The sequence below is a fragment of the Lepus europaeus genome, chromosome 18, assembly GCF_033115175.1.
Source record: "Lepus europaeus isolate LE1 chromosome 18, mLepTim1.pri, whole genome shotgun sequence".
Taxonomy (NCBI): Eukaryota; Metazoa; Chordata; class Mammalia; order Lagomorpha; family Leporidae; genus Lepus; species Lepus europaeus.
In genome coordinates this window covers 75349486-75421574 of record NC_084844.1, presented here as the reverse complement: position 1 = coordinate 75421574, position 72089 = coordinate 75349486, and the positions used below count along the sequence as shown (strand labels likewise).

The 72089-nt window shown below is 44.7% G+C and overlaps 1 pseudogene; it reads left to right on the top strand.

The window, feature by feature from the left end:
- The first annotated feature begins 49814 nt into the window (after nt 1-49814).
- On the top strand, nt 49815-51286 carry LOC133747046 (rap guanine nucleotide exchange factor 1-like; annotated as a pseudogene).
- Nucleotides 51287-72089: the final 20803 nt, after the last annotated feature.

Sequence of the window (72089 nt, the reverse complement as noted above, 5' to 3'; positions counted from 1 at the left end):
AAGGGACTTAAAGGGAGACTTAGACCCCAATACAATAGTACTGGGGGACTTCAATACTCCACTCTCAGAGATAGACAGATCAACAGGACAGAAGATCAACAAGGAGACAGCAGATTTAAATGACACTATAGCCCAAATGGATCTAACAGATATCTACAGAACATTTCATCCTACATCTAAGGACTTTACATTCTTCTCAGCAGTATATGGAACCTTCTCTAGGATTGACCACATACTAGGCCATAAAGCAAGTCTCAGCAAATTCAAAAGAATTAGAATCATACCATGCAACTTCTCAGACCACAAAGGAATGAAATTGGAAATTAGCAACACAGGAATCCCAGAGCGCGTGCAAACACATGGAGATTGAACAACATGCTCCTGAATGAACAATGGGTCATAGAAGAAATTAAAAGAGAAATCAAAAATTTTCTGGAAGTAAATGAGGATAACAGCACAACATACCAAAACCTATGGGATACAACAAAAGCAGTGTTAAGAGGAAAATTTATATCAATAGGTGCCTACATCAAGAAATTGGAGAGGCACCAAATAGATGAGCTTTCAAGTCATCTCAAGGATCTAGAAAATCTGCAGCAAACCAAACCCAAACCCAATAGAAGAAGGGAAATAATTAAAATCAAAGAAGAAATCAACAGGATTGAATCCAAAAAAACATTACAAAAAATCAGCCAAACGAGGAGCTGGTTTTTTGAAAAAATAAACAAAATTGACACCCCATTGGCCCAATTAACTAAAAAAAGAAGAGAAAAGACCCAAATCAATAGGATCAGAGATGAAAAAGGAAACGTAACAACAGACACCACAGAAATAAAAAGAATCATCAGAAATTACTACAAGGACCTGTATGCCAGCAAACAGGGAAATCTATCAGAAATGGACAGATTCTTGGACACATACAAACTACCTAAATTGAGCCAGGAAGACATAGAAAACCTAAACAGACCCATAACTGACACAGAAATTGAAACAGTAATAAAGGCCCTCCCAACAAAGAAAAGCCCAGGGCCAGATGGATTCACTGCTGAGTTCTACCAGACATTTAGAGAAGAACTAACTCCAATTCTTCTCAAACTATTCAAAACAATTGAAAAAGAGGGAATCCTCCCAAATTCTTTCTATGAAGCCAGCATCACCTTAATTCCTAAGCCGGGAAAAGATGCAGCATTGAAAGAAAATTACAGACCAATATCCCTGATGAACATAGATGCAAAAATACTCAATAAAATACTGGCCAACAGAATGCAACAACACATCAGAAAGATCATCCACCCAGACCAAGTGGGATTTATCCCTGGTATGCAAGGATGTTTCAACGTCCGCAAAACAATCAATGTAATACACTACATTAACAGGCTGCAGAAGAAAAACCATATGATTCTCTCAATAGATGCAGAGAAAGCATTTGATAAAATACAACACCCTTTCATGATGAAAACTCTAAGCAAACTGGGTATAGAAGGAACATTCCTCAATACAATCAAAGCAATATATGAAAAACCCACGGCCAACATCCTATTGAATGGGGAAAAGTTGGAAGCATTTCTGCTGAGATCTGGTACCAGACAGGGATGCCCTCTCTCACCACTGCTATTCAATATAGTTTTGGAAGTTTTAGCCAGAGCTATTAGGCAAGAAAAAGAAATTAAAGGATACAAATCGGGAAGGAAGAACTCAAATTATCCCTCTTTGCAGATGATATGATTCTTTATTTAGGGGACCCAAAGAACTCTACTAAGAGACTATTGGAACTCATCGAAGAGTTTGGCAAAGTAGCAGGATATAAAATCAATGCACAAAAATCAACAGCCTTTGTATACACAGGCAATGCCATGGCTGAGGAAGAACTTCTAAAATCAATCCCATTCACAATAGCTACAAAAACAATCAAATACCTTGGAATAAACTTAACCAAGGACGTTAAAGATCTCTATGATGAAAACTACAAAACCTTAAAGAAAGAAATAGAAGAGGATACCAAAAAATGGAGAAATCTTCCATGCTCATGGATTGGAAGAATCAATATCATCAAAATGTCTATTCTCCCAAAAGCAATTTATACATTCAATGCAATACCAATCAAGATACCAAAGACCTTCTTCTCAGATCTGGAAAAAATGATGCTGAAATTCATATGGAGACACAGAAGACCTCGAATAGCCAAAGCTATCTTGTACAACAAAAACAAAGCCGGAGGCATCACAGTACCAGATTTCAGGGCATACTACAGGGCAGCTGTTATCAAAACAGCATGGTACTGGTACAGAAACAGATGGATAGACCAATGGAACAGAATAGAAACACCAGAAATCAATCCAAACATCTACAACCAACTTATATTTGACCAAAGATCCAAATCTAATCCCTGGAATAAGGACAGTCTATTCAATAAATGGTGCTGGGAAAACTGGATTTCCATGTGCAGAAGCTTAAAGCAAGACCCATACCTTTCACCTACACAAAAATTCACTCAACATGGATTAAAGACTTAAATCTACGACCCGAAACCATCAAATTATTAGAGAGCATTGGAAAAAACCTGCAAGATATAGGCACAGGCAAAGACTTCTTGGAAAAGACCCCAGGAGCACAGGCAGCCAAAACCAAAATTAACATTTGGGATTGCATCAAATTGAGAAGTTTCTGTACTTCAAAAGAAACAGTCAGGAAAGTGAAGAGGCAACCGACAGAATGGGAGAAAATATTTGCAAACTATACTACAGATAAAGGGTTGATAACCAGAATCTACAAAGAAATCAAGAAAATCCACAACAACAGAACAAACAACCCACTGAAGAGATGGGCCAAGGACCTCAATAGACATTTTTCGAAAGAGGAAATCCAAATGGCCAACAGACACATGAAAAAATGTTCAAGATCACTAGCAATCAGAGAAATGCAAATCAAAACCACAATGAGGTTCCATCTCACCCCGGTGAGAATAGCTCACATTCAGAAATCTACCAACAATAGATGCTGGAGAGGATGTGGGAAAAAGGGACACTAACCCACTGTTGGTGGGAATGCAAACTGGTTAAGCCACTGTGGAAGTCAGTCTGGAGATTCCTCAAAAACTTGAACATAACCCTACCATGCAACCCAGCCATCCCACTCCTTGGAATTTACCCAAAGGAAATTAATTTGGCTAATAAAAAAGCCATCTGCACATTAATGTTTATTGCAGCTCAATTCACAATAGCTAAGACCTGGAACCAACCCAAATGCCCATCAACAGTAGACTGGATAAAGAAATTATGGGACATGTACTCCATAGAATACTATACAGCAGTAAGGAAAAATGAAACCCAGTCATTTGAAACAAGATGGAGGGATCTGGAAAACATCATGCTCAGTGAATTAAGCCAGTCCCAAAGAGACAAATATCATTTGTTTTCCCTGATCGGCGACAACTAACTGAGCACCAAAGGGGAAACCTGCTGAAGTGAAATGGACACTATAAGAAACAATGACCTAATCAGCTTTTGTCCTGACTCTAGATGTACAATGTAATACTTTATCCTTTTTAGTATTTGTTGTTGTTGTAGTTGTTCTAGTACTAGTGGTTAAACTCTGTAAATAACACACAATTATTCTTAGGTATTTAAATTTTAACTGAAAAGTGATCCCTGCTAAATTTAAGAGTGGAAAAAGAGAGGGGGGAGATGCACAGTTTGGGACATGCACAATCAGTCTTGCCCCAAATGAAGGAGTTAGAAATGTGCCAGGGGATTCCAATACAATCCCATCAAGGTGGCATGTACAAATGCCACCTCGCTAGTCCAAGTGATCAATTCCAGTTCACATTCGATGGCTTAGACAGGCCTAAAAATCAAAGGGATCACACAAACAAGACAAGTGTCTGCTAATACTAACTGATAGAATCAAAAAAGGAGAGAAAGATCCAACATGGGAAGTGGGATACACAGCAGACTCATAGAATGGCAGATGTCCTAAACAACACTCCGGCCTCAGAATCAGACCTTAAGGCATTCGGATCTGGCTGAAGAGCCCATGAGAGTATTGTAGGCATGGAAAGCCAAGATACCATGGAAAAGACAAAAAGAAGAAGACCTAAATGAAAGATCTCTGTTAGTGAGATCCCAGTGGAAAGAACGGGGCCATCAAAGAAGGAGGTACCTTTCTCTGAAGGGAGGAGAGAACTTCCACTTTGACTATGACCCTATCGGAACAAGAGCAAAGTCAGCGAACTCTAAAGGCTTCCATAGCCCTGGCAACTCATGACTAGAGCCTAGGGAGATTACTGACGCCATGAACAGGAGTGTCAAATTGTTAAGTCAGCAACAGGAGTCACTGTGTACTTACATCCCCTGTGGGATCTGTCCCTAATGTATTGTCTAATGTGCAGTGATGCTATAACTAGTACTGAAACAGTATTTTTACACTTCATGTTTCTGCGTGGGTACAAACTGATGAGATCTTTACTAATTACATGCTGAATCGATCTTCTGCATGTAGGGATAATTGGAAATGAAAAAAAAAACCTGGTGTTGAATTGGAAATGGCATAGAAAATCAATTTAAAAAAATATATATTGTGTGGGATCTCTGTCTTCAATGTGCTGTACACCCTTGTTTGGTGCTATGACTAGTACTCCAACAGTATTTTTTTTCTTTTCTTTTCACTTTGTGTTACTGTATGGGGGGCAAACAGTTGAAATCGTTGCCTAATATATACTAAGCTGATCTTTTGTATACAAGAGAATTGAAAATGAATTGTGATGTGATGGGAGGGGGAGAGGGAGCGGGAGGGGGGAGGGTTGTGGGTTGGAGGGGGGTTTTGGGAGGGGGAAGCCATTGTAACCCATAAGCTATACTTTGGAAATTTATATTCATTAAATAAAAGTTTAAAAAAAATATGCTACTGCACATATAATTCATTATATGGATGATATATTATTGGCTCATAAAAATTCTGCTATACGAGATGATTTGTTGTATGATACTATTCAAACTTTAACTGCTCATGGCTTGGTTATAGCTCCTGATAAAGTGCAAAGAGATCGACCTTTAAATTATTTGGGACAAATTACAAAAGATGATTATATTGTTTCACAAAAGATATCAATTAGAAGGGATAGGCTAAAAACATTAAATGATTATCAAAAATTATTAGGAGACATTAATTGGTTAAGACCTCATTTAAAGATTACTACAGGAGAATTGAGTCCCTTATATTCCATCTTGCATGGTGACTCTAATCCTAAGTCTCTAAGGACATTGACGCCAGAGGCATTGCAGGCATTACAATTGGTTGACGAAGCCTTATCTAAGGCACGCGTACATCAGATAGATTATGTTGTGCCCTGGTGTCTTTTGATTTTTGCAACAGCTTATATGCCTACAGCTTGCCTATGGCAGGAGGGAGTCTTGGAGTGGCTTCACTTGCCTCATACACAGGCAAAGATGCTTGCAGATTATCCTTATTTATGTGCTTTATTAATTACCAAAGGTAGAGCTCGCTCTAAAGAATTGTTTGGCAAGGAGCCAGCCACTATTGTCACACCATACAATAAAAGTCAAGTAGAGGAGCTAATGCAAAATAATAAAAATTGGGTCATAGCGCTGCAAAACTATGCAGGGCAAATAAAATATCATTATCCAAAACATCCAATTATAAAATTTACAAGACATGTAAAATTGATATTTCCAGTCTGGTTTTCACCGCAACCTTTAGCTAATGCTCAAAATATTTTTACTAATGGGTCATCTTCAGGTTGTGCTGTGGTTTATTCTAAAGAGCATGGTGTATATGTTAAAAGTGGTGAAAAAACCTCTGCCCAGCAGGTGAAAATAAAAGCAGTCATATTGGCCTTTACAAAATTTCCACAACCATTTAACCTTTATTCAGATTCTAAATATGTGGTTAATTTATTTCCGGCTTTAGAGACAGCTCTCTTATCAGGAAAATCACCCATTCTTACTCTATTAAGACAATTACAAAAATTGATAAGAGAAAGAACAGCAAAATTCTTTATAGGACATATAAGAGGCCATAGTAAATTACCAGGGCCTCTGGCAGAAGGAAATGCCATAGCAGATATGCATACCCAGCCTATTGTAGCTACAGTGCAGGAGGCATTAAAAAGTCATAATATTCATCATCAAAATACAGCCTCTTTGCAAAAAATGTTCTCTATTACTAGAGAACAGACAAGACAAATAGTAAAACAATGTACTCATTGTCCCCCCGCACACCATCCTCTTAAAATGGGTGTAAATCCCCGAGGTTTAAAAGCTAACATTATTTGGCAGATGGATGTAACTCATGTGTCTTCTTTTGGTAAGTTGGGATATGTACATGTGACTGTTGACACCTTTTCTCATTTTGTGCATGCTTCTGCTAGAACGGGAGAAGCAGTAAAAAATGTTATTCAACATTTAATTCAGTGTTTTCAAATTATGGGCATTCCTTCTCAAATTAAAACTGATAATGGACCAGCTTATATCTCTAAAGCATTTACAAATTTTTGTGCCCAATGGCACATAACTCATATTACGGGTATTCCTTATAATCCTCAAGGACAGGCAATCATTGAAAGAGCTCATCAAACATTAAAACTATAATTGGAATGCCTTCAAATTGCAAATTCTTATTTCTCACCCCATCATATATTGTCTCATTCATTGTTTGTTTTAAATCATTTAAATGCTGATGGAAAGGGCCTTACAGCGGCCCTACGACACTAGGACAGGGAGGTCTATAAGACCCCCCTGGCCAAAGTCCTCTGGAAAGACCTCTTAACAGGAATGTGGAAAGGTCCGGATGTGCTAATCACCTCGGGACGAGGTTATGCTTGTGTTTTCCCACAGGATGCCGACTCCCCTGTCTGGATCCCAGATAGGCTCATCAGGGCGGCCACCGGCACAGCGCCGCAAGCAGCGATGCTGGAAGAAGCAGAAGAAACGCATGGAACATCAGATGAAAAAATTGGAAATAATCCAGCAGAGGCAGAAAATCACTTGGACAATGGTCCGTCACCTGGCTCGGAAAGCGAAAGAACTTCTCGCTGAACAGAGGAAGCCTCGTACAACTTCCTATCTTTTTGTGGCTTTTCTTGCCTTAATTTCAACTCCAAAAACTGAGGGGACTTCATATTGGGCATATGTTCCTAATCCTCCCATTGTGCAGCCTGTGGGGTGGTTAAACAGGGAGCCTGTGAAAGTGTTACAGTGTTTTCTGCTCATTGTCATAGTAATTTTAAGTCAATCTGTGTTACCCCATTACCATATAATTCTTCAAAATCTTGGGAGAAAGTGAAAGCGCATTTGCAGGGTGTCTGGCATGATAATGATATAACGCATGATTTAAACGCTTTGCAAAAGGAAATTGCTGTTGCTAGTCAATCAAAATTACAAATAGGGGATTTACAAGATATAGCTACAAGCTTAGAAGCAGGAATCAGAAACTTAAACCCCATAACTTGGAAAAACTACCTCATATATATAGGGATAGTGGCATTAGTAGTATTGCTAATTATAATTTTTCTTCCTGGAATTCTAAAATGCATATTTAATTCTTTACAGAGCGTCCGGCAGGAAATTTTCGAGCTTCATTTTAAAAATAAAAAAGGAGGAATTGCTACGCCCATAGCTGTGATACCCGCGTAGCAAGATGTTGCTGCGTTGGGGGTCTAAGGCTGCAGGGTTGAGGTTAGAGCTCTGTGGAGTGGGGCCTCAGGTGGTTCCTGTGCAGTCCGCGGTTGTAATGACCCCCGACTCACATGAGGGAAGCCAAGACTGTCCTTGCTGACTTTGGGGACACTGTGTCCCTGCTCTGTTGATGATCTCATTATGCATTATCTACCTGCTGTGTTTACACTTTACTGCTTGCTCTCACAATTATCAGAAACAAGAAAATCAAGAAAAAGAAGTTAACGTTTCCCATAAGATTATGGAGAATATCAAACAATCTTTGCCCCTCTGTTTACTAAAGCTGTTTACGAGGGAGCTAGGAATGCAAGTCAAAACATATCATTAGGTTCCCATTATAGTGACAGAGAAATGTTAAGATTGCTCAGGGGTTATCTCCAAGTATCTAAAAGGCAAGCAAAACTTTGGGCAGTAATTCCCCTAAACAATTCATAAAACAAAACTAAGCCAAAGGTCAATTCTCATTCTCAGTAAATTGTCTTAAAACAATGCCCCCACTATGTTCCTCATAAAACCACTCACATGACATCATTGTTTTAACTCATTTTGTCAACCTTTGTGATAAAAGTTTAACATTTGCCTGTAGCATTGTCCTTTACTATATAAACCCAAGCCTTACTACAATAAATTGCAGCAGCATACTCATAACGTGTGTGTCTGTCTGTCATTTCCCCACCGATTCCTGATTCTCCTAAGAGCCTTCACCCCTCGTTCTCCCTCGGTCTGTGTCACCGCGAGAGCCGGTCCGCGGCAATAATTAGTAAGGACCTCATCAGTTTGTACCCACACAGAAATGCAAAGTATAAAAATACTGTTTCAGTACTAGTTATAGCATCACTTCGCTTTAGACGACACATTAGGGACAGATCCCACATGGGGTGTAAGTACACAGTGACTCCTGTTGCTGATTTAACAATTTGACACTCCTGTTCATGGCGTCAGTAATCTCCCTAGGCTCTAGTCATGAGTTGCCAGGGCTATGGAAGCCTTTAGAGTTCGCTGACTTTGCTCTTATTCCGATAGGGTCATAGTCAAAGTGGAAGTTCTCTCCTCCCTTCGGAGAAGGGTACCTCCTTCTCTGATGGCCCCGTTCTTTCCACTGGGATCTCACTCACAGAGATCTTTCATTTAGGTCTTTTTTTTCCATGATATCTAGGCTTTCCATGCCTGCTAACTCTCATGGGCTCTTCCGCCAGATCCGAATGCCTTGAGGGCTGATTCTGAGGCCAGAGTGTTGTTTAGGACATCTGCCATTCTATGAGTCTGCTGTGTATCCCGCTTCCCATGTTGGATCTTTCTCTCCCTTTTTAATTCTATCAGTTAGTATTAGCAGTTACTTGTCTTGTTTGTGTGATCTCTTTGACTCTTGGACCTATCAGAGCTATCAATTGTGAGCTGAAATTGATCACTTGGACTAGTGCGATGGCATTGGTACATGCCACCTTGATGGGATTGTGTTGGAATCCCCTGGCACATTTCTAACTCCACCATTTGGGGCCAGTCCGATTGAGCATGTTCCAAATTGTTCATCTCCTCCCTCTCTTTTTCCACTCTTAGATTTAACAGGGATCACTTTTCAGTTAAAATTTAAACACCTAAGAATAATTGTGTGTTAATTACTGAGTTCAACCACTAGTACTAGAACAACAACAATAACAACAACAAATACTAAAAAGGATAAAGTATTACATTGTACATCTAAAGTCAGGACAGGAGCTGATCAGTTCATTGTTGCTTATAGTGTCCATTTCACTTCTTGTTTTTTTTTAAAGGTAGAGTTATAGACAGTAAGAGAGAGAGACAGAGAGAAAGGTCTTCCTTCCTTTGGTTCACTCCCCAAATGGCTGCTATGGCTGGCGCTGCACCAATCCAAAGCCAGGAGCCAGGTGCTTCTTCCTGAACTACCATGCAGGTGCAGGGGCCCAAGTACCTGGGCCATCCTCCACTGCCCTCCCGGGTCATCCCCTTTAGTTTTTTAAGTAATTATTTTATTTATTTGAAAGACAGATTTATACAGAGAGGTTGAGCCAGAGAGAGAGAGGTCTTCCATTCTGCTGGTTCACTCCCCAATTGGCCACAATGGCAGTAGATGTGCCGACCCAAAGCCAGGAAACAGGAGCTTCTTCCAGGTCTCCCACATGGGTGCAGGACCCCAAGGACTTGGGCCATCTTCCACTGCTTTCCCAGGCCATAGCACAGAGCTGGATTGGAAGAGGAGCAGCTGGGACTTGAACCGGTGCCCATAGAGAATGCTGACATTGCAGGCTGGGGCTTTAACCCCCTGTGCCACAGTGCTGGCCCCTCCCCTCTAGTTTTAATAATAGCTAGCTAGCTAGCCACCTTTTCCAAATGTATTTTTAAGAAACCAAAGATTTGGCCGGCGCCGTGGCTCAACAGGCTAATCCTTCGCCTTGCGGCACCAGCACACCAGGTTCTAGTCCCAGTCAGTGTGCCGGATTCTGTCCCAGTTTCCCCTCTTCCAGGCCAGCTCTCTGCTGTGGCCAGGGAGTGCAGTGGAGGATGGCCCAAGTACTTGGGCCCTGCACCCCATGGGAGACCAGGATAAGCATCTGGCTCCTGCCATCGGATCAGCGCGGTGCACCAGCCATGGTGGCCATTGGAGGGTGAACCAACGGCAAAGGAAGACCTTTCTCTCTGTCTCTCTCTCTCTCACTCTCCACTCTGCCTGTCAAAAAAAAACAAAGATTTTCTATAGAATAATCACTTTCCCTGACTTTTCTGGGGCAAAGTGCTGCAGGAACACCACGGAACAAAGAGGAAGAAATTGGGAAGGGGAGAGAAGGAAACACATGTGTCAATTCAAGGAAAGAAAGGCTACATGAGATAAAATTTTCCCAAAAGAGAAGGGCTTAAGTGATGTGAATTCTCACCTCTTTATCCTGTTTCTCAATTACAAAATTTCTAAATTTTCAGTAACTTCAGGGAATCCAAATCCCCACAAATATATTTCATCCTCAAAGAATCATTGTATCATTTTGTAACATTTGGTTCAAGTTTAAGACAGACATTAAGATTAAACTTCTGAAAATAACAGAGAATGAAAGAAAATCTACAAGTGTCATCTTTGGTAAAATGGGCTAAGAGCTATAAAAGGACAATTTAAGTGATGGGAAGCATCTTTTTTCAACACTGAGGGTTTAATGTAAAACACTGAATTCAATGCATGATTAGTAGGGCTCATCAGTTATTCCCTCAGTTCCCTTCAAATCTAGTCAGCATCTCTGTAATAAAATTCAACAGTGTTTTACACTACAAGGGCCGGCGCCGTGGCTCACTAGGTTAATCCTCCGCCTGCGGCACCAGCATCCCATGTGGGCACCGGGTTCTAGTCCCGGTTGCTCCTCTTCCAGGCCAGTTCTCTGCTGTAGCCCGGGAGGACAGCGGAGGAAGGCTGAAGTGCTTGGGCCCCTGCACCTGCATGGGAGACAGGAGGAAACACCTGGCTCCTGGCAGCAGATCGGCGCAGCGCCAGCCGTAGCGGCCAGGTGGGGAGTGAACCAATGGAAGGAAAACCTTTCTCTCTGTCTCTCTCTCTCTCACTGTCTAACTCTACCTGTAAAAAAAACCCATTACATATATGTATGAATACATCAGCAATAAGATGATCAAAGAATGTTAAGTTCAGCATCAATGTTGGCAGCATACTGCACAACTAAACTCAGATGCCTGACTGCAGTTTTGTTTTGTTTTGTCTTTGCAAGGATTTCTCTTTTGGGAGGAGAGGGAAGAAGAAATGGGGGGGAAAGGTAAATATGCTAACTTAGAATACTTGCCCTTAAAAAGAATTCATTTGTATTCTGTTGTTCATAGTGTGCAAGTAAGGACCTGGTGATTTAATCCCCCAGCAGCTGTTACCCATATGAACATTTATGTTTTAGGAAAGCCTAGGTCTTCACATTACTGGTTCTAATCTCTTGAATTTTGACTTGAAAACAAACCAGAAAGCTTGAAATCAAACTCAGAAAGCTCTAAAATAAAGAATAGTTCTTCCTTCTAAGGGGACATATTGAGAACCATGCAACAAGACCCTTTGGTAATTCATAAATCAACCTCATTATTCCAAATTTGGCTTTATAATAAATATCAAGGGAGAGTCCTGGACAATTTGATAACTGTACATAATAACTAAAAGGGTAAATAGTGATTGTTTGAATAGAGTAAAATCTTCCTTCTCTAGATGTAAATCCTGACTGGGCTCTTGGTAACTTGCATGACACATACAAAGAAAGATTATATGAGGTTGGGGCCAGCACCATGGCTCACTAGGTTAATCCTCAGCCTGCGGCACCGGCATCCCATAAGGGCACCAGGTTCTAGTCCCGGTTGTTCCTCTTCCAGTCCAGCTCTCTGCTGTGGCCTGGGAGGGCAGTGGAGGATGGCCCAAGTGCTTGGGCCCTGCACCCGCATGGAAGACCAGGAGGAAGCACCTAGCTCCTGGCTTCAGATTGGCACAGCGCCTGCCGTAGTGGCCATTTGGGGAGTGAACCAACGGAAGGAAGACCTCTCTCTCTCTCTCTCTCTCTCTCACTGTCTGTAACTCTACCTGTCAAATAAATTTTATAAAAGATTATATGAGGAGGCTTTCCCCAGAGAAAGATATAAAGGACTTTTTCCTTAGGAAAAAAAATAATAAATAGAAATATCATCCAGGCAGTGAAACAGGAAAAAATTCATAACTTGTATACAAATTGTTTTTTTCTTGTATAATCAGTGCTTTATAAAGTTTTCCTAATTTTTATATCTTTAAAGACAATCTATCATAAAGTAACAAGAATCCATAATTATAATTCTTAAAATCATGTAATCAACATGTGTCCATGAACTCATGACACATTAGATTGCTATGAATCCTTTTAAGAACTCTTTGAATTTTTGTTCCTTTCTACTTCCACTTTATTCTATCAATATTTGTCTTAACTTCCTTGGGGTCAAAAGCCAGACCACCTGGGATACAGTTCCCCTAGCTTCTCTTCAGCGTAGGACAGAGGCAGAGAATGAGAAAGGGGAAAGAGAGGGGTGGGGGGGTGGATGAGAGCCAGAGACAGAACGAAAAAAGAATCCTGATTATCTCCTATTCTTTTCTTTTTCCCTTCTCTGTACATCTAATTTCTTTTTCTTTTGGATCCACTTTAAATATCCATCATAGTAAGTTGAACACATTTTGGGAAATCTTATAATTATCACAGGAGATTCAGAACAACAAAGATGAGCTGATCCAGAGTCTAAAGTCTAAATAGATTAATGAATGCGGTGATTCACATGCAGCAAAAGTTTTGTTCCAATCACCTTTAAGAGTTTCTATGTAACCCAGTCCAGACTCCAATTTGCTCTGAGCCTTTCAGGAATGAACTGTTTTGTCATTTACATATTCTATCAGACCAATTCTCAAAAAACACACAACCTAAATTTTACAGATGTGAAACAGGTAGGGAAGAGATGGGTACAGACTCTACTAACTCATTTTTTATCTAATTTACATCAGATTGCTTTTGGTCATCTACTTTTCTAGGTTGTAAGAATCCCTAATTGATTTTAGATCATCATTGTTTTCTAAAGTATTTCACTCAAGGGCTCCATTTTCCTTCTGAGCACTGCTTCATTGCAATCCACAGTTGGGGTTTTTATTTGCTTTGTTCAAAATAGTTTAAAATGTCTACACAGTCTTCTTTGACCCATTTGTTTTGGAGAGTATGTATTTAGCTTCCATAGCTGTTGCAAAATTTGTCAAGTAATCTTCATTGATTGAACTCTATTGTATTACCATAGTTGCCCAGTGGCATATGTTATATGACATACATACTTTAAGTGAGCAGTTATGTGACAGAGCTCATACTTTGATCTGCCTTGGAGATGTCTTCATATGAACCTGAGATGTTTCTCTCATGGCTGAAATTTCTCTACATGCCAATCAAAATAGTTAGTTGAGGGATAATAATTTTCTCGGGCTGCCATAACCAAGTGCCTGGTTGGCGGTCAGTTTGAATTACATGATATTTTATTTTCCCACAGGTCTGGAGATTGGGTGTCAGAAATCCAGGTTTATGCATAGTCACCCTCCCACAGAAACCCATCAGGACTAATCTTTCCTGTCCCTTCCCGGCTTCTGCTGGTTTCCTGGAAATCCTGGGCCTCCTGATGCCTACCACAACATCTGAATTTCTGCCCCCATCATTTCATGGCATCCTTCCATCTTGGACCTGTTTCCTCATCTTGTAAAAATGCCAGTCATATGGGGACAAGTCCTTGCTACTCCAATATGAATTCATATTAACTGGTTAATCCTCCAATGACTCTATGCCCAAATAAGGTCACCTTCACAGGTCCTGCAAGTGAGAGGGGAGGGAACATGCTGAAGCCCTCATACTGCTGTTCATTTCAACTCCACCTGGCTTGTTTCATTCCTGGTCAATCTGTCAATTTTCAATGATAATAGTGAATTTGTAGGCCAGCACCGCAACTTACTTGGCTAATCCTCTGCCTGCGGCACCATTATCCTGGATTCTACTCCCAGCTGGGGTGCTGGATTCTGTCCTGGTTGCTCCTCTTCCAGTCCAGCTCTCTGCTGTGGCCTGGGAGGACAGTGGAGGATGGCCCAAGTGCATGGGCCCTGCACCTGCATGGGAGACCAGGAGGAGACACCTGGCTCCTGGCTTTGGATTGGCGCACCAGCTGTAACAGCCATTAGAGGGGTGAACCAACAGAAGGAAGACCTTTCTCTCTGTCTCTCTCTAACTCTGCCTGTCAAAAAAAATAGTGAATTTGTTCCCCTCCATGCCACATGGCTGAAGGCCTCTGACTCTAATAAACCTTTTTTATTTTAAGATTTATTTAACTATTTGAAAGTCAGAGTTACACAGAGACAGAAGGAGAGGCAGAGAGAGAGAGAGGTCTTCCATCCACAATTGGCTGCAGTGGCTGGAACTGGGCTGATCTGAAGCCAGGAGCCAGGAGCTTTCCCTAGCCTCCTATCTCCCTATTTATTTTACTAAAACTAGTGGGGACTAGATTGTCTGGATGCCCTCTATCCAGTCATATAAGGTTCTGGTAGTTTCCTTGGAGGATGTGACTTTGTTATGAAGAACACCTGGGAATACTTCACAGTGCTCACTTTCCCCCTGAGTATTTCCAAATGGGCATTTCCCTCTCTCCTGGGCCCACAGGGGTTCTCCTCTGACCTTCACCATGAGAATCTGGTGGACTTCTGGAGCACAAACATACGGAAGTGGGGTGACCTGTAAGACTGGACCCCACTGGGTTTGTTCTCCAGCAGGTGCACACTCAGCCCCTGAGCCCATCCACACTCCCATTCATGTGCATCTGTGAGCAGCAGGCTCCAGGACCCGGGCTTCAGCCATGCTGACTGCAGCTGAGCTTCTCTGCACCTGTCAGCTGCAGGCAGGAATTTCAGGGCGGCAGCTTGCCCGCTTGCTTCACTTTTTTGATAGATCTAACTTGGCATTTTTTTAAAGATTTTATTTTTTGAGAGAGAGAGAGAGAGAGAGTTACAGAGAGTGAGAGGGAGAGACAGAGAGAGAGGTCTTCCTTCTGTTAGTTCACTCCCCAAATGGCTGCAAGGGCTGGAGCTGCGCTGATCCGAAGCCAGGAGCCAGCCGCACCTTCCTGGTCTCCCACGAGGGTGCAGGGGCCCAAGGACTTGGGCCATCTTCTACTTCTTTCCCAGGCCATAGCAGAGAGCTGGACTGGAATAAGGGCAGTCAGGACTAGAACCAGTGCCCATATGGGATGCCGGCGCTGCAGCCAGAGGATTAACCTACTGTGCCACAGTGCTGTTGGCACAGTCTATGTTGGCTTTTTTGAGGTAGTCTCTCCCTTTCTGTCACACTCTGTGTATCACCAAAACATGGACAGCAGAAGACGAAGCAGGTATCTCCGTGTACCTAAGTGTTCACAGCAAGTGGAAAGTAGAAACAACAAAAACTGGGTTATTTCCCAGTATCCAACAACAAATGGATAAGTAATGACAATGTGCTATATGAACATAATGGAAGAGTTTTAATATATAAAAATGAATTAAATTTTTATACCACACCATGGATGGACATGGTAACATATGACACTGTAATAAGGTGGACACAGAAAGACAAACATTGTATGTTTCTAATACAATGGCATGTCTACAATAGCCAAATTCAAAGGGACTGGAAGTACAGATTAGTTGGGGATGGAAGGAGGAGAAGGTAAAGTTCTTCCTTGATAGATGCAGAGTTTAGATTGAGTATCATGATAATTGTTGGGGCACACAGGGGTGGCGCTAACACAGCACTGCCATTAATTCATGCCACTGAAATTTTCACTTAAAAGTGACAAAGAAAATAAATGTCTACTTGCCCACAGCAGATTAAAAATACCTGACAAGAAGGACGGCAAATGTAATAGCTGCTTATGTAGATTCAGGGAGGCAAGTGATCTTGGAACACAACAAGAAAAAAGCAGGGATTTCCATGGTCTACATTTTGGGCATTTCCATGCCCATTTTGCACAGGAGCAATGATGAGGCATCATCAAGGAATCAATGCACTATGGCATTCAGCTATTTCTAAATTGACTGTTTCATAATGATTTGGTTGCTAATAGTAAGAAAGCCAAAACCCCTTCTCATTTCGTTCCTGCTCCTCTTCTTGGGCTTTGTCATCCACCAGGGAGGATGGCCGAGCCGTAGCACGTGTGCAGTTCCAAGCCCACATCAGGTGGCCTTCCTGCTACTTGTGGGTGCAGGGCTGGCTTGTCTTTTTCTTGCTCTGTTACCAAGTGCAGCACAGAACACTTGACATTGTTCACCGCTCACCAAACACCCACACACAGCCTAGTCCCATGTCCACAGCAAGCAAGTCTCCCCGCCGAACTCATCCACAACACCTGACAGTTACCCCGTGGTTCTCCTAGCTGCTCCTGAGGACCTGGTGGAAGCGATTCCGAGAGACAGAGCAGAGGAGGTCACATCTCTTGGCAAGGTATGACTGGGGTTTTTGGTCACAGAAAGAAATGTTCCTGGTATACAATCACTAGTCTTATTTATTTATTTACTTGAAAGGTAGAGTTACACAGAGATAGGGGAACGAGACAAAAGATCTTCCATCTAGTAGTTTACTCCCCAGATGCCTGCAAAGGCCAGAATTCATCCAGGCCAAAGCCAGGAGTCCAGTGCTCTATCCAGATCTCCCACATGAGTGACATGGGATATTCTCCATGCCTCCCCAGGCACAACAGCGAGACATTGTATTGGAAGCTGAGCAACCAGGATGCAAACTGGCACTGCAGTATGGACTGCTGGCACTGCAGGCAGCAGTTCCGTTCACTATGTCACAACATCAGACCCAGGCAATGTTTTTCTCAGATATGAAAATCTGAACGCCTATACTGTAGATGACTTCCACAATGTATTTGGTGGGGGAAAGCCCAGGGCATGTCTGTTATAAAGTGAGACAGGACTCAAGAGGGTCTCATGAAATCACAGCATCAATTACAAGTGATGTGGTACTGGGCATGTTCCACAGGAGCAGTTCTGCATAGTTTAAATATTTTACTGATTTAAAAGACTTATTCTTTATTTGAAAAGCAGAATAACAGAGAGACACTCAGAGAAAGATCTTAAATCCTCTGGTTACCTTCCCAAATGGCTATCATGGATGGGGCTGGGTCATGTGGAAGCCAGAGCCCGGAACTCCATCTGGGGGTCTCCCACTGCTTGGAAGGGACTCAAATACTTGGGACATCCTCCACTGCCTTCCCAGGTATGTGAGCAGGGAACTGGCAGCAGCAGGGTAGCCCAGACTTGATTTGGTGCTCTGATATGGGATGCTTGCATCACAGGGGGCAGCCTAACCCAATGTGCCACAAGGCCAACACCCAGGTTTTCATTTTCACAAATGAATGTTGCATTTGCCAACCAAAATGAACACGTAAAATGGGATGTGAAAAGCTCACGTATTTCACACCAGTATCCTCTGTGCTTTATTTGGGGCATTTGCCTCATGCACTGGATCCCATCAAGTTTCCCGAAGTCAGCACCAGGAGAAGAGACCTGTGCAAACAGTATCTGATCTCACAGTGACTTCCTTTCTCTGACTGCAGGTGGTCTCAGGACCCAGTGGACATTGTACGTATTCTATAATGCCTCACATGCTGAGGAACAACTGAAGGGATGAGACAGTGGGACCTTCCTGCCGGTTCTCTTCTGGAGACCCAACCTCATTCCAGCTTCCTGGTGGATTAAAAAGATTGGGGGTGTGGTAAAAAAAAACCTGAAAGACTAGCACATAGCTACAGGCATCTAAGGCAGGCTCTGGAAATAGCTACATCATTCAGATGGTGGGGGTTTGTGTGACCAGGTATGGTGAGTTTTTATGAGTGAGCATGCATGTCTTTGAAAGTGCTTGGATGTGTATGTGTGTACATATTTCCCCCAGAAAATGTGTTCCCAAATGCACAGCTCAAGGTTCAATTCTCAAAAAACAAAAACAAAAAAGAACCTGATCACCCTCCGCACTTTATATAAGGGAGCTCATTCAACCCTCGCCCCACATGTGTCTGATGGTTAGGTCACAATTCCATGGCTTATCTGGACATGAAACATACTCCCAATATATGTGAAAAATATTTAATACTAATCAAAACAGTTTAAAATATATTTAGGGAGCTGGAAATGTCAACATGATTTGATCATCACACACTGTCTGCATACAATGTATTCTTATGCTATAATCCATAAAGATACCATTTATAATGGTAATGAAAACAATAAGATCAGGAGAAAAATTTTACCATAATGACTGGTGCTCACTTTTAAATGGTGGAATTTCAACATTTTTACATCATCTTTACTTGTGTAGTACCTAGGGATTGGCAATAAATGAACATGTTGCTTTGCCTACAACTGAGTCCTTCTCCCAATAATGGTTGCTTTGAATTACGTTCAGAAGCTCATAGGAGAGATGACATATTCAAATACAATAAACAGATGTTGATCCCTGAGTAGTAGTGACCTTGGGAGACATCAAGACAACAGTAGCAGTTTAGCTCGGCTTCTCAATGGGCAGGAGTCATCATAGGACTCTTAGTGAAATACAGCAACCATGGTGGTATTGACCCCAAATAGTTCCCATGAATGCCTCGAGCTGGAAAGCTTAAGACTCTGTTTCTCAGGTCTTTCACGTTCTTTCCTTGGCCTTAACCATCACCCCATGCCCATGTCCACCAATGCTCCCTGATGCACCAATGTACTGACGGTCCTTTTAGTGCCCTTACAGGATGCATGGGAGGAGCTTCCTGGTGACACGGAGGAGAAAGAAACTCCAGAGTATACTGAGGTAAGGGCACCTGCCTACCTCTAAAATAGAAATGTTCCTTCCTTGGCTTCTTCCTTTCTCAACCATATGAAGAGAAGAAAAATCTGAACATGGATAGGGTCCATGATATACCCTGTGCATGGTGAGGGCAACTGAGAGGGAGAGTTTACACCAATTAGAGAGCTGACTTGGGACACAGTGACAAAATGACTGTCAGGACTGGACCATAGCAAGCTTTTCTCTGCAGCATTTCTAGTCTTTTGAAAAGAATTTTGTGACTTCCAACCACAGTGGACTGGAGAGACACGTCCCCCATGAAGAGCTCATGTCTGCTGGAATGAGTGTGATCGCACTGCTCACGTCTTTGGGTTCCCTCCAGACAACCACTCTTTCACACGGGGTTTCAGTGTCACCAAGGGCATTAAAGATGGGTACAAAGGGACACAGAGTGTTCAGACCCTCATGGTGCCATTTTCTAATTACAGGTGATCTCAATACGAACAGCAAGTGGTATGTATTCGGGAAGCACTTACTCCCTGTAGTATGAATAGTCCAGATGACAGCACAGATGGGACTATCTTGGGGGCTTTAGTGTGGAAGGCCACCTGATGCCCAATTCCTGCTATGACAGAGAACTAGGAGTGCAGTGGTAGGAAATTGTCTTCCTGATAAAGGGTAATGATCATTTTCTGGGGTCCCTGGAAGATACTGGCTTGTACATGGGGGTGGGCTTTATCTATGTGGGTACCCATGTGTTACAGTTCTGAGAGTATGAGTTTGGCAGTTTGTGTGTATTACCCTAGTTATGTTCCTCTGAAGCCACTATCAGTATCTCCATAAAAAAACAATCACAGAGGTATTGCTGCATGGTTACAGGAATATGTATGTAAAAAAGAGTGGGGTTTCAGATGCAGGCTGGAGGCATCGTCATTCAGTGCACCAGAGAAAGTGAGACGCTGAGAGGTGGTGCCGTCAGCTCCTCTCCCTCCCTGGAAGGCTTGAAGCTGTGGTCAATATCTGGCTGAAGGTCAGGTCTACAGAGCCCAGGAAGGGGCTAAGAGCACAGAGGAAGGGTCAGGGCCATGTTGAGCAATCCAGGGGAGGAATAGGCGAGACTCTCTGTGAACACTTACTGACTGTGTTTGTGTCTCTCAAGATTGGGTCTTAATGACTATAACAGTGAGGATGAAGCCTCTTCAGGTAGGAGCAACACCCACAAAGACCAGAGGGTCAAATTAGGGCAATGCTTGGGTTATCCACTGCTTTGGACTCCTAAGAGGACATAGGAACTCAGGAGGAAAAAAGACATTGTATGTAGATGTCTGATTTGTTCTTTTTTATATTAATTATAGAGTAGGAAGAGGTTTTATGCCCATGGGATTGGAGCAATAGAAATTTTTTTATCTTGTATTTAATGAATATAAATTTCCGAAGTACTGCTTATGGATTACAATGGCTTCCCCCCCCATAACTTTCCTCCCACCCACAACCCTCCCCTTTCCCACTCGCTCTCCCCTTCCATTCACATCAAGATTCATTTTCAATTCTCTTTATATACAGAAGAACAATTTAGTATATATAAAGATTTCAACAGTTTGCCCTCACATAGCAACACAAAGTGAAAAAATACTGTTGGAGTACTAGTTATAGCATTAAATAACAGTGTACAGCACATTAATGACAGAGATCCTACATTATATTTTTTTAAAAAAATTGATTAATTTTCTATGTAATTTCCAATTTAACACCAAGGGGTTTTTTTTCATTTTCAATTATCTTTATATACAGAAGATCGATTCAGTATATACTAAGTAAAGATTTCATCAGTTTGCACCCACACATAAACACAAAGTGTAAAAATACTGTTTCAGTACTAGCTATATCATTACTTCACATTGGACAACCCATTAAGGACAGATCCCACATGGGACGTAAGTACACAGTGACTCTTGATGTTGATTTAACAATTTAACACTCTTGTTTATGGCGTCAGTAATCTCCCTAGGCTCTAGTCATGAGTTGCCAAGGCTATGGAAGACTTTAGGGTTCGCCGACTTCGATCTTATTCCGACAGGGTCATAGTCAAAGTGGAAGTTCTCTCCTCCCTTCAGAGAAAGGTACCTCCTACCTTGATGGCCCTGTTCTTTCCACTGGGATCACATTCGCTGAGATCCTTCATTTAGGTCTTCTTCTTTTTTTTTTTTTTCAGAGTGTCTTGGCTTTCCATGCCTAAAATACTCTCATGGGCTCTTCAGCCAGATCCAAATGCCTTAAGGTCTGATTCTGAGGCCAGAGTGCTATTTAGGAAATCTGCATTCTATGAGTCTGCTGTGTCTCCCCCTTCCCATGTTGGATCCTTCTCTCCCTTTTTGGTTTTATCAGTTAGTATTAGCAGACGCAATAGAAATTTTTAACTATGATTTCTTGCTTTACCATTTAAAACTTTACATTTTCCTTAATACTGACCACCCCTGGCTTTGCCATTGCAAAGATCAAATCCACAGCACTGCCTTAGAATTGAACACAAGAGATGTCTGAGTTTTGCACTGACCATTGTCTTCATCCATTTTTGGCCGCAACATAATACCTGAGACTCTGTAATTAATCAGGAACAGAAATTTCTTTCTTACAAGGTTGGCAGGTCAAAGAGCAAAGTGCCTCCATTGTGTCTCAGTAAGGGCTCCTTGTTTCATCCTCAGCTCACAGGGCAGAAGGCAGAAGAGCACCCATCACTCACACCCCCAGGGAGAGTTGAGTTAAAGAATACTTGTCTGGGCTGACTGGGAAGGCCCCAGCATCTTAGAGTTGTGAGGGCCAAGCATTACTCTGGGTTCATCTTGGCTTCCACATCTCATCCAAGTCGAGTGTTTGGAGTAGACTGTGTGACAGGCCATTATCCAGATGCTACTGGAGACACTGCATAGCTGTACAGGCTGCCCAGAGGATGTGTGTTAGGGGACTCTGACTGGACACACACATGGTCCTGCTGACCTCATCTCCTGGAATGCTCTGGTCTCAGTGGAGGGCCTCTGGGCAGCAGGACTGGGCATCACTGTTCTCCTCAGATACAGTGCTTCAAACACAGCCTGTTCCCCCCTCCAGTCATGTCTAGCACATTCCCTGTCCTCAGGCCTGCCAATGTCCTACTTCCCAGTCCTCCCACTGCTCAGAGAAACCCTAGCAAGTCCCATTTATTGATATGGCCAAGAATACACCTGCTGTGGACCCCCTGTTGCCTCCTTGGCCGACTACCAGAATTTGAACAAATTAAATTTCCTCTCCTCTTTGGGTCATCTTTTCAAGTGGGTCAGGGAACATGGGATTGTTGTGATGATTAAATATTTCCAAACTCCATGAGGTTACCCCAGACATATGGGGTTGGTCCTCATTACCTTCCCAAGGCCCAACAAGAGTCCATGACACTTGTTCCCCACCTAAGAAGTGACCTATAGATATATTGCTGTGCATGGCAATATGCTTTTTAAACATTTATTTACTTACTTGAAAGGCAGAGTTATAGACAGAGAGGGAAATACAGAGAGAAATCTTCCATCCACTGGCTCAGTCCCCATAGAACCTCAATGAGCAGGTTGGGCCAGGCTGAATCAGGAGTCCAAAACTCCATCAGAGTCTCCCAAACAGCTGTCAGGGCCCAAGCTTACACTGCTTTCTGAGGCACATTAGCAGGGAGCTGGATCAGAAGTGGAGGAGCAGGGACACCAACCAGTGATCCCATGGAGGGGTCCCCACAGGTGGTGCTTGAACCTGCTGCACCACAGTGCCAGCCCCAGGTGGCAGTATATCTTTATCTTGGCCTCCAGAGCTCCCATATCAAACAATAATGTGATTGGTAGATGACACGGACAAAGGAAATGCACAATAGTTATGAGACAAAATAGAGGAAGGGAAACATGAGGGATGGAAAACAATGAGCTGCATACATCGACCCAGTGGCTACCTATGGAGGAGCAAGGTGACACTTCTTAGGCACAGTGATGGGAATCTGAGGGCTGGAAGAAGAAGTCAAAGTTCAGATCCTCTCACTCATTACAGAGGTGAAGCCATCTAGGCCCTGGGATAGGGATATAGACATAGGGTCCCAAGGTTGGCCTACATCTTCCAACCAGCAGCAGGGATCCGAGTCCTCCCCTCAAGTCTAACCCTCCCCTTTCCTTCTCTGCTCTGGTACACAGGGAAGGCAACCTGGCAGAATCTGAAAGTTATCCTGGCAGCAGCAATCTAGGGGTGAGTTATTCCTCTTTCATTTTTTTCTGATTCTCTTGCTTTCCTGCTCACAAGCCCCTGGTCTCCCGTGTTCCCTCCTCTCCACAGTGGATGATTCACATCCTGAAGGACCTGGTGGCATCCAGGCAGTGGATGTCCTTGCACTGTGGATGCTGATCCAGTCTCTCTGCAGCCCTCCCCTCTCCCTTCATCAGCCTTGCCCTCACTCCTCACCCCCGGGCTGCACTATGAAATGGTGCTGAGGAACCCGACTGCCCACACAGGGAACTCAGCTGGGGACAGGCAGTCTGGGTCCCAGTCTCAATGGAGGGAGGACTCCAGGGAAGTCTGACTCTGGCCTCCATGCCCCCAGGACAGGGCTTTTCCTTAACGCCTGGTTCAGGAAACATACTTGTCTCCTTCCAGCTGTCCACATGTTCCCTTGACGTTAACTACCCTGAAAGTCTTCAGGACATGGAGGACCTCGATCAAGATCAGGAAATGTGAGTTAAGAACAGGTAGACGGGGGTCAGGGAAGTAACGGCACATGGACTCCATTGCTTCACATTCTTTGTGACATCTCAGGGAAGCCAACAAACTGGAGCCCAGAGGTGGAGAGGCTGCCGTTGAGCCTAACCTGGAGAGTGATGAATGGATGTTCAGGATCCACACAGGTGAGTGAAAGATGCACCCTGAGGTGGTCCCAGGGACACATCCCCATTCCATGGCTGCCCCTAGGGCTCCCAGGCTGAGCCCCTAGTAGCTGCTTTCATCTGAAGGAAAGGCTGGAAGTGCTAGCAGGATTGGCATGCAAATGCCTTCGGAAGGGGATGTTAGTTGTGTTGTTTCTGTGGATATCCCCCAGAGCTGTTGAACATCTCCCACTACAGGGCACATCCCTACCTGCCCAGCCCAAAGTCAACAGGCAGCTTCACAGGTGTGGGGAGACACTAGGGGTTGTCCCTGACCTCCTCCAACTCAGGATGATTAGGAAGAGGGCGAGACAGAGAGAGGTACCTTTGGGTGTCTTTTCACACCAGGAAGAGAACCCACTGTGTCCACTTTTGTATCCTTGTGGGTACCCATCCCATCCTGACACCAAATAGGAGCCAGCACAGAACACAAGAGCTCCAGGCCTTTTGGGGACCTCAGCCTCCTTTCTTAGAGGCTTTTTTATATGTTGATTGCTTTATTTTTCTGGGTATAAAATTTCCTATGTACCTGTCAAATTCAAACACTTGGGCTGACGCCATGGCTCAATAGGCTAATCCTCCGCCTGCAGCGCCAAGCACCCCGGGTTCTAGTCCCAGTTAGAGAGCTAGATTCTGTCTCGGTTGCTCCTCTTCCAGTCCAGCTCTCTGCTGTGGCCCGGGAGTGCAGCGGAGGATGGCCCAAGTTCTTGGGCCCTGCACCTGCATGGGAGACCACGAGGGAACACCTGGCTCCTGGCTTAGGATCAGCGTGGTGTGCCGGCAGCAGTGCACCGGCTGCAGCGGCCATTGAGGGGTGAACCAACGGCAAAGGAAGACCTTTCTCTCTGTCTCTCTCTCTCTCACTGTCCACTCTGCCTGTCAAAAAAAAAAAAACCTAGGAGGCCCCAGCCCAGCCTCATCCTTGTCCTCCCCACTGACCTCTGACCCTGTGTCTTTCTTGCAGACATCTTTAGCTGCTCAGAAGTCTGCAGTGTGGAGTCCTGGCAATCAGAGGAGCTGCAGTTTCCCACGCCATCGGAAACTTGAACTACACAGGAGGAGACACAACATCAGCCACATCCCTCCTCACCAGTCCTCTGCGAGCTTTATATTAAATTCTTTCACCTAGTACTAGTTGATCTTCACATGCTTTTCTGTAAAATAAATACATCATAAGAAAACACTTTAAGGCCGGTGCCGTGGCTTAACAGGCTAATCCTCCGCCTTACGGCGCCGGCACACCGGGTTCTAGTCCCGGTTGGGGTGCCGGATTCTATCCCGGTTGCCCCTCTTCCAGGCCAGCTCTCTGCTATGGCCCAGGAAGGCAGTGGAGGATGGCCCAAGTCCTTGGGCCCTGCACCCACATGGGAGACCAGGAGAAGCACCTGGCTCCTGGCTTCAGATCAGCACAGTGCGCCCGCCGCAGCGTGCAGGCCGCAGCAGCCATTGGAGGGTGAACCAACGGCAAAAAGGAAGACCTTTCTCTGTCTCTCTCTCTCTCACTATCCACTCTGCCTGTCAAAAAAAAAAAAAAGTCCGGCGCCGTGGCTTAACAGGCTAATCCTCCGCCTTGCGGTGCTGGCACACTGGGTTCTAGTCCCGGTTGGGGCGCCGGATTCTATCCCGGTTGCCCCTCTTCCAGGCCAGCTCTCTGCTATGGCCCGGGAAGGCAGTGGAGGATGGCCCAAGTCCTTGGGCCCTGCACCCGCAAGGGAGACCAGGAGAAGCACCTGGCTCCTGGCTTCAGATCAGCGCGATGCGCCAGCCGCAGTGGCCATTAGAGGGTGAACTAATGGCAAAAAGGAAGACCTTTCTCTCTGTCTCTCTCACTATCCACTCTGCCTGTCCAAAAAAAAAAAAAGAAAAACAACTCTGACTTTCAAATAAATAAATAATCTTATAAAAAAAAAGAAAACACCTTTAGCAAAGGCAGAACTTAAAATGATCAGAGAGCAGTCACCCTAGTGAGTACCACCATCATCACTCCCTCGAGAGGAATCTCATTTGGTCTTCCCTGAACAAAGTCACTGCCAGGTTGGCTGTTTCAATCTGTCCTTACAGTAATGACTTTCTAGGGTTTTTGTCTCACATCTGTTCCTTCCTCTGGAAGGGATCATGGGGTCCATCTCACCCAAGATCTCTCACAAAGTCTTGGATGCCAATGTTATTTTTCACCTAATGGCAGCTTGGATGGCACAAAGTTCCTGTCTCTTCTTGAGCATCTTAAATATAGTCTTCTTTTTCCTCCCAACCCAGACCAGCTGGATCATTTTCATTCCCTTCTATGTTACTCATCCCTGTATTCTAGATCTCTGAATATTTTTCATATAATTCCCAGATTTTACTAGACTATAAATGACTTCACTCACTCAAAGTATGACCCAGTTTTCTGTGAAGGAGGAGTTTGAGAGCATATTGTCATTTTCGGAAACAGTCTGAATTACAATTATTAGCTTTAGATCATTGCGTTGGTTTTTCCTCTTCCAGCAATCTCATTCATACATATGCAGGTATTCAACTTCTGGTATTCCTCTCTCATCTTCTGAAATCTTTGGTCAAGCTCCTGTATATTTCCTCTCTCACCTTCTGTTTCCTGAAAGGCACGGATCTGTTTGTGCTTCTTCTGGTTTGCATTTCATGAGTGATGTTAGTTTTTCCTGTTTTCCTCCTTCTTTCCTGAGTCTGCCCATTCATGTCTGAGCTTCCCTGATTCTTAGTATCATGTCCTTCCATGCTTGGTATCATTGTCTCAACCATGTCTCCTCATCCTGAAAACTACCCCGCTGAGAACACAAATTACACAAAGATGGAAGTATTTTCCTGTATCAGAGAGTACTTTCTCTCTCTTTATTACTGATTCCTCCCTCTAGTACTTTTGTATGGGGATGGGCATATTGCCACCAAGATTCTGGTTTTGTTCCTTTTAATAGAAAATTTGGTTTTGAGAATTCTGCATGAGCAGTAGGATTCAGAAAGACTTGTCTTACTTCACATAGCTTCCCTCAGTTGCTTTTGTGCAGTTCTGAAAAACATGACACCTGATTTCTTGGCTCTGCAATTTACCATATGAGATTCCCCTCTGAAAACCCATTTTTCAACTTAACTGGATTATTGCTGCTCCATAGGAAGGCCTGTATATAAGGAAACAATGGCCCCCAACTTTGCAAATCTAGATTCATAAAATCCCTTTCTATGAAGAGTCAGTATCAGAATCTCTGAGATTATGCAGTTACTTTCTAAGATGTCTACAAAATTCTTTTCTCTGAGTGACTGGTTAGCCTGTCTTTATCGGTCACCATTTCATTCATAGGATCATTAAGCTTTAGGTTTTTTTTGGTTTCTTTGAATCACAAAATTTAGGATTTTTTTTATTTATATTTGTGACATTTGAGTTTAGAATTAGTAATTTTCACTTACTTTTACATCAGTCTTATTTCAGAAAAATTTGGTTTCAGTTACCAAAATGTTTTTTAGTTAGTTAGTTTTAGTTAGTGAGTTCTATGCATTTTGAATCCCTTAGACTATCAAACAGGTACACACAAGATCAGGTTCACCTAGGTCCACAACTCCAGCAGAAATCAGTTTTGCCAAGTTCAAGCATAAACAGCTGGCTTACCACAATCTATTGTGTTTGACACAGAATGGCAAGGATCATCCTTACTGATTTGCCCTTGTTGTCCTTAAATGCACTACCTTGGAAATAAACTCTCAAAGCAAAAGTACTCTCTGAATTTTCTTTGTTGATACATAAAAATTAATGTACAGGAAAAAAAAAACCTGTCATCATATAATGTCATGAATCCAATTCCTGAGCAATTATAGATTTACACACACACACAAACACACACACACAACAGAACACACACACACTACAGGATGGGTGGCTTGGAAAATAAAATAATGATCTTATACTCACAAACCAGGAGTTCATGAATGAACTCTGGCTCCCTGTAGCCTGGGGATGTTCTACTACTCACTGTCCAGGGACACCCATTGGTGGAATGGCTGAGCGAGGCCCACAGCTGCATCTTTCTTTTTCAAGATTTATTTATTTATTTGAAAGGCAGAGTCAGAGAGAGAGAGAAAGACACACACACACACACACACAGAGAGAGAGAGAGAGAGAGAGAGAGAGAGATCCTCCATCTACTGGTGGTTCACTCTCCAAATGGCCATAACAGCTGGGATTGGGTCAGGCCAAAGGCAGAAGCCAGGAGCTTCATCTGGATCTCCCACATTGGTGCAGGGGCCAAGGCACTTGGGCCATCTTCCACTGCTTTTCCAGGTGCATTAGCAAGGTGCTGGATGGGAGGTGGAGCAGCTGATCATAAACTGGCGGCTATATGGGATACCGGCATTGCAGGTGGCAGTATAACCTGCTGTGCCACAACACTGACCCCCACAGCTGCATCTTAACCCTGCCCCCCAACACACAAACACATCCACATGGCATCACTTGTTAGCAAAAGACAAGATTAATATCATACAAGCTCTTCAAGCCTCTGACACCCTACGAGCATGCACAGGTGATCTCTCCCCAAACTGTCCAGGCACCGGTTGGCAGGATTCATGGATGGCCTGGTGTGCACCTGTGACTTCAGAAACACAGGCATGGCATGCAGAGGAGGCACTGGGCTGGCCTCCTGATGCACTTGTGCATGGTGCAGACAGTTCAGAGGCAGCAAGTCTAAAAGGGATAACAGTGGATGGAACAGGAGCTACAGCCCTAGACACAGTGAGCAGGAGGCTAGAGAAGTAACTCCTGGAAACCACTCCTGTTAAGCCTCATATGCTTGGAGGGGCATTATGGACCTGTGGCTGGTTTACTGGCTATTCGAATGGGACATGTGGGAGACAACAAACCCCCACACCAGAGGCTAAGGATAAAGCATGAAAAACCAGGTAGAAGCACAAGGATGGGTCTAATAAAGGACCTTCTGCTGGTGAGTGGGTTATCTCCCTTGTTGGAAGGCACAGGGATGTGAACTGTCTATGCATTAGGAGATAGGGACAGAGTGAGCATCTAGATCAGCCATGAGTCCCCGGATCTCATGTCAATGAGATTTCCGATGACTCCTGGTTCATCAATGGGAATTTGAGTGCTGCAAGGGATATGTTGCAAAAGTAACCTTTTTGGACACATTCCTCCCTTGATGTATTTAAGGAAATGTGTGAAAGTACTGAATGAATGCTTAAAGATACATATAGAACTTCATAAATACCTCTACACTTTGAAAAATAAAATTTTGGGGCTCACTATTGTGTAGTAGGTAAAGTTGCTGCCTGTAGTGCCCGCATCCCATATGGGTGCCAGTTCAAGTCCCGGCTGCTCCACTTTTTTATATATTTATTTATTTATTTGATAGGCAGAGTTACAGAGAGGCATAGGCATAGGTATAGGCATAGGCAGAGAGAGAGTGAGAGAGAGAGAGAGAGAATCTTCCATCTTGGGCCATCTTCCACTGATTTCCCAGGCCATAGTAGGAAGCTGGATCGGAAGTGAAGCAGCCAGGTCTTGAACAGGCACCTATATGGGATGCAGGTACTACAAGAGGTGACTTTAACCACTATGCCACAGCATCAGCCCCTGCTCCACTTCTTATGTAGCTCCCTATTAATGTGCCTGGGAAAGCAGCAGAAAATGGCCCAAGTGCTTGGGCCCCTACACCCTCGTGGAAGACCTGGATGAAACTTCTGGCTTCTGGCTTCTATCTGGCCCAGCCCTGGCTGTTGCGGCCACCACGGGAGTGAAACAGAGGATGAAGATTTCTCTCTCTCTCTCTCTCTTTCTCTCTCTCTCTCTCCTCGCTCTAGCACTGCCTTTCAAATAAATAAATAAATAAATCTTTTTCAATAAAGAAAAAGAATGTTGTTTTTTACTTGTAAAGTTGAATCCTTCCTTCCAGGACGCTTCCCTCTCAAAGGAAGGAGGAAGTCAGGACTACCTTTAATTTACAAATGTGCACACCACAAATACATAAAACATGTATCCTAGAAATAAATACAGATAGAAACCAATCCGTAACACCCACATACCTGACATTCACAACACACTGGGCTTACAAAACTAATATACACAGCCCCAAAGAGCTCATACAGAATTGGACACACACACTCAAGCTCTTCACAGAGGGGCCACTGAGCCCTCCTCTTCTGTGCTGGAAAGCATGGGGGTCAGAAACACCCAGAGAGACCCTTGCTAATAGTTCCATTGACCACGGGATGACACCAGTCACCACGGACATGTCAGTGCATCAGCCCTGAAACCAGGGACTTCAACATTAGTGGAGAGTTGGCCACTCTTTTCCAGATTTTGAAAACTTGTGGCACTTAAAGACTCCTGGGTCCACAAGGATAGGTGAAGCCTGGCCTCTCCCCCTAATCTGTGTTTCTGCAGAGGTTATCTTGTAGGTAGTAAACCTAGGCACTTGTCAGATGGCATGAGGCTGAAGGGATGGTCCTGTCACAGTGCAACCAAAATGGGGTTGTTTGGGGACTTCTCAGAGACCAGGAAATGGCACAGGCCTGAAGGCTACACACTCTGGGAAAGCCAGCTCTGGCCAAAGCAGCATGTCCTAGAGAGACTGCCCAGGAGAACTGCAGGGCCAGCTCACTGACTCTCTTGAAAACACCTGGAGTCCACATGCTGTACGCCTCCCACACCTGAGGCACTCAGGACCCATGGCTGACAACACTCTTTACTGACAACACCCCCATGTGAAAGATACCCCTCACCAGGTCACAGGCTGGATGTCTGGTCTGAAAGCCAAGGTGGATGCATAAGGAGACTGTCTATTTTAGGGCCCACTAATTCTAGGCCAAGACACTTAGAAAAACTGTTAGATGTGTATGCACATATATGTTGCCCATGGACATAGCCAGAAGACAGGAGCAAGGTGATGGGTCATCCCCCGTCCCCAGTCCCCAGGCCATTAATGTTTCCAGGAGTCCCTTGCTTCTACATTGACAGGTGGAAACCCATATCGTATCCACAACAAAAGTTAAAACAGACAAATACGCATTACACACACATCTGTAAGTGTGTGCATGTATTGAACAAACTGCGGAGGAAGTGTACATAACTGTGTATGAACAGGTTCCTTTAACTGTGGAGCTATATGGGATAATCTGACATTGCAGAAGGGAGGAATTTACTATGGCCGTTATTTCTAGAGCTGTATATACTCAAAAATACATGCAAACATATATGTTTCCAAAGTGAGTAACAGAGAAATAAATACATGAGTGTTAAATCCATGAGTTTGTAACAAGACAATGTACATATACAAATAACTACACATACAACACTAGGAAGCACACACATTCTGACACACACAGACACATAGACACACATATAGTCTATATAATCTAATTGTCCAGGCATTGGGCCCTCCACGTCTCACTGGCAAGCTTGGGGCATAACACACCTGGAGGTCCTTCACTGTCCATTCCAGGGCCCCTTAGTGTACACCAAACCCCAGGGCCTTTTCATCAAAACAGCCCTGACAACAGGGATCTGAATGTTGGTGGAAAGATGGCCACTCTTTCCACCAAAAGAAAAACACATCCTTTGAATCAGCCGAGTGACTCAGATGCCAACAGAACTGAAGCTAGCCCTCTCTGTGGAGAATTTTTTCACACAGAGAGCTATGTTCTGACTTGGAGGTAGTCCATGAATACCTGAGTTCTGGTGACATAAGGCTGTGGCACAGGTCTGCCAAGTGAGAGTGCCCTGAGGATACCTTGGGACTTCAGAGGGTCTCCTTGGATGTTTATGGCCCCCACACTCTCGTACAGGAAGGGAGATAGTCAGCCAAGGGTTCCTATGACCTCAACCCAAGCAGGGTTGTACATTTCTGGCCCATGATTGGCAGGTTCTGTTCTGTATGGTATTCATAGCTAAAATAGTGCTCTTGTAGAAATCCTGGCCTATATACACTTATGAAAATGTACATAAACATTGAACAAACTCTTAAAGATATATACTTAACTGTCTGATTACCTGTACCACTCTATAAACATACAGAAAATGGTTCCTTTACCTGTATTCTTGCAACCAGGATGCTTCCACTCCCTAGGAGAAAAGAATGCATTAACATCATTATTTCTACAAATGTATGCAAACACAAATATATACAAACATGTACATCACAGGAATAAGTAAAATAGAAAAACATCTGATCCCACATGCATGAGAGTATAACAAGAAAGTGTATATATACAAATTAGTTAGATATACAGCAAAGCACACACAAACACACACACACATTTACTTCCTTTGTCTAGAGGCCATTTGGCCCTCCCCTCCAGTATTGGCAATATTGAGGGCATACACAGGAAATCCCTTCACTGCCATGTCCATGGGTCCATGGCAACACCAATCACTAGGGACATGTCACTGAACTACCTATGGCAACAGGTAGCCCATTAGGGAGCTGAACGCTCTTTCCAAAGATGTCCACCAGAAGGAAAACCCATCTTTTAGTTAAGTCCGAGCTTAGACTCTCAACTGCTTAGAGTCAGAGCTTAGAATCTCAACCAATGGATCTGGCAGCAGCTGACCTCTAAGAACATTCCCTCACACTGTGCTCTCAGTTCACCACGGAGACAGTACACATACATGGCATCAGGCTGTATGGACAACCCTACCAGGAATGGACTTCAAGGAGGATGTTTGGGGACTTACAGAAGCCAGGCCCAGACCCTGAACACTATGCCCTATTACAGATCTGGCTCTACCTATAACTCCCTTGTCCTAGAGGCCAATGTAGCTACCTGGAGGACGGGCTCACTGACTCGTTGAGAAACAACTAGAAACCATGTGCCTTAGGCCTCCCACACTGAAAACCCAGGACTCCCAGCACCAGCGTGATCCTGGCATTCCTGATTGGAGAAAGGCTTTCAGGAATAAAACAAAGCCTAGAGGACAAAAGGGAAATGACAAATGACCACGACCACTTGAAGTTTAAACATAACACAGAAGCAGCGTGAAAACAGCCAGCGCTATGGGGACCATCTGTGCGAATGCGCATACACAGAGGATGCTGCCTGCCCAGTAAGTGGTGCCCTAGAAACACGTGTAATTTCTGGGCTTCTTTAAAGAAATGTTTAAAAGATACTGGTTTCAGCATTACCTACTATAATGAAAAAATCTGCTCTCTCTTTCTTGATCTCTCTTGCCCTCTCCTCCAGCCTGTCGGGTTTCCCCCACCTGACAATAAACATTTTCCCTTACTCTCTCGTGTTTGGTGTGTTTTGTGGTGACCTTTCATTGGCTCCAAAACCTGGGGCCAGACTCTGCCCTCAACCTTGGTTTCCTCTCGGGGATGTGAGCTGCTTTGGGATCCTGGATTTCTTTCAACCACAAAACCCAGCGCCCACATGGTATGCCAGCACCACAGGCGGAGGATTAACCAAATGAGCCACAGCACCGGCCCTAGGGTCATTTATTTCATTAAGAGCTAGTATAGTAATAATTTGTGTTATTTGAGAAGTTTTTGCCTCAGAACAAGAAGTCTCAGTAATTTAACTGTCACAAACTTGAATACTACACAGTGCTCACATCACATCACACACTTGAAGAGCCAGCTTATGTAAAATCCTAAATTAACAACAGAAGGAATCCTGCAGGCGTTATGACAGTAGGCTAAGCCTCTGCCTGCTACGCTGGCATCCCATATGGGTGTCAGTTCATATCCTGGCTGCTCCTCTTTAGACCCAGCTTTCTGCTTCTGGTCTTGGAAAGCAGTAGAAGATAGCCCAAATGCTTCGGCCCTGCACCCTCATGGGAGACCCCAAGAAAGCTCCTGGCTCCTGGCTTCTCGCCGGCCCAGCTCCAGCTGTTGCAGCCATTTGGGGACTGAATCAATGGATGGAAGGCACTTCTCTGTCTCTCCCTCTGTCTATAACTCTGCCTCTCAAATAAATAAATAAATAAAATCTTTAGAAAAAATAATTTAAAAAACAACAAAGGAAGGATCAAACACCTTACAACCCTTCCCTGATTAAAAAAAAAATAAGTAAAAATATTACATAACTTTGTCAAGGTTAATTTATAGATTGAAATATTTCATATCTTTATGGCATATCCACTTCAACTAGCATTCCAAGATGCTACATCATCCATTACAGAAGAACTACACCCTCATGACTCCACCCTACTAATCTTATTCTTAGCTAGCTCTTGAGTTCTTCACATTGTTTCACCTATGTTGACAACTAAAGATGCCCAAGAAGAAACAGTGTTGTCTTTTATTATTTATTATTATTACTCAAATCTTAATTGCCCATTCATAATTACAAATTCTATACATAGGATAGATGAAATTAACAACTCTTAACCATAAAAGATACAGGACACCAACAATACTGAAGCTGTGAATATATAGATATGATGATTTAAACTCTGGCTCTTACATAATTCCACAGAAGATTTGAAACCAGGAGAATTATTACTGCATACAGTGGATAACAGAGTTGTCATACCTATAGAAATACCAATCCATACATTACTTTCATCTGAAGATGGCTTACACTCAGAAGCTGACACACAGTTTGATCTAAAAACAAATCCCATCCCAAGATGCTTGCGTGAAGCAACCTTCACATCTACTCCACTTGGTTGATATTATGACAATGCTCTGATGTGTGTGGGTCCAACCACATCTCCATGTCTTTGAACTAGCAACACTAAAACACTTTGAAAAATGACAAATATCTGTTATGTCATTATGAATCTAACTAGCATCAGTTTAATACTGAAAGCAAAAATATTTCTGTAATGAAATGCCACAATTAGACTCACCAATATAATTAATATGATCTCAATAAAATTAGCACTTTATTTCTCCAGCTAAAATTCTCTAACTACACTTAACCCTCAAACCCACACCAAAATACATTGAATCACCAAGACGAAATCCCATGAGAAACAGAAGGAAGGTGTGCTCACCTTTTTCATTACCCCTACAATAGCAGGATTACACACTGTAATTATCATCTTCTCCCCTAATATTTTAATCCCATCTCCCAACTGCCTGGTCAACAATCAATTCATCTACCTTCAACAGTGATTGGTGCAATTCATGCTTAAACAAATAACCATTCACATCACTGAAAGAAGAACCTGGTCTCTAATACTACTCTCATTCGTATTCTGTGATTCAACAAATCAGCTACGACAGTTACCTTGTACGGCTCACACAGCCCAATTATCAGTAAGACTAGCTGTCACGCCTTGAGCAGAAGCAGTAATTACTGGCCTCTGCCATAAAACAAAAGCATCATTAGCCACTTCCTGCCTCAAGATGCACCTGCCTCATTTATTCCTTTGATAGTAATTATTGAAACTATCAACCTCTTTATAATCTCTTCACTTACTCATACATTTTATTGGTGGAGCCTCTTTAGTCTTGACATGCATCAGTTCTGCAACAGCTATAATCAGATTTATTCTTATTCTAGCTGTTCTTTAATTCACTGTAACCCAATCCAAGTGCCCATATTTCTACTTTCATGGTTAATGACCCACCAAACTCAGGCTATCATACAGTTAACCCCAGCCCCTGGCCATAAACAAAGACATTGTCAGCGCTATTGCTTTAAGAATTTACTTATTTATTTATTTATTTATTTATTTGAGAGATAGAGTAACCAACGGAGAGAGGGAGAGACAGAGAGAAAGGTCTTCCATCGGCTGGTTCACTCCTAAATGGCAATAGCCAGAACTGGGCCAATTCGAAGCCAAGAGCTTCTTCTGGGTCTCCCACATGGGTGCAAGGGCTCAAGCGCTTAGACCATCTTCCACTGTTTTCCCAGGCCAGAATCAAAGAGCTGGATTGGAAGTGGAGCAGCCAGGACATGAACTGGCACCCATATGTGATGCCAGCATTGCAGGTGGAGGCTTAGCCTGCTACACCACAAAACCCCTTGTCAGCTCTGTTTCTAACATACAGCTAGTGATAGGTTTCCATTTTAATTCTTTTACTCTATCATTCCTGGCCTAGGAACTAATACACTAACAATATACCAAGGATGATGATATTTGTCTGAGAGCATACAACTAGGGGCCAGGATTATGATATGAAATTATATTTTTCATTCTATCAGGAGTTTTTTTCCTCTGCTGGATTCTTCTATCCATTCTCTCCCTCTTGGCTAGTCCTAAAGCAAAGGGGCTGCTACCTACCAACAGGCATCTGTGCCCTAAAGCTACTAGAATTGTGTCTAACAATCAGAATTATTAGCCTCAGGAGTATAAATTATCCAAGCTCACCATAGTTTCATAGAAGAAACCAAAAATACCATACAAATTCCACTAATCAATCAAACTTGGAGCTGATTTTACAAGTCTACAAACTTCAGAATATTTCAACATATCCTTTACCATCTCTGAGGCTATGGATGGTTCAACACTCTTTACAGCCACAGGATTGCACAGCCTATTTGTAATCATAAATCTTACTTTCTCACCTTATAACAATTAAAATTTCACTTGATATCAAACCATCATTTTGGCATTGAAACTGATGCCTGACATAATTTGTGGACATAGTCTGATTATTCTTACACATCTCTTTAAAAGAAAATGATTTATGTATTTATTTGAAAGTCAGAGTTACAGAGAGAAAGAGAGAGAGAGAGAGAGAGAGAGAGAGAGAGAGAGAGGTGTTCCATCCACTGGTTCACTCCCCAATTGGCCACAATGGCTAGAGCTGCACCAATCCAAAGCCAGGAGCCAGAACCTTCTTCCAGGTCTCCCATGTGGGTGCATGGGCCCAACAACTTGTGCTGTCTTCCACTGCCTTCCCAGGCCACTGCAGAGAGGCTGCAACAGAAGTGGAGCAGCCAGAACTTGAACCAGCGCCCATATGGGAATCTGGCACTGCAGGCGGCGGCTTTACCCGCTATGCCACAGCACCGGCCCTGACACATCTCCCTTCACTTATGAGGATCATATTCTTTTAATGTTAACTACTGCTACTGGCTTCCAATGTATTATCTTCAGTTTTTTGGTTTTTGGTTGTTTTTTTTTTTTGACAGGCAGAGTGGACAGTGAGAGAGAGAGACAGAGAAAAAGGTCTTTTGCCATTGGTTCACCCTCCAATGGCCGCTGCGGCCAGTGCGCTGCGGCTGGCACACCGCGCTGATCCAAAGGCAGGAGCCAGGTGCTTATCCTGGTCTCCCATGGGGTGCAGGGCCCAAGCACTTGGGCCATCCTCCACTGCACTCCCGGGCCACAGCAGAGAGCTGGCCTGGAAGAGGGGCAACAGTGACAGAATCCAGCACCCAGACCAGGACTAGAACCTGGTGTGCCAGCGCCACAAGGCGGAGGATTAGCCTATTGAGCCGTGGCACCGGCCTATCTTCAGTTTTAACCTGAAAAAGAATAATCAACCTTACTCTCTCCCTGATAATCAATATATCTTTAGTGCTATTTCTTGGAACCACCATAATCTGGTTGCTGTAATTAAATATCTACATAGAAAAATAAAGTCCATACAACATATAGATTTGATCCTATAGCATTGGCCCAGCTACTACTCTCCATAAATTCTCTTTTAGCCATTACAGCCTTTGTATTCAGCTTGGATATTACCATCTTCTCCTGTCATGAGTATCCAAATAAAAAACCCAACACTTGGGGGCGGAGCCAAGATGGCGGATAGTGAGGACGTGTGCCTTAGTTTGGGAAAATAAACTTTCATAAAAGTGGAACTACTGTAGCCTCAGGAAAAGACTCAAGAAAAAAAACTGCAGAGGAAACGCTTCCGGACCTTGTGGATGAGACACAGAGGACTTACAGGGAACCCACCGCGTGGAAAACCAACCGAGACAAGCCGAGCGGCAGCTGCGGGAGCGGAGCCAGAGCCACAGAATCTCGCCAGCGCGGGAACGGAGGACGGTAAGACAAAGACCTGAGAAGTCCGAGACATTGGGGGGAGGGGGAACAGAGGCCTCTCCATTCACTCACCAAGCAAAACAAAGAGCACCGCGATTTTACATATGTAAAGCTCAGCCAAACTCAGTATCTTTAGCGAAACTGGAGAACACATTGAGGGCTGCATAAATTCTGTGTATGGTCCCAGGGGTAGATCAAACGAATACTCACAGAGGCTAGATTTCAACTACCCTCAACTCCACTCCCAACTGAGTCAAAAGAAAAAAAAAAAAAGAGAGAGAGAGAGAGCGCATCCCAGCAAGGAGCAAGTATTCTGGGAGAGTCGCTCTTTACACAGCCTTAAACCTCAAGAAACAAGCATAGCTCTCTGGCCACACCCATCACAGCCCCTAAGGCTCCAACAAAACAGACAGCTCACTTAGAGGCATAGTATAACGAGAGAAAAAAAAAAAACAAAAACAAAAACAAAAACACCACAAATTATCTCTAACATGCCAAGCAAGAAACATAGAAGCGGAGGTACCAAAGATAAGGATAGCACTATGACGACCCCAAGTGAACAAGACACGCCAATGCAAGATTATGAAGATAAAGAGTTAGAGCAAATGCACGAAACAGATTGCAAAAATTTCATAAGAACATTAAGAAGTTCTCAAAAACAAATTCTTGAACTACAGAAATCCTTAATGGACAAGATAGAAAATCTCTCCCGTGAAAATGAAATATTAAGGAGGAATCAAAATGAAATGAAAAAATTAGTGGAACAGGAAACTGCGATACTGGCAAAAAACATCAATGAAATGAAGAACTCAATAGATCAAATGGCAAACACATTAGAGAGCCTTAAAAACAGAATGGATGAAGCAGAAGAGAGAATATCGGAATTAGAAGACAGAGAACAGGAAAGGAAACAGTCAAATCAAAGAAAAGAAGAAGAAATCAGAAATCTAAAAAATACTGTCAGGAATCTACAGGATACTATTAAAAAACCCAACATTCGGGTTCTAGGTGTTCCTGAAGGCATGGAAAGGGAGAAAGGATTAGAAGGCCTTTTTAGTGAGATACTAGCAGAAAATTTCCCAGGTTTGGAGAAGGACAGAGACATCCTAGTACAGGAAGCTCAGAGAACCCCTAATAAACATGATCAAAAGAGATCCTCACCACGACACGTCGTAATCAAACTCACCACAGTGAAACACAAAGAAAAGATCCTAAAATGTGCAAGAGAGAAACGCCAGATTACTCTCAGAGGATCTGCAATTAGACTTACAGCTGATTTCTCATCAGAAACCCTACAAGCCAGGAGAGAATGGCGAGATATAGCCCAGGTACTAAGAGAGAAAAACTGCCAGCCCAGAATATTATATCCTGCAAAGCTCTCATTTGTGAATGAAGGTGAAATTAAGACCTTTCACAGCAAACAGAAATTGAAAGAATTTGTCGCCACTCGTCCAGCCCTGCAAACGATGCTTAAAGATGTGTTACATACAGAAACACAGAAACACGGTCACCAATATGAAAGAAAGTAAAGGAAGGAAACCTCAGAGCAAAAGATCACAGGAATCTCAAACCAGATATTAGAAAATATCTTTGGCAAATGGCAGGGCAAAGTTACTCCTTCTCAATAGTCACATTGAATGTTAATGGCTTGAACTGTCCAGTTAAAAGACACCGATTGGCCGATTGGGTTAAGGAACAAAACCCATCCTTTTGCTGCTTACAAGAAACCCATCTATCCAACAATGATCCATACAGGCTGAGAGTGAAAGGCTGGAAAAAGATATACCATGCCAACAGAAATGAAAAGAGAGCGGGCGTAGCCATCTTAATATCGGACAACATAAACTTTACCACAAAAACTGTTAGGAGAGACAAAGAGGGGCACTATATAATGATTAAGGGATCCATTCAACAGGAAGATATAACGATTCTCAATGTATATGCACCTAATTACAGGGCACGAGCTTATTTAAAAGACTTGTTAAGGGACTTAAAGGGAGACTTAGACCCCAATACAATAGTACTGGGGGACTTCAATACTCCACTCTCAGAGATAGACAGATCAACAGTACAGAAGATCAACAAGGAGACAGTAGATTTAAATGACACTATAGCCCAAATGGATCTAACAGACATCTACAGAACATTTCATCCTACATCTAAGGACTTTACATTCTTCTCAGCAGTACATGGAACCCTCTCTAGGATTGACCACATACTAGGCCATAAAGCAAGTCTCAGCAAATTCAAAAGAATTAGAATCATACCATGCAGCTTCTCAGACCACAAAGGAATGAAATTGGAAATTGGCAACTCAGGAATCCCTAGAGCACGTGCAAACACATGGAGATTGAACAACATGCTCCTGAATGAACAATGGGTCATAGAAGAAATTAAAAGAGAAATCAAAAATTTTCTGGAAGTAAATGAGGATAACAGCACAACATACCAAAACCTATGGGATACAACAAAAGCAGTGTTAAGAGGAAAGTTTATATCAATAGGTGCCTACATCAAGAAATTGGAAAGGCACCAAATAGATGAGCTTTCAAGCCATCTCAAAGATCTAGAAAATCTGCAGCAAACCAAACCCAAACCCAGTAGGAGAAGAGAAATAATTAAAATCAGAGAAGAAATCAACAGGATTGAATCCAAAAAAACATTACAAAAAATCAGCCAAACGAGGAGCTGGTTTTTTGAAAAAATAAACAAAATTGACACCCCATTGGCCCAACTAACTAAAAAAAGAAGAGAAAAGACCCAAATCAATAGGATCAGAGATGAAATGGGAAACGTAACAACAGACGCCACAGAAATAAAAAGAATCATCAGAAATTACTACAAGGACTTGTATGCCAGCAAACAGGGAAATCTATCAGAAATGGACAGATTCTTGGACACATACAACCTCCCTAAATTGAGCCAGGAAGACATAGAAAACCTAAACAGACCAATAACTGACACAGAAATTGAAACAGTAATAAAGGCCCTCCCAACAAAGAAAAGCCCAGGGCCAGACGGATTCACTGCTGAGTTCTACCAGACATTTAGAGAAGAACTAACTCCAATTCTTCTCAAACTATTCAGAGCAATCGAAAAAGAGGGAATCCTCCCAAATTCTTTCTATGAAGCCACCATCACCTTAATTCCTAAGCCAGAAAGAGACGCAACATTGAAAGAAAATTACAGACCAATATCCCTGATGAACATAGATGCAAAAATTCTCAATAAAATTCTGGCCAATAGAATGCAACAACACATCAGAAAGATCATCCACCCAGACCAAGTGGGATTCATCCCTGGTATGCAGGGATGGTTCAACATTCGCAAAACAATCAATGTAATACACTACATTAACAGACTGCAGAAGAAAAACCATATGATTCTCTCAATAGACGCAGAGAAAGCATTTGATAAAATACAACACCCTTTCATGATGAAAACTCTAAGCAAACTGGGTATGGAAGGAACATTCCTTAATACAATCAAAGCAATATATGAAAAACCCACGGCCAACATCCTATTGAATGGGGAAAAGTTGGAAGCATTTCCACTGAAATCTGGTACCAGACAGGGATGCCCTCTCTCACCACTGCTATTCAATATAGTTCTGGAAGTTTTGGCCAGAGCTATTAGGCAAGAAAAAGAAATTAAAGGGATACAAATCGGGAAGGACGAACTCAAACTATCCCTCTTTGCAGATGATATGATTCTTTATTTAGGGACCCAAAGAACTCTACTAAGAGACTGCTGGAACTCATCGAAGAGTTTGGCAAAGTAGCAGGATATAAAATCAATGCACAAAAATCAACAGCCTTTGTATACACAGGCAATGCCACGGCTGAGGAAGAACTTCTAAAATCAATCCCATTCACAATAGCTACAAAAACAATCAAATACCTTGGAATAAACTTAACCAAGGACGTTAAAGATCTCTATGATGAAAACTACAAAACCTTACAGAAAGAAATAGAAGAGGATACCAAAAAATGGAGAAATCTTCCATGCTCATGGATTGGAAGAATCAATATCATCAAAATGTCTATCCTCGCAAAAGCAATTTATACATTCAATGCAATACCCATCAAGATCCCGAAGAGCTTCTTCTCAGATCTAGAAAAAATGATGCTGAAATTCATATGGAGACACAGAAGACCTCGAATAGCCAAAGCAATCCTGTACAACAAAAACAAAGCCGGAGGCATCACAATACCTGATTTTAGGACATACTACAGGGCAGTTGTTATCAAAACACCATGGTACTGGTACAGAAACAGATGGATAGACCAATGGAACAGAATAGAAACACCAGAAATCAATCCAAACATCTACAGCCAACTTATATTTGACCAAAGATCCAAATCTAATCCCTGGAATAAGGACAGTCTATTCAATAAATGGTGCTGGGAAAATTGGATTTCCACATGCAGAAGCTTGAAGCAAGACCCATACCTATCACCTTACACAAAAATTCACTCAACATGGATTAAAGACTTAAATCTACAACCCGAAACCATCAAATTATTAGAGAGCATTGGAGAAACCCTGCAAGATATAGGCACAGGCAAAGACTTCCTGGAAAATACTCCAACAGCACAGGCAGTCAAAACCAAAATTAACATTTGGGATTGCATCAAATTGAGAAGTTTCTGTACTTCGAAAGAAACAGTCAGGAAAGTGAAGAGGCAACCAACAGAATGGGAAAAAATATTCACAAACTATACTACAGATAAAGGATTGATAACCAGAATCTACAAAGAAATCAAGAAAATCCACAACAACAAAACAAACAACCCACTGAAGAGATGGGCCAAGGACCTCAATAGACATTTTTCGAAAGAGGAAATCCAAATGGCCAACAGACACATGAAAAAATGTTCAAGATCACTAGCAATCAGAGAAATGCAAATCAAAACCACAATGAGGTTCCATCTCACCCCGGTGAGAATAGCTCACATTCAGAAATCTACCAACAACAGATGCTGGAGAGGATGTGGGGAAAAAGGGACACTAACCCACTGTTGGTGGGAATGCAAACTGGTTAAGCCACTATGGAAGTCTGTCTGGAGATTCCTCAGAAACCTGAACATAACCCTACCATGCAACCCAGCCATCCCACTCCTTGGAATTTACCCAAAGGAATTTAATTTGGCAAATAAAAAAGCCATCTGCACCTTAATGTTTATTGCAGCTCAATTCACAATAGCTAAGACCTGGAACCAACCCAAATGCCCATCAACAGTAGACTGGATAAAGAAATTGTGGGACATGTACTCCATAGAATACTATACAGCAGTAAGAAACAATGAAACCCAGTCATTTGCAACAAGATGGAGCAATCTGGAAAACATCATGCTGAGTGAATTGAGCCAGTCCCAAAGAGAGAAATATCATTTGTTTTCCCTGATCGGTGACAACTGAGCGCCAAAGAGAAAACCTGTTAAGTGAAATGGACACTATAAGCAACAATGAACTGATCAGCTCCTGTCCTGACTTTAGATGTACAATGTAATACTCTATCCTTTTTAGTATTTGTTGTTGTTGTTGTTGTTCTAGTACTATTGGTTGAACTCAGTAATTAACACACAATTATTCTCAGGTGTTTAAATTTTAACTGAAAAGTGATCCCTGTTAAATCTAAGAGTGGAAAAAGAGAGGGAGGAAATGAACAATTAGGAACATGCTCAATCGGACTGGCCGTAAATGGTGGAGTCAGAAATGTGCAGGGGATTCCAACACAATTCCATCAAGATGGCATGTACCAATGCCAACGCACTAGTCCAAGTAATCAATTTCAGCTCACAATTGATAGCTCCGATAGGTCTAAGAGTCAAAGAGATCACACAAACAAGACAAGTATCTCCTAATACTAACTGATAGAATCAAAAAGGGAGAGAAAGATCCAACATGGGAAGTGGGATACACAGCAGACTCATAGGATGGCAGATGTCCTAGACAGCACTCCGGCCTCAGAATCAGCCCTCAAGGCATTCAGATCTGGCTGAAGAGCCCATGAGAGTATAGCAGGCATGGAAAGCCAAGATATCATGGAAAAAAAAAAAGACCTAAATGAATGATCTCTGTGAGTGAGATCCCAGTGGAAAGAACGGGGCCTTCAAAGAAGGAGGTACCCCTCTCCGAAGGGAGGAGAGAACCTCCACTTTGACTATGACCCTATCGGAACAATATCAAAGTCAGTGAACTCTAAAGGCTTCCATAGCCCTGGCAACTCATGACTAGAGCCCAGGGAGATTACTGACGCCATGAACAGGAGTGTCAAATTGTTAAGTCAGCAACAGGAGTCACTGTGTACTTACACCCCATGCGGGATCTGTCCCTAATGTGTCGTCTAAAGCCAAATGATGCTATGACTGATACTGAAACAGTATTTTTATACTTTGCGTTTCTGTGTGGGCGCAGACTGATGAGGTCTTTGCTAATTATATACTGAAGTGATCTTCTGTATATAAAGAGAATTGGAAATGAAAAAAAAAACAACAAAACAACCTGGTGTTAAAATGGAAATGGCATAGAAAATTAATTATTTTGAAAAAAAAATTATGTAGGATCTCTGTCTTTAATGTGCTGTACATTGCTATTTAATGCTATAATTAGTAATCCAATGGTAGTTTTTTCACTTGATGTTGCTATATGGGCAAAATGTTGAAATCTTTACCTAGTATATACTAAACTGATCTTCTGTATACAAAGAGAATTGAAAATGAATCTTTACATGAATGGAAGGGGAGAGGGAGCGGGAGGGGGGAGGGTTGCGGGCGGGAGGGAAGTTATGGGAGGGGGGAAACCATTGTAACCCATAAGCTATACTTTGGAAATTTATATTCATTAAATAAAAGTTTAATAAAAAAAAAACCCAACACTTACACTTACCATAGCACTAATTATAATTTCCATTTTAACCCTAGGTATAGCCTATTAATGAATTCAAAAAGGACTAGAATGAGTATAATCATTAAAATAAATTTTTCAATCCATTAGGTTAAGGTATTCTATTATCATCAATATGCCTTCAAATCTGTATAAATATTTTAGCATATATTGCATCCTTACTAGGAATACTATCAGTATACTGATATATGGTCACTTCTCTGTTTTATAAGGCACAATATTATATCCATTCAATTTAGGAATCCTTGTAATCCTGAATGCTCATTTTATCATATCATGTATATTCATTGCCTCCTAGTATTTGTAGCCTATGAAGCCACTGTGGGCCAAACACAGTTAATAGCATCCAACACTTATGGTCAGATAATGTACAAACTTAACCCCTCTCCTACAAATTATGTAACTTACAATTACACTTATTCCCATAACAATGTACTCAAAAACATCATACTCTGAATCAACAAAAACACGGAGCTTATACACTACCTCATAATCCTATTTATTATAAATAAACCTATTGTAAAATAAGCAGTCTCTCACCAGCTTCTTCTCTGACCCTCCTGCTGATACCACCTCACAGCTTCCCTTAATAATCCTAATGAGTATCCCCTTTCTAAAGGACCACTTCCATGAATGAAAGCTATATTTAAATATTAATCTATAGTTATTCTTAATTATGACATTCACAGGCACAGAAGTAATTTTGTTCTAAATACTTTTCATCAACAGTAATTTCAACCCAAGTAACTATTACCCACTGAGGAAACTAAATAGCATTTAAATGGAAACCTATGCATAATAACTTTGATAGTAAAAAGCAAAAATGTCCCTATATGGTCTTCACCTATGATTACCAGAAGCCCATGTAGAGGCCACTATTGCCAGATCAATATGCCTTGCAGTCATACTGTTAAAACTAGGAGGCGCCAGCGCCGTGGCTCAACAGGCTAATCCTCCACCTTGCGGCACTGGCACACCAGGTTCTAGTCCCAGTTGGGGCGCCGGATTCTATCCCGGTTGCCCCTCTTCCAGGCCAGCTCTCTGCTATGGCCCGGGAAGGCAGTGGAGGATGGCCCAAGTCCTTGGGCCCTGCACCTGCATGGGAGACCAGGAGAAGCACCTGGCTCCTGGCTTCGGATCAGCGCAATGCACCAGCCGCAGAGGCCATTGGAGGGTGAACCAACGGCAAAAAGGAAGACCTTTCTCTCTGTCTCTCTCTCTCACTATCCACTCTGCCTGTCAAAAAAAAAAAAAAACCTAGGAGGCTACGGCGTAACATGAGTCACTACAATCTTAAATCCCTTAAACAGAGCAGAGAGCCTTTTCACTTCCTAGAGGATCCCTATGAGGAAATTCATAACAAGCACCATCTCGCTCTGTCAAACACATCTAGAATCACTAACCACTTGTTCATTAGTGAGCCACATTAACACTGGTGATTGTGAGAGTTTTTATTCAAACATCATGAAGATTTACAGGAGCTACAGCTCTAACACTGGCCCATGGCCTAATATCAGCAATATTATTTTGTCTTGCAAACTCTATTCACAGGCAAACTTCACTATTTTCCCAAGGACTACAAAACAGTTTCACCTCTAGCAGCAGCATGATGAACCCTGGCAAACCTAACTAACTCGGCCTCAGCGCCAATCATGAATTTAATCAGGTGGCTGTTCACAATAATGGCATCATTCTCACGGTCCAAACCTACTACCATCCTAACAGAGTCTAACCTGTGAATTAACACTATACATTGGATCTGCTTACTAATCACAACACAACAAGGAAAACTTCCATATTATATCAATAATATCCCTCTTTCATTCACACAAGGAAATCACTCATATCCATCACCTTCTTTCCTATCAGTTCTAAAATCATTTCATGAAACATGCACTGTAACAGAGTTTAAAGACAACATTAGGGCCGGCGCCGTGGCTCAACAGGCTAATCATCCGCCTAGCGGCGCCGGCACACCGGGTTCTAGTCCCGGTTGGGGCGCCGGATTCTGTCCCGGTTGCCCCTCTTCCAGGCCAGCTCTCTGCTATGGCCCAGGAGTACAGTGGAGGATGGCCCAAGTGCTTGGGCCCTGCACCCCATGGGAGACCAGGAGAAGCACCTGGCTCCTGCCATCGGATCAGCGAGGTGTGCCAGCAGCAGCGCGCCAGCAGCAGCGCGCCAGCCGCAGCGGCCATTGGAGGGTGAACCAACGGCAAAAGGAAGACCTTTTTCTCTGTCTCTCTCTCTCACTATCCACTCTGTCAAAAATAAATAAATAAATAAATAAATAAAAACAAATTTCAAAAAAGACAATATTAGCTTATGAAGGTAAAAACAGAACCTTAAGTCTCCTTATTCACTGAGGAAGTATGCAAAAACGGCTAACATGCTCAGAAACATAATAATATGCCTTTCTTAAGCTATAAAGGGTAGAAATAACCCATTGGTTTTAGGAACCAAGAAATTATTGTAGCTCCAAATAAAATAATTATTTTCGCCCTCTATAACACTGTCACTACTTTCACTTCACCAATTATAACAACTGTCCCATATTTATAAGGAGATTGGTGCTTTAAACCTCTAATGTACCTTATTTATTTATTTAATTTTACTTGAGAAACAGAGCCACACTTCACATCTGCTGGCTCACAACCCACGTGTGTGGAGCCGAAAATTCCATCAGGGTCTACCACGTGGGCAGCAGCCGCTCAATGACACGATCCATCCGTCACTGCTGTTTGCCAAGCTATGCATTAGTGGGCAGAGCCGGAAGCCAGAGCCGGGTCTCAAACTCGGGTACTCCAATATGAGACATGGACCTCAGAACCAGCATCGGAACCTCTCGTCTAAACACCTGACCTGCACTGCGGGTAACTGACGAATGCACCTTGCGTGATGTATATTTAAAACTCAGGGTATACATAGGGTTCCATACAATCTGATCTGCGTCCTCAGGGGTCGCCTGGGGGTCCTGGAATGTGCCCTCCGCAGAGAGGGGAGGGCGGCTGGGATTTGTTACCCTGAAGTGAAAACGAGTCCGAAGTAGAGCCGTGAACCCCGGACACAACACCAGACACACCCGAAGGCGAGGATTCTCAGCACGGGGCGGGCATCGTGACCCCCACCCCACCCCGCTCCACGGAAGAACGAGGCCCAGCGGGGTCCCCCACCATCCGCCCCGGGGGCGCCTCCTCCCGGATCCTCCTGACCCCTCAGTGTGCACGCCCCGCGGGCACCGCCCGGACCCCGGGGCGGCCGCCCCGCTCCCTCCTCAGAGGCCGAGGCCGCCCGGCGCCGTCTCCACAGGCGCCCTGCCCGGCCGGGGCTGCGCCGAGAGGAGCCACGCGGACGCCGGCACGACGCACGCACGCCCGGGGCCCTCGCTCTCCCTTCCCGGCTCCCGCTCCGGACGGCGTCAGGGCCGACGGCGCCGCTCCGGCCGCGGACACCGGGACTCGCCAGGCCTGAGGAGCCGGGAGGACGGCGCCGCGCGGACGCGGGAAAGCTCTGGGGCCCTGGGCCGCACCTGCGCCCTCACCTGGCGCACGACCGCGGGCCGCCCTTCCTGCCGGCCACACCCGCCGCCGCTCGCTCGCCGCCCTGTCCGGAGGTCGGGGCTGGGGATCCGGACGGCCCTCGGGCTGTAACTGAAAACAGCACCTGAACCGTTGCCGATTAGACAAAACGGCCGTTGCAACGCTAAGTAGCCTATTTATAGACTCACTATTCAAATGACGGCTCAGAGAGGGAGTCGGATTGGATGGAACGAAACAGTACCAACCAATCAGAAAGCAAAGATCGCGCCTATGCAAATATGGACCATCGCTGGTCTGCTCTGCTGCCCCTTGTGGCCAAGTGCAGAAATGCAGCGCTGAGCCCCTTGCTCCTGCGCCTTGTGGCCACCAGAGTCCTGCTCGCAGGTGCTGGCCCTTCCAGTAGAGTGCTGTGCAGAATCTTGCTGTCAGCATCACTGAGGATGTGCTGCCTTTCAAAGCCCAAGGACACGGGGCCCTAGGCAGTGGCGTCACCCAGATCTTGTTTTAAGAGCCAGTTTTCCGTCCAGCACTGTGACGTGGCAGGTTCGAGTCCCGACTGCTCCACTTCCCATCCAGCTCGCTGCTAATGGCCCGAGAAAAACAGAGGAAGAGATCCCAAATATTGGGGCCCCTGCCACCCACGTGGGAGACCCAGAAGCTCCTGGCTTCTGTCTGGCCCAGACCAGGGCCATTGCAGCCATTTTGGGAGTGAAGCAGAGGATGGAAGCTATCTCTCCCTCCTTCTCTCTCTCTCTCTCTCTCGCTCTTCCTTCCTCCCTCTCTCCCTCCCTCCCCCCTTTCTGTCTCTGCAACTCTTTTAAATAAATCTTTAAAAAAAAAAAAAAGACACAGTTCCCAACTGAGCCAGAGGCTGGCGGACACCAGGTACAGAACAGTGTTTTGGGCTGGCGCCATGGCTCACAAGGCTAATCCTCCACCTGCGACGCTGGCACCCTGGATTCTATCCCGGTCGGGGTGCCGGATTCTGTCCCGGTTGCCCCTCTTCCAGGCCAGCTCTCTGAATGCAGTGGAAGATGGCCCAAGTGTTTGGGCCCTGCACCCGCATAGGAGACCAGGAGAAGCACTTGGCTCCTGGCTTCGGATCAGCGTGGTGTGCAAGCCGCAGCGGCCATTGAGGGGTGAACCAACGGAAAAGGAAGACCTTTCTCTCTGTCTCTCTCACTGTCCACTCTGCAAGTCAAATAAATAAATAAATAAAAGAACCTGTTTTGACCTGGTGGTGTTCACAAGAGGGCGAGAGCGAGAGCAGAGGGCTGGAATGAAGAAGGTGGCGCTGCATGAGAGTAGCCCCCTAAAACAAGGTGGCTCCTGCTTGGACAACTGGAGGGCCTGGGCCTCTGTGTTGGAGAGAAAATCTGCCAGTGTGGCAGTCAGAGATCGTCAGATCCTCGACGTAGACCCATCATCCCGAGAGGCAGCCACCAGGGACCTCCCACCTGGCTTTGCGAGCTTACCCTGGGGCCCAGGAGACTGCAGGGACAGACAGGGCAGTGTCCAGCACACAAGAAATCACCATGAAGCTGATGGATGAATTCTACTCGCCCGAAATCAAGAGATCGCCATCAAAGAAGGGGGAGCCGGCTGAGGTGTCTGCAAAGACCACGGAGAAGCCTGGGAACAAGGATCTGAGCTGGCTGGAACAGAAGGAGCAGGAGGTTGTCAATGCCTTGCACTGCTTTCAGACCATTGTGGACAAAATGGCCATTGACAAGAAGATCCTGGAGATCCTTCCGGGGTCAGCCAGCAAGGAGCTGGGGGCCATCTTACCCCTGGTGCAGAGTGACCTTTGCGGTCAGCACAGCTCAGCCCTCTCCCCCTGCTATGGCCAAGGGTAACAAAGGCTCACCAACCTCATTCACTGGTCTGACGAAATGATACTGGAAGGCATGAACTCAGAAGATAAAGAGACGGTGACGACTGTGAAGGGGGGTCATCAAGGCTGTGTTGGACGGAGTGAAGGAGCTGGTCACACTGACCATCGAGGGACAGGGGTGGCCATCTCCAACAAGCCCAGTGAAGCCCAGTTCCCCAGCTGCCAAACCTGATGGCCAGTCTGAGTTGCCCCTGACAGACCGAGAGATGGAGATTCTGAGCAAGACAAGTGGAGTGCTGCCGTCAGCTGAGCTGCTCCTGGATCCACAAAGAGGTCATGCCCCCAAGTCCCCTTTACCTGGTGTTCAGCTGGTTGATAATCCACAGCCTTGCTACCCAAGACAATTGGCTCCATCCCCCACCCACATGGCTGTGGTCGCCCCCATGAGCCGAGCCACCAGTGGCTCCAGTTTGCCTGTTGGAATTAATAGGCAGGATTTTGATGTTGACTGTCATGCACAGAGGCGACTTTCAGGAGGCAGCCACTCCTATGGTGGGGGAGTCGCCCGCCTCTCCGCCCCCTGCAGCAGCATCGGCAAGCTCAACAAGTCGGATGAGCAACTGAGCGGGGACAGTGGGCAGTGCTCCCGGAACACAAGCTGTGAAACACTAGATCATTACGATCCCGACTATGATTTCCTCCAGCAAGACCTCTCTAATGCAGACCAGATACCTCAGCAAGTGGCCTGTAACCTTAGCCCATTGCCGGAGTCCTTGGGGGAGTCTGGGTCTCCGTTTCTTGGCCGTCCTTTCCAGCTGCCTCTTGGCAGCTGTCCCCAGATGGAGAGGCAGCAGACCAACACGCCACCCGCCCTGCCAGAGAAGAAGTGCCGGAGCACGGCCTCCCAGACCATGGTCAGCTCTGGCTGCAGGGTGTCCTATGACCCGCACTCCTAGCAGTACCCCCGGGGGCCAGCCTGCCCTCTGCACGCCCTTCACTGTGATCCTCCCCTTTCAGCAAGTAGCGTCCTTAGCCCCTGAGGAATTTGTGGGTGATTTTGCTGCTCCTGAATCCACGGGTGACCCAGAAAAATCACTTCCCCTGCCAGAGAAGAAAAACACAGTAAGCGTTTACAGAGCTGATGTCAGCAAATGCGTTTGTAACCTAAAGTAGTGGCACGTTTTCAGTAAGCCTAAGCCCAGAGCCAAATCGGTGGCCTCACTGTTTCAGAACAGACAGGACCACAGATTCATGGCCACTTGGGGGAGCCTAGTTCTGCCATGGGCTGTGGCCGGTGAATGTTGTCAAAGCTCAGTGAGAGCCGGCCTCGCTGTGCAGCCTCTGTGAAACATCCAGTCTCCACAGAGCCCGAGTGCTTCTCCCTTTAGGGGGCAGTCAGCTAACCTTTTGGCCTGCACACACATGGCCCAGGGATGAGCACTGTGGTGTGCAGGCCAGCAGTGCAGTGACCACTGCGGGAAGTCAGATGGACATCTAAGCCCCTCAGAACAGCTTCCCCAGGCTCTCTGGCTGTCCCCCATCCCGTATGTGTGTGTGTGTGTGTGTGTGTGTGTGGACCCTGTGCACAGAGTTCTTGCAGGGTGACTAAGGGCTGGAGGATGCCCTGCAGGAGTACTGAGGATGCCTCTTGGACCAGACACCTTAATATTAGGGCCTCAGGTAGAGCTGAAACTCTGAATATTTGTGATTTAATTATTTTCCAACTATAAGTTTGCCATGTAAAAGAAAGAAATAAAAGGAAAGGAAAGAAGGAAGGAAGAAACAAACCACTGAGCCCCTGCCGGTGGCCACCAGTGTCTGGAGTGGAACCCTCTCATTGAGTGTCCAATGGGGGGTGCTCTGCCACCCAGGGGCCCAGAATCCTGCCCCTTGCACACAGAAGATCTGAGGTCATGTGGCCTGGGGAGAACTTGGCAGTGATCCTGGACCCAAGCATCAGGCAAGTGGGACATAAGAAAGTGTCCCCAACCTCAGTGTTTGCAGGTGTTTCCTGGGCTACCTGTGGATGCCACCCCCCTCCAGGCTTGGGGAGCCTCAGGTAAAGGCAAGCAGAGTTGGGGGGGTCTTCCATCCACCAGTTCACTCCCCAAATGGCTGCAATGAACAGAGGTGGGAGAATCCAAAGCCAGGAGCCAGGAGCTTCTTTCAGGTCTCCCACATGGGTTCAGGGGCCCAAGGACTTGGGCCGTCTTCTACTGCTTTCCCAGGCCATAGCAGAGAGCTGGATGGGAAGTGGAGCAGCTGAGACTTGAACCAGTGCCTGTATGGAGTGCCAGTACCACAGGCAGAGGCTTAGTCCACAGCACCACAACATTGGACCCTGTCTTCCTTATTTTTGTTTCTTGAATTTCTGCATTTGTTTTTAGGCATTTGTGGATTTGGGGTTTTTGGTTTTTTTTTTCCTCTGCTGGCTTTCATCTTTCAGCTGTGCCTCTGTGGCTTAGTGGAATATCTGCACTTTCAGTGCACACCAAGAGGTGTGTGGTGGGTGTGGCCAGGGAGCTCTGGTCAGTGCTCCAGGGTAGGGTGAGTAGCCAGGGTAACACCCAAGTTGGGTGTGGTAGATCTCAGTGCCCAGGTGTTAGTCCCCAGTGTGTTCCATGCCACCATATGAACCACACAAATGATCTGCACAGTCCCCACTGTGAGCACAGTTCCCATTGGAATGACCGGCTCTAGGCAACCAAGGAGCTCTGAGCATGTGGAGCCGCACCCAGTAATTGCCCAGAGACCCAGCTGCACCCTGCACTGAGTCCCCATGGTCTCAGCACACACAAGGCTCCCACAGTTGCTGGGTACAGAGGTTTCTCTGTCCTGCCAGCCTGCCCAGACAACAGAGAGGCAGATGTTCCCCCAGACAGCTCTGCCTTGGCGTCTTGATTTTGGGAGGCTGCGTCCTATGTAGTTGCCCAGCCACCTCCCAGCTAGGCTCAAAGTCAGTGGGGACTGTAGACTGTTCCCTGCAGCAGAATCCCTGGATCACACACATATACAAGAGCCACTGGCTGAATGTTGCTCTCTCTCTCTGGCTCTGCCACCAGTACTGCCGAGAAGATGGCATCCCATCTCAGCCACTTGCTGTATGCGCACACAAAGTGTGCTGCAGATCCCACTCAAACCCAAAATGGCACCCGCCCTTTCTCAGCTGGGCAGCAGGCACTGTTGTGGGAAAGTTGGCGCCAGATCAATGTGCCCCCTCTACTTCTGCTGGGTCCTCGGGCGACCACTAGCAACCGCCAGCCACCAGGGCTCCTGTCTGGACTCAAGCAACGCTCTCCCTCTGGCTGTACGACCATGGGTTGCTGCAGTCAAGTCTCATTCCATCTCCAAGCTGCCACCTGCTCGGGCTCCAGGCTGTGGCAGTCGTTTGTAGTGACCGTGTTCATGCTGCGCATCTGCACCCCCCACACAGGTCCATGGCGTTCCTCTTCTTGAAGGATTTTGGGTGTGGTTTTCTCTCCAATTCTCCCCCTCCCCACGAGAGTGCACTTCCTACACTTTTTTTTTTTAATGTTTCTCCCTAGTCTAGTGCGGTATGTCATTCCCTAACCCGCCACCTAGGAATCTCTGAAATTGCATTATGAAAAACATGCACAGACTTAGGGGCTGAAATAAACATACCTTTTAATTCTAATTTCTGTGAGTTTTTGAAAGGATTCCACACAGGCTTCATATCAGTCCCCTTTATATGAGGCACTCATTAACCCTATAAATATCAGATAAATTGCAGAATGTGCTATTTCTGGGTAGTTTTATATTATTCATAAAAAAACCTCTGTTAACAATTACTGTATCAAAATAAGATATTCTTCACATTCATCTGCTAAAATTCAACATAAGTTTTGAGAAAACATCTTCTGTTATAATTGTAAACAGATCTAAAATATTTTAAATATACTATAATGTCTGAAGACATTAAAAATGACTAACTCATTTTGGATTAGTTCACATTGCCTATATTTTTAAAAGGTAAAATCTCACCAAAGTACAGAAAGTAAGTTAAATTCATAAGACTTCATAATTAAAAAGCCACATGCAATTCCAGCTGGCAAAGAACACAAATCTATAAAAGTCATTTATTTTTTTAAAAAAGATTTCATTTATTTACTTAAAAGTCAGAGTTACACAGAGAGAGAAGGAGAGCGGGGGAGGGTCTACCATCCGCTAGTTCACTCCCCAGATGGTTGCAATGACCAGAGCTGCGCCCATCCGAAGCCAGGAGCCAGGAGCTTCTTTCAGGTCTCCCATGCAAGTGCAGGAGCCCAAGGACTTGGGCCATCTTCTACTGCTTTCCCAGGCCACAGCAGAGAGCTGGATCAGAAGTGGAGCAGCTGGGTCTGGAACCGGCACCCATATGGGATGCCAGCACTTCAGGCCAGGGAGTTAATCCGCTGCGCCACAGCTTCGGCCCCAACCCAATGGTTTTCACACAAATGTGCCACTGTCCCCAATATCAGTTTTAGAACCTCAGAAAGAAACTCGGTACCCTGTAGCTGTTTCCTCCCTGTTCCCGCATCCCTCCAACCCTAAGCAGTCACAAACCTGCTCTGTTTCTCTAGATTTACCTGCTGTGGGCATTGCATATCGATGCATGAGGACATCCAGTGGTCTCACGCTCCGTGCAGCACCCACATCATCCTAGAGAGAGGAGGTTCTGGGCCTGCCTCTCAGTTGTCCTCACCCAGAACATAGCCCTGGAAACAGGAGCAGACGCTGCAGCTCAACACCCACCAGCTACCAGGAGGGGGAGCCCCAAGTTCTTGGCTGAAATGGAGCTTCCATGCCACTGAGTGAGAAAAGGAAGGAAAGGAGCGAGACTGGATCCCCCGGACTCTTACTGAATCTGACTAGTAACGATGATCTTAAGGCAAAGCAGGAAAATAAAGCACTGAATCTTAGTAAAAATATTTTTACTCACTGTATGTCCTTGGGGCCATTTTTGGAGACTCCAAATGGATGATTTGGGGGGGGGGGCTTAAATCATTGTTTATCAGTTTTATTGGAATGAGAGCCCACACAGTTACCTATGCTGTCATGGTCTCTCTAGGAATCATATGGGTTTAATTCTTGCTGCTCAGTAGCTTTAAATTATATTTTACTCTCCGTTTAGTAATAACACATTAGCTAGTAAAAACCAGTAAACACAATCAGTCGTCAGCCTTCTGAGCAGGAGTCATATTATTTATGTTCTTTAGAGATTTTTTTAATGCTAAAATGATCTGTGTCATTACAACTTAAAATTTTAATTTTAAATCCTTGTAATGGAGATCTCTGTGTCCATTAAATTGGTAAAATTAGTACCTGTTGAAAAGCACACATGACAATAAACTAGGAATTCTGTTTCATATTAAAGGAGGCTATTGAGGTCGAGGCTGTGGCATAGCAGGTAAAGCCACTGCCTGTGGTACCAGCATCCCTTATGGGAGCCAGTTCAAGTTCTGGCTGCTCCACTTCTGATCCAGCTCTCTGCTATGACCTGGGAAAGCAGTGGAAGATGGCCCAGGTTCTTGGGCCCCTGCGCCAGTGTGGGAGCCCCAGAAGGAGCTCCTGGCTCCTGGCTTCAGATCAGCACAGCTCCGGCCACTGCATCCAACTGGGGAGTAAACCATCGGATGGAAGACCTCTCTCTCTCTGTCTCTCTCTCTCTCTCTCTCTCTCTCTCTCTCTCTGCCTCTCCTTCTCTCTGTGTGTAACTCTGACTTGCAAATAAATAAATAAATCTTGAAAAAAGAACAAGAAGAAGATAACACCACAAGGGAGCCTAACTCACATTTCAAAGGTCAAGTTCTCTTCAGAACTGGCTGCCCATGAGACCAACCACTGGGCCCCTCCTCCTGCAATGGGCTGAACTGTGTCCCTGCTAAAGTCCTGTCAGGAAATCCCAGCACCCATTGTGACTGCATTTGCAAACAAGGCCTTTAATTAAGGAGGTTAGTAAACCAAATGCTATCATAGGGGGGTGATCTGAATCCAAATAGACCCATGTGCTTAGAGGCAGGGGAGACAGCAGGCACACTCATGGACAGAGGATGAGGCACCTCGGAGGAAAGTGGCTGGAAGCCAAGGAGACAGGCTTCAAGAGATACCAAACCTGCTATCCTTGACCTTGCACTTCTAACTCCGGAAGTATGAGGAAGTAAATCCCTCTAAGGCAAGTCACCTCATTCATGGTATTTTGCATGGCAACCCTAGTGAAGGCACCCACGTCTCGGCCTCTTTTTACCTGTAGCTAGAAAATGCACGTTGTGAATTATCAGCAAAATGCAGAAACTAAAAACTGACTTTAGGTGGCTAAAAGCCTGAAACATAAAACATGAGAAAAAAAGATAAGAATATATGGGAAACTGATATATATATATATATATAATATATATATTATATATGATTTATAACACAAAAACCTGGATATAGAGTGAGGAAAATAAGAAATTGAGCGAAAGGGCCAGCTTGTGGCACAACACACTGAAGCCAGTACTCAGGACCTGCTTCCCATGACAGAGTGCCCAGGGTCAAGACTTGCCTCTGGGGGCTGGCTCTGTGGTGCAGTGGGTTAAAGCCCTGGCCTGAAGCGCCAGCATCTCATATGGGCAAGCTCCAGCCATTGCAGCCATCTGGGGAGTGAACCAGCGGATGGAAGACATCTCTGTCTCTGTCTCTATCTCTCTCTTTCTCTCTCAAATAAATAAATAAATAAATCTTTAAAAAAAAACAGACCTTCAAGGATTAAAAGTTATTCTATCAGACCTAATTAACAAGTGGGTGACTATTGCTACTACTTCCTTATTTGGCAACCCAATTTGCCTGTTCTTAAACCTGGAAAGAATAGGGGGCATCTCATGGTGACTTACTAAAAAAATTTTTTTTAAGATTTATTTTATTTATTTGAAAGGCAGAGTTACAGAATGAGAGAGAGAGAAAGAAAGAAAGAATCTTCCACCTGCTGTTCACTCCCTAAATGGTCACCATGGCCAGGGCTAAGCCAGACCAAAGCCAGGAGCCAGGAACTTCATCTGGGTCTCCCACATGGGTGCAGGAGCTCAAGCACTTGGGCCATCTGCTGCTGCTTTCCCAGGCACATTAACAGGGAACTGGATTGGAAGTGGAGCAGCTGGATCTCAAACTGGCACCCATAGGGGATGCTGGCATTGCAGGTGGCAGCTCAATCCACTATGCCACAACGCTGGCCCCAACTTACCACAGTCTTAATGCTGATGTACTTACTAATCATCTTGGTGCCATTTGCCATTCATTACCTTCCCCCTGACTAATAGCCAATATTAGTAATTCTGACTTCATCCAACAGATAAACACATATTTTGCTATTATAGATACGGCCACCAAGTTTGTCTTAGCGCCTGTTGCAACAGCCTCTCTGTCATAAGGTGCCTTCAGCTCGAGAAGACACAGTCCACCTCTCCTAGGGTGCACACAGGGCACCTCAGCAACTTTGCCACAAACCACAGTTGTTGCCAAGATCTTCATGGCACCCACCTTCACCAAGAACACAAGTATGACATCACACCAGCAGCGTGCGCCACCAAGGAGATCCATTTGACACACTCATGAAAAACATACACCTTGGGGCCAGTGCTGTGGCATAGTGGGTTAACACACTAGCCTGAAGTGCTGGCATCCCATATGGGCGCCGGTTCGAGACCCGGCTACTCCACTTCCTGTCCAGCTCTCTGCTATGGACTGGGAAAGCAGTGGAAGATGGGCCAAATCCTTGGGCCCCTGCACCCACATGGGAGACCGGGAAGAAGCTCCTGGCTCCTGGCTTCAGATCGGCACAGCTTTGGCCGTTGCAGCCATCTGGAGAGTGAACCATCAGATGGAAGACTTCTCTCTCTCTCTCTCTCTCTCTCTCTCTATCCCTTTCCCTCTGCCTCTGCCTCTGCCTCTCCTCTTTCTGTGTAACTCTGACTTTCAAATAAATAAATAAATCTTCAAAAAAATTTTTAAAAGAAAAAGAAAATTTTTTTAAAAAAGAAAAACATACACCTCGGGGCCAGCGCTGTGGCATAACTGGTAAAGCTGCTGCCTGCAGTGCCAGCATCCCATAAGGGTGCCAGTTTGAGTCCCAACTACTCCACTTCCGATCCAGCCAGGAGCTTCCTCCAGATCTCCCATGCAGGTGCAGGGGCCTAAGCACTTGGGCCATCTTCCACTGCTTTCCCAGGACATAGCAGAGAGCTGGATCGGAAGTGGAGCAGCCAGGATAACAGCACTTCAGGCCAGGGCTTTAACCTGCTGCGCCACAGCGCCAGCCCCAATACACATTCTTCTCATTAGCACATGGGACATTTTCTAGGGGAGACCGCATACTGGGCTACAAATCAAGTCCAAGTAAATTTAAGAAGATTGAAATCGTGGGGGCAGTGCTGTGGCCTAGTGGGTAAAGCCGCCGCCTGCAGTGCCAGCATCCCATATGGATGCCAGTTCATGCCCTGGCTTCTCCACTTCCCATCCAGCTCTCTGCTATTGCCTGGGAAAGCAATAGAAGATGGCCCAAGTGCTTGGACCCCTGCACCTGTGTGGGAGACCCAGAGGAATCTGCTGGCTCCTGGCTTCAGATCAGCACAGCTCCAGCCAAGTGGCCAACTGGGGAGTGAACCAATGGATGGAAGACCTATCTCGCTCGCTCGCTCGCTCTCTCTCTCTCTGCCTCTCTTCTCTCTGTGTAGCTCTGACTTTCAAATAAATAAATAAATCATTAAAAAAAAAAAGGCTTGCGGCGCTGGCACACCAGGTTCTAGTCCTGGTTGGGGCACCGATCCTGTCCCGGTTGCCCCTCTTCCAGGCCAGCTCTCTGCTGTGGCCAGGGAGTGCAGTGGAGGATGGCCCAAGTACTTGGGCCCTGCACCCCATGGGAGACCAGGAGAAGGACCTGGCTCCTGCCATCGGATCAGCGCGGTGCGCCAGCCACAGCGCGCCTACCGCGGTGGCCATTGGAAGGTGAACCAACGGCAAAAGGAAGACCTTCCTCTCTGTCTCTCTCTCTCTCTCACTGTCCACTCTGCGTGTCAAAAAAAAAAAAAAGAAACCATACCATAGGTCTTTTCAAACAACAAAGGGATAAAACTAGAAGTAAACAATAGGAAACTTACAAATACATGGAAATTAAATAATGCTCTACTAAATGACCAATGAATCACTGAAGGAATTAAAAAACTAAAAATTTTCTTTAGGGGGCCAGCACTGTGGTGTAGCAGGTTAAGCCTCCACCTGCAGCACCAGCATCCCATATGGGCACCGGTTCGAGTCCTGGCTGCCCCATTTGAGGGTAGGCACCTTCCTGAGGCAAATATTAAAATGCTAGCAATTTCTACCTGGCAGGTCTTCATTTTTCATTAAGTGTTCCAAAGAGAAGTTCACACTCAGATGTAAATAGCTGGTAGATGTTGTTGGACACTGGAAATCCATGACCATCTTCCTACCTGTGTCTGTGGAAGCACGCACCCCGGGAATGTAAGGAACTTGTCACTAGGGGCCTGCCCTATGCATGGGGTGCAGAATAACTGGCAGTCTTGAGAGTACCCCTGGGATAGCAAGCAGTTGGCAAAGGATGCTGGGTATGTCAGACCCTGCAGTACACAGCATGCAGCAAGCGCTCTCCATACTCCAGAAGCCAGCCAGAACCCCACGAGTCTTCCCCAACCCAAATGCATTTTCTCAGCAGGATACAAACACTTTGCACAGCAGATGCCCCATGAGCAAGGCCGCAATGCATCTTTGATGAAGGCTACAGAACGGCCTCCACAGGCATCAGCACTCACTGCAAGATCAGAAGAAAAGTTGAAGTTTTGGAGAGACCTTGCACTAGGACCACTCGCTTGTGGAGAGAGGCAGCCTCTCCATCTTTCCCACCAAAATGTGAAGTTCAGTGTCTACCAGTTGTTCTCATTTAGGTTCACAGACTAACACAACATGTGATTTATTTGGAGATGCACATTATGAATGTGCCAAGAGCAGCAAATGACAGATACTGCAACTTTACACTAGCCCTACAGCCAAGTAACTATCCCATCAGTGCTCAATGACACCGGGAGAAAAACTCTAACAACTGACTTCTGCTAAGTCTGTCTTCACCAGGTCTCTAGTGCCCGTCCATTCTCTACCCAAATCACTGCCAACACCCTACACCAGGCCATCATCATCGGAATTTTTTTTTAGAATTCACCACCACAGGTTGTAATTATTTTTCTCCATTCTGGAGCAAAGGGCTCATTTACAAACACAATCCAGCTTCTTGGAGGAGGCCCCACTCACCTCGGGTCTGCACCCTCTTCTGTCCAATCCACCCAACGCCACTGCCTTCCACTCTGCCCTTGGCCATGGCCCACTCAGCAAGTTCTCTTTACCTCATGCCTTTACTCATGTGTTATCAGCATGAAAAATGTTCTCATTCACATTCTAAGATCTTTCCCAGATCTATTTTTTTAAAAGATTTATTTATTTACTTGAAAGTCAGAGTTACACAGAGAAACAAAGAGAGGCAGAGAGAGAGGTCTTCCATCTGATGGTTCATTACCCAACTGGCCACAATGGCCTGAGCTGCACCAATCCAAAGGCAGTAGCCAGAAGCTTCTTCCAGGTCTCCCAAATGGGTTCAGGGGCCCAAGGATCTGGGCCATCCTCCACTTCTTTCCCAGGACATAACAGAGAGCTGGAGCTGGATCAGAAGTGAAGCAGCCGGGACTTGAACCAGCGCCCACATGGGATGCCAGCACTGCAGGCGGCACCTCACCTGCCACGCCATAGCACTGGCCCCTCACAGATCTTTTTTTTTTTTGACAAGCAGAGTTGGACAGTGAGAGAGAGAGACAGAGAGAAAGGTCTTCCTTCAGTTGGTTCACCCCCCATTGGCCACCACGGCCAGAGCGCTGCGCCGATCAGAAACCAGGAGCCAGGTGCTTCCTCCTGGTCTCCCATGTGGGTGCAGAGCCCAAGCACTTGAGCCATCCTCCACTGCATTCCTGGGCCACAGCAGAGAGCTGGACTGGAAGAGGAGCAATCGGGACAGAACCGGTGCTCCAATCGGGACTAGAACCTGGAGTACTGGCATGGCAGGCAGAGGATTAGCCTAGTGAGCCACAGTGCCAGCCCTCCCAGATCTATTTTTAAGGCATCCACACACCTGAAGAGAGCTGTCCCACCTTCACACAGGGTTAGGTACCCAGCATATCTTTATCGATTAATTCTTTAACCTACCTTTTCTAAGCTAGCTTTAAATTTCAAAGAGCTACACACAATATATCTCCTCTACTTGTCGTTGTCATTTCATTTCCCATCATAGGCCTGCCTGAGAGTCCACCTACAGTCAGTGTTTATTTCTTAGAAAAATAGTAATAGACAGGCCTTGCAAATGTTGCCATGCGACTAGACTGGGAATGCCTGTGGGTACAGATGAGAAGCAGGAAAAAGGAAACAAGCTAGAACAGTTTTTGTTGACTCAGTGAAGTACATTTAAAATGAATGGAAAGGGGCTGGCACTATGGGGTCGTGGGTAAAGCCACCACCTGCAGTGCTGGCATCCCATATGGGCACCAGTTCGAGTCTTGGATGCTCCACTTTGATCCAGCTCTCTGCTATGGCCTAGGAAAGCAGTAGAAGATGGCCCAAGTCCTTGGGCCCCTGCACCCGCATGGGAGACCCAGAAGCAGCTCCTGGTTCCTGGCTTCGGATCGGGGCAGCTCTGGTCATTGCAACCAATTGGGGAATGAACCAGCAGATGGAAGACCTCTCTCTCTCTCTCTCTCTCTCTCTCTCTCTCTCTCACACAATATTAAAAAATCTCACAGAAAATGTGCATTGCAAAAAAAATATGCTCATCTTTTGATTCCGTTTTTCCATGAATTGTTTAAAGTCTGCTTTCATAGTGTTTGATCTTTCTTCTTCAGAAAGAATGTACCCTATAGATCTATATTTCTTTTTCTTTTTTTTTAAATTTTTTTTGATAGGCAGAGTGGACAGTGAGAGAGAGACAGAGAGAAAGGTCTTCCTTTTGCCGTTGGTTCACCCTCCAATGGCCGCCGCGGTAGCGCGCTGCGGCCGGCGCACCGCGCTGTTCCGATGGCAGGAGCCAGGTGCTTCTCCTGGTCTCCCATGGGGTGCAGAGCCCAAACACTTGGGCTATCCTCCACTGCACTCCCTGGCCACAGCAGAGAGCTGGCCTGGAAGAGGGGCAACCGGGACAGGATCGGTGCCCTGACCGGGACTAGAACCCGGTGTGCCGGCGCCGCAAGGCGGAGGATTAGCCTGTTGAGCCACGGCGCCGGCCTATAGATCTATATTTCATTTTTATTTTCCAAAATTATTTAAAGCACGTGCTATATACAGAAAAATAATTTCTGAAACTAGAAACTAGAACTTTTCTTCCAAGGACCAGTACTACTTTGAAAAGGGCTGGTGTTAGGGTTAAGGTCAGGATTAGGGCTAGGGTTAGTGTTAAGATTTAGGGTTAGGGTTAGGGTTAGCGTTATGGTTTAGGGTTAAGGTTAGGGTTAGGGTTAAGGTTAGGGTTTAGGGTTAAGGTTAGGGTTAGGGTTAGGGTTACAATCCTGCTGATTAAATATGACTTGAAGAGACCTACACAGGGTGGCAATTCTCTTGTTTGTTGAGAAAGTACCCGTGTTCAAGAACCCTACAAAAATATATTCCTTGAAAATATATTTTCGGCACAAATATTTCTGTTTACACGGAGTCACACTGCTGCCCTCAGCCTGAGACAACATTGGAGATCATAGGTTGTCTGGGAAACCAACCACTCTCAGACCCCAGCAGCAGGTGCTCTCCGTCCTGCCTGGATCAACCACAGTCAGCAAAACAGTGAGCCTCGGGCAAAGGGATGAAAGTGGCCTTTGAGATATTTTTAAAATGCCAGGCTAATGGGACATAACCTGTTTTCCCCAATTATAGCTCCCTAACTTCTCTATTTATAGGCATATATTTTGTTTAAGAAAGACATCTTTCATTAGATTAATCTTATTCCTGCACTTGTCACTTTGATTCCTGAAGGTTAACCTCTTGGTGAGAGGTGGCCCACAGGGCATACTGGGAGATAAGTGTGGTAGAGCCATTGTGAGGATGGATTTTCAAAAGGTCCCCACAGGGGGCACTGCAGAATCACATTCCTGTTTGTAGCCTGCAGCATGCTCTCTTGGCTTAATTCAATAATATTCATAGCAATACACTTTTATTTTGTTATTTAGACCCTGTAATTATAATGTATATCAGGGAGGAGCTGAGGAAAGGGTGGGGAGGGGGGGAGTCCTTGGAGCTTGCGCCCTGAGGAATCACCTCTTTGCCTAGGTCATGTGTTCCAAGATAGCTGCAGCAATGTCTCCAGAGACGAGCCATCTAGGTGAGTCTCTGCACAAGCTGAGCTGAGCTGCAGGGCCAGTGACCAGGTTGGCTGCAGCAGATTCTGTCCAGGTTTCTCAGGGACCCTGGAAAGACAGCTCAACCAATTTTCCTTTTCTTTTATTCTCTTTTTTTTTTGGGGGGGGGGGCAAAAGCAACAAATTTGCAATTGCAAGTTACTATACCCTAGGTCAACAAAGCACTACAGTGAGTGTTAGTATGTAGACCAGCCCCAGGAAGCTGCTATTAGAGAAGAGGGCCCTTCATTGTCCATGAAAATTTGTGAGCAGAGGAAATGTCCTTGAGGCAGTCTTATCCTGGTTGGGGGGTGGGAGGGCAGGCCTGCTTCCCCTGGTGCACGGGTGTGTTGCTCAGGACAGAAATAAGGCAAAAAGTTCCAGAGAGGCAGGGGAGGAGGCCAGAGAAGGACACAGGAGCAAAGTCCAGAAGCCATAATGTAAAACCAGGGCGAGCTGTTCCCACAGGTAGCAGTCACTTGCGTGGGGTAGGGTGCAGAGCCATAAGTGAACACACAAGGGGGCTGCAGTCTGGGCAGGGTTTAGCGTGCAGAAGGTTTTCTGCAATGTCATGGCACCGCCACATGGGCTTAACCTCCGCATGGCCCTCAGCGCCATCTCCTCCTTCCTGGGCCTCGGGGATGGTGGGAGAGCAGGCAGACTGGACGCCAGGTAAGGGGTGGGGTTGCAGTGCAGGCCTGGAAGCTTGTGGCTCACCTATTCCCACCTAATCTTTCTGCCTTGGCCCCTGCATCACCAGGACCCATCTCTACCACTGAACTTGGTGGTTTCCAGACCTGTGCCTTTTCTGTTCCCTTTTCCCTCTGCGACATGTAATAGTAACCCATCATCAACACTGCATGTGCTGTCTCAGGCACTGTTCCCCAGAGACTCCGCCCTCCACATGGTAACTCCTTTGCTTTTCATGGAGGACACTATGAAGAGAATGTCACTACTGTTTATGGAAACAATTAAGGGGGCCGGTGCTGTGGCATAGTAGGCTAAGTCTCCACCTGCGGTGCTGGCATCCCATATGGGCACTGCTTGGAGTCCCAGCTGTTCCACTTCCAATCCAGCTCCCTGCTATGGCCTGGGAAAGCGGTAGAAGATGGCCCTGCACCCACATGGGAGGTCTGGAAGAAGCTCCTGGCTCCTGGCTTCAGATCAGCCTGGCTCTAGCCATTGCTGCCATTTGGGAAATGAACCAGCAGATGGAAGACCTCTCTCTCTCTCTGTCTCTCCCTGTCTCTCTCTGTAACTCTGCCTCTCAACTAAATAAATACATCTTTAAAAGAAAAAAAAAAGGTCGGGAGCTGACTCAGAGCAGCTGGGGCTTGAACCAAATCCCATGTTGGATGCTGGGGTTTCAAGCAGTGACTTTACCCATTACCACACAACTCAGGCCCTGGGCTCCTGCTTTTAGAGTATGGTTGGCTTCAGAGACCTTCAGAGACAGTGTGGACTGAAGAGAATTCTAAGAAGGATAAAGGGATGTCCAGCTCAAACACAGCAAAGTGCAAGATTGCTCTAGGTGGCCAAGGTAAAAGAGGCCCAGGCTGCACACCACCCCAAGGAGGCACACCTGGTGGGCAGACTGACAGCCCAGCACGCGCTGCTCCTCACACGGGTTTCAGCAGATGTGTCTTGGAGATGCTTTGCAGGCATTCAAAGCAAGTTTGTTCTCATTATTGTGGTTATTTTAAAAATAAGGGACTGGGCATAGTGAGTAAAGCCACCACCTGCAGTGCCAGCATCCCATATGGGCACTGGTTCGAGTCCTGGCAGCTCCACTTCCAGACTAGCTCCTTTTTAATGCACCTGGGAAAGCAGTAGAAGATGGCCCAAGTGCTTGGGCCCTTGCACCCACAAGGTAGACCTGGAAGAAGCTCCTGGCTCCTGGCTTTGGATCAACCCAACCCCAGCCGTTGTGGCCATTTGGGGAGTGATCCAGCGAATAGGCAACCTCTGTATGTCTCTGCCTCTGCCTCTCTGCAACTTTGCCTTTCAAATAAATAAATAAATCTTTAAAATAATAATGAGACTGGAAAATGTTAAAAATTATTTACTCTTAAAACTAAAAAATAAATAAATAAATGTAACCACAAACACATTCGGCAAGCCCTGAGCTCATCAGGAGCCACAGTGGCTGCTGGGATTTTGCTGCTCCTTGGAGGCAAAGGAGTTCTCTTCATTTCCCCTTGTCTCTACAGGTGTAGTTTCATGCCCATTTTACTTAACTAAGTCTAGATTTTGACAAAATTGTACTTCACCATGCACACTCCAGGAAACTTTGGTCTTGCTACTTCAACCCTATGTGTCCTGTTTTCCAGGCCAATATATGCCCAGCACTTGAAATCCACATGGCTTATCTACTTAGAAAAATACGTCCTTAATTTATACATTTAAGATGTTAACTTTGCCAATGTCTTAGCACGGTTTCTTCTAGCATCGCTCTGGTCCCATCTAGCCTGCTATTTGCTTCAAGAATCACGTCCTCATTACTTGGTTCAACACATTTTTCTTAATCATAAACTTTCCAAGTCTTTTTCTTTTTTTCTCTGACAATGTTTTGGCTTAATTACTGATTTTGAGTGATCCCTGTGTCAGGAAGGAGGTTTTGATTGACAACTACGCATTCTCCATGTATTAAAGAACTCTTTCCATGGTTGCATAGCCATTAAGATGCCTGCTTGGAATGGGAGGCAGTGAGCCCTCTGCTCTGTACTCTTTCTTGTAACTATTTCCCTTTTTTAAGATTTATTTATTTATTTGAAAGGCAGAGTTACAGACAGAGAGAGGGATACACAGAGAGAAAGGTCTTCTATCTGCTGGTTCACTCCCCAAATGGCCACAAGGGCCAGAGCTGTGCCAATCGGAAGCCAGGGGCCAGTAGCCTTTTCTGGGTCTCCCACATGGGTGCAGGGGTCCAAGGACTTGGGCCATCTTCCACTGCTTTCAAAGGCTATAAGCAGAGAGCTGGATTGGAAGTGAAGCAACCAGGACTCGAACTAGTGCCTACATGGGATGCCAGCACTGCCGGCGGTGGTTTTGCCTTCTATGCCACAGCACCAGCGATTCTCCCCAGGTTTGATGTTGATTTTATGATTTCAGACACTAACAAGCTGCAAATAGTCCACACACACACACACACACACAGAGCTCTGCACAAGCTTCACTTGGATGCCTCGGGTGTTAAGATTCCACTCTGTGTGCAGAATATTTTCATCTTGGTGCCGGATTAAAATCTATGCTTACTGGAAAGCCAAAACACTGTGGCAAAAAATGTCCTACATAAAGAACCTCTGTGGGTGAGACCCCAATGGAAAGAAGTGGTCATCAAAGAAGGAGGTACCTTTCTCAGAAGGGAGGAGAGAACTTCCACGTTGCTTATGGCCCTGTCTAAATACTGACAGAGTTTGTGCACTCAGAAGGCTTCCATAGCCTTGGCAGCTCATGTCAAGAGCCTTGAGTGATCACTGACATCATACATGAGAGCATTGATTGTTAAATTAACAACAGGACTCACTGTGCACTAACTTCCCATGCAGGACCTCTGTCCTCGAAGAGTTGTATTATTTATAAGAGTTGTGTTACAATTATGTCTAAGTGCTCACAAAAGATGGGTCATTCTTGGGTGCATCTTTAAAGTTAACTAAGTTTCTCAAAAAAAAAAGATGATGCAATGACTTTGAGCAGCCCTTGTCTCTGCTGTTGAGGAACAGTTTGTTGTTTTCGTGCAAATTTTTGAACTCTTTACTTCGTATAGAGTCGTCTTCTGTGTATAAAGTTAATCAAAAGTGGATCTTAGTGGAGAATGGGCCTGGGGATGGGAGAGGGAAGAGGAGGAAGGGTGGGAGAGTGGGTGGGAGGGCAGGTACGGTGGGAAGAATCCCTATATTCCTAAAGTTGTACTTAGGAAATACATGAAGTCTGTATTCCTTAAATAAACAGGTTTTTTTAGGGGGGGAGAAATGAAATTAAAATCAAATAAAATCCATGCTTCTTTTCGTAGGCCCTGTGTCAGTCGGTGTCTGCAGCATCCACAAGTCCCGGCGGAGTGTTCCTGGGACCAAGGACAGCTCCCACATCGCCACGGCGCCCTCAGGATGTCATCACTCACACAATGCTATGATTAGACCTCCGGAGCTTCAGATTCTGCTGGCTGTTCTGATATCACCCTTTCCAGGGAGAGAAGATCCTGGATCGTGCCATGCGTGCACTGCCACATGCTTTGGGTTGTTTTTCATCTGGAAAATCTCTGAAACCGCTCTTGTGGCTCAAGCCATGAAGTGTCTCAAGTCCTGAATGTCCTCCTAGCGAGAGGAAATGTCCTTCCAGTGATAGAAGGTGAAACTTCAACTGGAATTTCTGTTTCTTTGGTTGAGCAGCAGACACCCAACAGAGAGAGAGAGAGAGAGAGAGAGAGAGAGAGAGAGAGAGAAGAAGAAGAAGAAGAAGAAGAAGAAGAAGAAGAAGAAGAAGAAGAAGAAAAAGAAGAAGAAAGGAGAGGAGAGGAGAGGAGAGGAGAGGAGAGGAGAGGAGAGGAGAGGAGAGAAGAGAAGAGAAGAGAAGAGAAGAGAAGAGAAGAGAAGAGAAGAGAAGAGAGGAGAGAAAGAGAGGGAGAAGAAAGAGAGAGAGAGGGAGAGCGGCAAGATGGCGGAATAGGAAGGGAGTACACTATTAGTCCGGGGGTCGAGACAGGTTAATAAAAGTGGAGATACCGCAGGGTCAAGGAAGAGTAGGGGAAGAAACAGCAGCGGAAACTCTTCTGTAACTAGTGATTCACAGTGGACCTGCCTGGAGAGCGTGGGAGCCCAAGTTCAGGACACCAGCGTCGGACTCAACGCACCAGCGCTGGAACGCGAGGTGAGCCGAACCTCAATAACCCGAGACACCAGCGGGTAAGCGGAAAGAGGAGACTAGAGGGAACGAGGCTTGAAACTCCATGGGGAAAAGTTCACCAGGCTAACTAGAAGAGAGAGAGGAAAAAAAAAAGTAACCGATATGGACACGAGTTTCTCTCCCTCCACTCACCCCTCAAAGGTGAGCAAGACAAAGAGCAGGTGCCATTTTGACATACGTCATAAGCAGGGCGACCTCAGGTCTGCACCAGCCCTGAGCCTAGCAGAAAAACCTGACTCTGGGGGGAGGGGTGAAATAACAGGAGATTAGCATCTAACTTGGCAACCCAGTGGGAGACTGCAGGAGAATTGGAGCCCACTCCGAGAGCAGCAGAGATTCCCTGTGTGGTTCTTGGGAAAGAGCTTCTGATCTCTGGCTCCTGTGGGTATATCATTTGCCTGCTAACTACCTCCAATTACATTCAGCTGTGCGGAATTACTTCCCTTTTGAATCAAAGAAAGAAAGAAAGAGATTTACCACACCTAACCTGGGAGTGTCATCTTTGACACACCCTCAACCCTGAGGAACCAAACACAGCTCTCACTCCACACTCATCTCAAGCCTCTAAGGCTCCACCGAAAGCAGACAGTCCACTTAATATAGAGCCATAGTGTAACAAGAAAAAACACCACAGTGAAGAAACCAAATATCTCCAATATGCCAAACAACAAACGCAAAAACTGAGGTAACAAGAACAAGGAAGACACTATGATGCCCCCAAATTAACAAGACACCCCAATTCAAGATTATGAAGATGATGAGATCGAAGAAATGCAAGAAGCGGATCTCAAAAAATTGATAAGAACATTAAGAAGTTCTCAAAAACAAATTCTTGAACTACAGAAATCCTTAATGGACAAGATAGAAAATCTCTCTCGTGAAAATGAAATATTAAGGAGGAATCAAAATGAAATGAAACAACTAGTAGAACAAGAAACGGTGATAGTGACGAGAAATCATAATGAAATGAAGAATTCAATAGATCAAATGACAAACACATTAGAGAGCCTTAAAAACAGAATGGGCGAAGCAGAAGAGAGAATATCAGACTTAGAAGACAGAGAACAGGAAAGGAAACAGGCAAACTAAAGAAAAGAAAGAAATTAGAAATCTAAAAAATATTGTTGGGAATCTAAGGATACTATTAAAAAACCCAACATTCGGGTTCTAGGAGTTCCTGAAGGCATGGAGAGGGAGAAAGGATTAGAAGGCATTTTCAGTGAGATACTAGCAGAAAATTTCCCAGGTTTGGAGAAGGACAGAGGCATGTAGTACAGGAAGCTTATAGAACCCCTAATAAACATGACCAAAAGAGATCTTCACCACGACATGTTGTAATCAAACTCACCACAGTGAAACATAAAGAAAAGATCCTAAAATGTGCAAGATAGAAATGTCAGATTACTCTCAGAGGATCTCCAATTAGACTCACAGCAGACTTCTCATCAGAAACCCTACAAGCTAGAAGGGAATGGCGGCGCCGGCACACCGGGTTCTAGTCCCGGTCGGGGCACCGATCCTGTCCCGGTTGCCCCTCTTCCAGGCCAGCTCTCTGCTGTGGCCAGGGAGTGCAGCGGAGGATGGCCCAAGTGCTTGGGCCCTGCACCCCATGGGAGACCAGGAGAAGCACCTGGCTCCTGCCATCGGAACAGCGCGGTGCGCCGGCCGTAGCGCGCTACCGCGGCGGCCATTGGAGGGTGAACCAACGGCAAAAGGAAGACCTTCCTCTCTGTCTCTCTCTCTCTACTGTCCACTCTGCCTGTCAAAAAAAAAAAAGAAGGGAATGGCGAGACATAGCCCAGGTACTAAGATAGAAAAACTGCCAGCCCAGAATATTATATCCTGCAAAGCTCTCATTTGTGAATGAAGGTGAAATTAAGACTTTTCATAGCAAACAGAAACTGAAAGAACTTGTTGCCACTCATCCTGCCCTGCAAAAGATGCTTAAAGATGTGTTACACACAGAAACACAGAAAAATGGTCACCAATATGAAAGAAGGTAAAGGAAGGAAACCTCACAGCAAAAGATCACAGGAAGCTCAATTTCTCTTTGACATAGAATTAAACTCTGATGCTCTGTTAAAGCAATGTGTTAAAGTAATCTATTATGTTCTCCTGATGTCTGTTAAATTCTAATTGTTCAAAAACAGCTGCATTTTTATTAAGAGCTATGGGTTATTTAAATATGTGCTTATTTTCAAAGATTTGAATAATCACCTTGTAACAATGATCAAATTTGGTCTATGTTATGTCATGATTTTAAGGAATCTTATTTCAACCAGATATTTTGGATTTTGAGCCTTCTTGGCATTCTTGACAGGCATTCAAAAAACCAAAGTTTCAAACCATCTGGTCTCTAAAATTTCCAGTAAATCTTGGACTTTGGTTTTTCCAGTTTGGGCCCAACTGAAAAAAATTGGTGTCTCTCATCTTATAGAGACACCAACTAATCAGGCTACTTGGATTATAGTAGAAGTACTGTTAAGATGTGATGTGGTACCAAACTTTAAGTTTCTATAATGGAAAATGCTATTAATACAAATGTTTGAGAATTAAAAAGTCTAATGATCTTGTGTTACTAGACATGATAGTTATCTTAATGAGAAAGCCCCAGAGGCCTAAAGGGTTAAATACTTGTAAAATCCTACAGGTGCTGTCAAAAATACTGTGAAGTAAGCAAGTGCCTCTTGTTGGTTGATGAGTTTATAATTTTAAACATGGCGACTTAAAGTCTTTTGTCATCCACAGTTATATATGATTTGCTGCTCATAAAACCAAAGCGTTGTTGGTTCTGTGTTTAGCTGTCCTCCTATAGGTTCCTATGGACTTTTTCCAGCCACTTCTATTGTATTCAGTACTTTGGGATGGCTCTGTAAACAGATGAAGCCAATAATGTATTAACAGTACCAACTGAGAGAAAGTATGGTTAACTGAGGTTACTAAAAAGAAAAAGCAATTCAAATCAATTGGCAATCTACAAAAAGAGTTAAAGATTTTAAAAGCTATTATTAAAATTGCTATATTGGTCTATTATGCTATGTTATATGTGTGTACATATTGTATGTCCACATGGGGAAATTTTATTAAGAGTTTTATTTTAAATGGCTTATAGATAAGATTGTCCATAAATTTAAGCTGCTAAAATCAATCAAAGATACATTTTAATTTGTGTGACCTGAATCTGTGTATCATATGTTTTAAACTTGTTGGTAGAAAGAAACTAAAAACATTTTATATGGTTGTGCTTAAGTTTACTGGTTAAACAAACTACACCATGTTAGATATTTAAGAGGTGTTTTCAAATACATGATTCTTAAAATTTATAGAAGGCATTGGACCTTCTGGTAAATGTTTTCTTAAGTTGTTATCTAATGGTTGAAACTGTTTGCTAAGTATTCATGTGATATTGCTATTGTCAGCAAGCGATATAGGACTTGCTACCTCATTTCTCTATTCTAAGCCCAACTTGTTCTTTCATTTCTCTATTCTTTTCAAGGTAGGAAACTAATTCTATTATGAAGGAATCTGTAGGATGCACAATTTAATCTTTAGACCATATAAAAGAGATGGCTAACATTTTTCTGTAATAGCATAGCCAAAATAAGAACTTAAATAATAATCTCATAGCTAGATTCACTTCGCCATCAGCGAAGTATACAGTAAGTAGAAAAAAC